Consider the following 72,089-nt stretch of genomic DNA (forward strand, 5'->3'; position numbering starts at 1 on the left):
AAATCTAGTACTGGTTGGATTTCCAAAAGTAGGTAAATAGTTGTGGGTGGTGGGTTTTGCTTGTTGCTTTTAATATTGGGGAACATTATATTTTTTAAAAATGTCCCGCAGCAGTGGACATTCGGGAGTGGACGATACAGTCTCCCCACCCAATGTGAATTGGCAGTGAACATCACTGCAGGACACTGTGAATTGGCAGTGAACATCACTGTCTACAAAGTGCCTGGGGATCACCTGTCTGCTCCCGGTATTGATCAAAGATCCGGTATCAACCGACCCACTCTAATTCATCAGAGGTCAGCATCCATACTTTAGTTAGAACTGCCGGGAGCCTTGGCCCTTAGATCGCTCAGTCGGTAGAGCAAGAGCCTCTTAATCATGGGGCCGTGGGCCTCACGTTGGGCAAAAGATTCCTGCATTGCATGGTATTGAACTATAGAACCCTCAGGGTCCCCTGCAGCTCTATGAAATCGCGCCCTCTGGCTTAGAAGCCTGATCTTAGTGACCAGGTCTGTGGGAGGCGACTACGGTGACTCCACTTTGCAGGCGCTCAAAAGAACCGTTATCAGAACGTCCCTTCCTCTGGGGACGAGCCTTGGAGAGCAAACGGGAGCTGTATCTGAGCAAAGAGGAGTTGCTGCAGGGGCACCTGCCCATGGCTTAAAAGGAAAAGGGAAAGAGGTCGCGAATCTGACGTGGGGCAGAGTGCGTGACAATGGGTGGGCAGGGCTTTCCTTTCTCCCCGGCCTGGCGGTGCTGAAGGGGGAGAGCGGTTTGTTCTCGACGGCCCTCCTCCTCCTCCTGTCCCCATAAAGGAGCTTGACTGGAGACAGCCTTCACGTCTCATGCCCCTTCGGCTCCGCCTGTGCCAACCTGACCAGCACCTGCTCCGTTCCAGATCGCGCACCTGTCCTTCCCCACCTCCCCGCCTTTGGGCCGCAGTGGGGTTGGGTGGCCGCCTCCCCGAGTGCTCTCCAGCTCCTCTGCGCCCCCGACCTCTTATGGACGGGGCGGGCGCCGCGCCCTGAGGATGGAGAAACTGGCGAAGTTTCTGTCCCGGGGCGCTTTTGCGCCGGGCCAGCCGCAGCCTCCGCAGCAGGCGGACGACGAGGAGGAGGAAGAGGACGAAGAGGAGGACGAGGACTGCTACGCCGAGCTGCTGGCCCAAGGCTTGCTGGACGAGGCGCCCCAGGCCGGCTCGCTGCCCGGAGGACGGCGCCGCGGGGCCCCCGAGCCGGGGCTCCGCGCGGGGATCAAGGCAGGTGAGGGGGCAGCTGCACGCCGGCCAGCGGGAAGGGGCAGCCCAGAGAGAGGGGGTCACAATCCCTCAGGGCCGGTGGGGGCAGCCTCGGATCCGGGAGCCTTTCCTCGTGTGTTCCTGCTGGGTTGGGATCCATGCCGTTGCGCACTCTGCACCAGCCCCGGGGATTTGTCACCACCCCCTGATCCCATTTGTACTGCCTTTGGCACTGGGAGCAGAAACCAGGATGGAGGATGCTCGGGTTTAAACTCCTTGTCTTCCCCTCCCGCCCACGGATGCGAAGGGAACGTCTTTCCAAATAATTGCAGTGGAAAGAGATGCCACGGAGCCAATGCCGAGTTTATCTCGTTTCCATTGCATTCCAAGTACGCAGTGAAAAGGACGCACAGGTCACGTCACCTCCTCAGTTTGGTGAGAAAAATACAAAGGCTTTCATTCCCACCGAATTCCCTCCCTTTCGCTGCCGTTCTCTCTCTGAAAGCCAGATCCTAAACATATTTACAGAAAGCGAAAGGCTGCAAGAGGTCCCCTTGAACTCAGCGGGACTCCCTTCTAAATAAATACATAGGCTTGGAATGCGAATCTCTCCCTGATTTTAGCTGGGCTTCTTAGAATTACAGTCACAGAGCTTGGCTTCAGTTTACTATACAGATGTGCAAGATGGTGTCTTTTAGTGGTGTAGTGTTTGCTGGTGCTAAAGTCTGCAAGTCTGAGGTGGACATTCCCTCAGCTGGGTATCTACAGATTCCAAATTGGCAAAGGAACATTTACTGGAGTAATGTCTATTGGTGCATGGGGTTTTGTTACCGAGGTACCCAAAATTCAGCAGTCTGCATGTGAGATATGAATAGAATAGCCAAAACAGCAGCATTGATTGGACCAAATATTCACCTCTTCCCATATGCCTACCAAACATTCTTCTTTTCACACCTTTTAAAACTCTGTATAGCTCTATGATAAGAAGACAAAACTAGAAGTCATCCGCTGCAGCCATGGGGATGTTGCTCTTGTTGCATTGGGACTATGGGGTGTGTTTGTGTGTATACGCGATGTGGCTCTTTGCCTTTGCAACACACTTGATTTGGATTATGCTACTCCCCATGTGGCTCTGATTTGCATCAAGAGGGGAAAGCTCCCATCCAAGAAATCCAAGTTCAAAATTGTGTGGAGTTCCCAGGTACAGGCATAGCAAAATAAAATGAACCAACAGCCCACAGTTCATTTTGATTCATTGTGTTTTCTTCTTAAACTCCCATGTGCTCAGAAATTCATTTTAACCGTGAACCCCTTTCCTTGGAAGAGGAAGATGGAAAGAGCCACAAAAGTAAGATAAAATCTCTGAACAAACACTCGCCTCCAAAGAAAACGATCACTCAGATGATGAAGGATAAGAAGAAGCAGACGCAGCTCACCTTGCAATGGTAAGACCACTAGCCACTCCAGAGTGCTGGTTAACTCACACTGAGGAGTGAGTCCCATTCAACTCAATGGCACTTGCTTTGGAGTAGACACGCAATGCCCCTTTCCTGCTACTCCAGGGGTATACAACATGGTGCCCTCCAGATATTATGGACTATAATTCGAAGAATATTTGCCCATCAGCCATGCTGGACGGGGGTTATGGGAGCTGCAGTCCAAGCACCTAGAGTGCTCCATGCTGTGTACAGTGTTACTTTTCCCCATTTAATGTGTCCATTTTTAATTGTTTTAGGCTAGCGTGATTTCCATGTCATTGTAAGCCTAAATATGGATTACCAGGTCTGCAATAATAATAATAATAATAATAATAATAATAATAATAATAATAATTGCACCCTCCCCATCTGGCTGGGTTGCCCCAGTCATTCTGGGTGGCTCTTTGGGTGGCTTTTAGCTCATTGTGACAGCTGATCCAAGCTTTGGCTTCACATGTTGTTCACATGCAGGATTGTGGTTAAACAAACCTTGGTTACAAATCAGGGTTGAGGAAGAGTGATCTTAACCACGATCCCGCATGCAGGTGGCACACACTAAACCAAAGCTTGGGCAAACTGCTGTGCCCTGCTGAGCTAAAAGGACAGCCAGGCAGTTGTTATATGCTCCCTGGAAGCCAATACACCTCTGTGTTCATGCTAGGCTATGGTTTGGCTTAGGGTTAGGTCAGAGACAGGACTATTAACATTTAGGAAAAATGATTGGAAGAAAGTGGTGGAGGTATTCACACAGTACAAAAGGCCCAGGACTCCCCCCCCCCCCAATTTCTGGGCTGGTCAGTAATAATAATAATAAGAAAGGTAGATAAACTAGGATTAAGGATAGGACAGAGTATTTCATGTTATTGGCTTGTTTTCCACCTTTAGGTTGGAAGAGAATTATATTGTATGTGAAGGGGTTTGTTTGCCGAGGTGCATCCTCTATGCACATTACCTGGACTTCTGCAGGAAGGAGAAACTTGAACCAGCCTGTGCTGCCACATTTGGGAAGGTAAATAAGGCATTTGATTCACCTGTTTTCATTTCATTGCTTTTTTGAAATAAACAAAACCAGTTCCCTCATTTTCTTCAAGAGGCGTTTAATTTGAGCCTCTGATTCCTCCCATGATAACAGGACTGAGCAAAGCCCTCTGTGCTTTCAGTGAAATGTTATTTTAAATCTTACTCCTGGTAGGATACGCTCAATGTCCTTCTTTGTTTTGCAACACGGGACTGAGAAGGGGCAGTAGTAGAAGCCGGGGATTTGCAGGAGGATAGAATCAGTCCTTCACCTGAAGAGGTGCAGGGGAGAGGAGAAGGATTGCTGGAGTCGGCAAAGTTGAAAGGCATGTAACTTTTGTAATAATTACTGTGAGAACAGGGCACAGTTAATGAAAGAGATCGAAAAGGATAGGGTTGCAGGTGGCAGATCTTTCCTCTTCCCTCCTACCCCCAATTGACAAAAATCCACCCATGCTTTAATGTTGAACTTATTTAATCAAAGTGAGAGGTGGGCTTTCCAAATTAAATCCAAACTACTAGGAACTAGTGAAACTAAATACCAAGAAAGCTCCAGAGTTCAAAAAACACCCATGATATCTCCCAATTGCTTTGTGGAGCTGAAACACATTAGTTTAATGAAATGGGGGAGGGGGTCCATGTCTCCCAATGATATTAAATGACTTCAGTACCAACAAGTGTGAATTAACCTTAATTCCTACCCCCAACTGCATTACTTCCTTTTCCGAATTTTGGCAACAGTAGGATTATCTCTTTCTATTAGATGCGGGGCTTTCCGGCTCCAGGGTATTTGCTCTGTTGTTGGCTGCTGAGCTGTGGTGTCTGTGACTTTTGGCAGCTTGGCTCACCCTCAGTTGTGCCGTTGCAGAAGTCACTTCCAAGGAGGGCCTTTTCAAAACAAGATTAGCTATGCTGCTGAACTGAAAAACAACAACCCAGTATCGGCACATCTCAAGTTCAGAGTTCCTTATCTCAAACCACATTGAATAAATTGGTTCTCCAAGCTAAAACAACCCTTGTTTTAAAACCCACCTGGCTTTTTGGTAACTGTCCAGCTACTCATATTGCCCAGTTGTCTTGTTGATGCCTCCAGGGCAATTCATGTGAGATGGTAAAAGTGACACTGGGCTTTTCTTGTGCCACTTGTCCAAAATTGTTTGATTCTTGTTCTTGTGGCACAGAATGTGGAAGAACATCTGCCTTGTGTGCAGAGTGTCCCAGGTTCAATCCTCAGAAACTTCAGGTAGGGATGGGAGATTCATCTGCCTGGAACCCTGGAAATCTGTTACCTGCTGTTGTAGATGCATCTGAGCAAAATGGACCATTGGCTTGACTTGGCTTAAGGCAGCTTCCTGTGTTCCTAGATGTAAATCTTAAGCTATGGAGGTTTTACATTCAGGTTTCATAATGTGGGAAATGAGAGCGGCAGGGGAGATGAGCACAATGCCACAGCCTTTGCCCTCCCGTTATAGATATTTAATTTCTGATCTTTCACTCTAGACTATTCGTCAGAAATTTCCTCTTCTCACCACAAGGCGGCTGGGCACCAGAGGCCACTCAAAGTAAGAGATATTCCTCCTCTAGCGCTTCAGAGCTGTGATTTCTCAAAATCTTTCATCAGACAATGGGAATTCTCATATGAGATGAATTAATAAATAGTCTCTAAAACAGGGTGCAGAATCTATTTCAGACATGGAGCCATATATTCTTGTGGCTGATCTTCCAGGGGCTGCATGGAGAGGGCCAAATAAAAAGCAGGCAGGGCCAAAGGTCCTAGCCACACTTGCCAAAATAATCACACACACACACACACACACACACACACGCAGTCACACACAGCAGTTAGGTTTGAAAAGAGCCTCCTATTGGAGCTGAAAGGAGGCTTTTCTCCAAACCTAATTGTGGAAGCGGCCATTATTGATGGGGAAGATTAATGATAGAATGATAGCTCTGGGTCCAACCCCCAAGAAGAAAGCTATTAATTAAAAGGCCCCTCAAAGCCTCAGTAGCACTTGGCCTGTCCACACTTACAGCAATTATGTTTTACAATTCTTAAAATATGCACAGATGAGGTCTGAAGAAAACAAAAAAACCAACCAGGACATCAACATGGAAAATGCTGGGGTGCAACAGATTAGCAAATCAAAATGTCTTTAGGATGATTCACAAGCATATAATTGGCAGACCCTGTCCCACTAAAAAAGGCCACAAATACTTAAAAACCTTCAGATTAAATGACAAAAGTCTGGGTAAAAAGGAAAGTTTTTGCTTAGTGCCTAAAACTGGACAAAAATGGTGTCAGATGATCTTCCCTAGGGAGAGCATTCCACAAATGGGGAGCCGCCACAGAAAAGACCCGTTCTCATATTGCCACTCTGTGGACCTCTCATGGAGGGGGCACCAGAATAAGGGCCTCCAATGATAATCGCAAGGTCTGGGTTGGTTAAAATAGGGAGAATCAGTCCTTGAGGTATTGCGGTCCTGAGCCCACAGGTGGAGGAAGAGGGGGGCGGGGAGAGCGCACCGCCCCCAGCACCACCATCCTGAGGTGGGCGCCATGCCCACAGGATACATGCCATGCCCCTGTGGGCAGCGCACCAGGCCTCCGGGACATGCTGCACACCCCCGGGACGCACGCCAGCCACGTCCCCGCCTGCTCTCTGCCACTGCCTGAGTCATTTAAGGCTTTATAGCTCAAAACCAGCAGTTTGAATTAGGCCCAGAAACTCAGATCCATGTACTCTAGGTCTGATCTTTTATAAATACCCTTGTGTGAGCCAGGTGAGATTCATTTCCTACTGATTTCCTATAACCAAGCCTTATTTACTTTGATGTTTGATGAAAAGGCTGAAAATTTTATTTATTTATCTCCCAACATTTATATGCCTCTTGACTGTGATAAAACCACAAAGTGGTTTACAAAAGGCAGAATGAATGGGCTGGGTGAACAAGAGGGGGAGGGAGTGAAGGATGGAAGAGGTTAGAGTAAGCGTAGCGAAATGGCAAAAGTGATGGAAAGCCCGGGAGGAAGAGGCCCTTCCACACAACTGTTGTCCATGAAATCCCGCAGGCAGTTAACTTAGTCGGAACCATTAAACAAATGGCCCAGCGCGGAGAAAGCCGGTTGGACATAAGCCCTATTGAAATCAACGTGACAGTCGTGCTTAAATTAAGCCATAGGGCTTTAGCAAGTAACTTCCTCTGGACCAAGGCCAAGGTCTGCTGTGCAGCTGCGGTTCCTGTTGAGGGATGACCTGTGTAGGTGTCATGGAGGGCAGATGCTGTGGGCTGTTTGAGCTCGAGTTACAGTTTAATTTCTTTGTAGACTTTGATCAACGCTAAATCTTAGCTTCCCTGGGCCATTTCTGAAAGGCATTATCTTATTTATTAAAAGTGATTTAGTGGGTTAATAAAACTGATATGGCAGCTGGCCTTGCGATAATGAGTTATTGCAAGTGCCTGAGCAGCTTAATCCTATCATTGCCCTTATCAGCCATCATTTGTGTCAGCATATGCTCAGGCCAGGGCTACTTGCCACACAGGAACATATGTCCATGCACATGAAAATGGGAGAGTGAAGAAATAGAGGGAGAGAGATTGTTCTGCTTCTTACAGTAAATTTTGACGAAAAATACATATATGAAGATTGTCATCACAGCTTTTATTTATTTTCAGTACAATAAAAACAATTAGACACTAAATAAACCTATCCCATCTCTCTTATCCATCCTATAAATCAGTTTCCCTCTTCTTGATCCTCCCTCTTCTATCACACTATATTTTATATAACAAATTACTTTTTATGTTACAGATAGTAAACTATTCAATAGCTAAAGTTCACTATGGCGAGTGAGCTTGCTTCTGCATACCTCAGACTGCTGGAAATAAGCAGTTTCTAAAAATCCAAATAAGTTGGGTTCCTGGCTTAAATGTCAATACCTAATGACAAAATGGTTGCCATCATATAAACTACTGTCTTGTTTTTCTCTTATTTGCTTATGAGTCTTAAGGAAAGGCATGCACCTTTTCAGGGACACTGGTGAAACTTCTTATTGTGATAACACTTTGGGGTCTTTCATCACCTTGACTAGTCATGGTCCTAAGTTCAAATCTTAGCTTTTAATAATGTCCTGTCTTGGGGGACAGGATTACTGAATGAAGGTTACCTAATGAACATAAAAAAATAAAACTTGAAAGTCTGAGTTCTGCTTTGTCCTCAACTTTTTGTGCCCCTTTTAACAGCATGTCTCTCTATCATTTATCTATCTATCTCTATCTTTCTATCATCTATCTATCTATCTATCTATCTATCTATCTATCTATCTCTATCTTTCTATCATCTATCTATCTATCTATCTATCTATCTATTTATCTATCTATCTATCATCTATCTATCTATCTATCTATCTATCATCTATCATCTATCATCTATTTATTTATCTCTATATCTGTTTGTTGGCTTCTTCCCTGCTACAGATATCACTATTATGGAATTGGCATTAAAGAAAGCAGTGCATACTATCACTCAGTGTATTCTGGAAAAGGTTTGACAAGGTATGGTAAAATAACATTTGAAGTATAACTGATATAGTGTTGAATGATGTTCAAAAATCACCTTGGACTAGTTCACACATGTACACTTGATTTTTCACCACTTGATTATTATATTACATGATCAGGCATTTGCTTGAACATGCAAATGCTCAAAGTGTGGACAGGGGAGGGGGGTGCATTCAGGCCCTATTTGTGTTATATGATAGAAGTAACATATAACTAATGGCTACCCTCTCCTGCCACACCCGTGTGCCGTGTCACACCCTTTGAGAACAACTGGTTTATGGTCCCATTGCCTTGTGGGCAGTCTGTGTGTGGGAGGAACATCCTGATAGTGGGTGGGGTTGAAGCCAACAGGGACAATTGCATAACTCTACAACACACCCCTTATTGGGGACACTTTGGGGAACATGCTCTTAAATGCCCGGGAAAGCAGAATTGTGTTGTCTAGCACCTAAATGAGAGAAATGAGGTCTCTAGTAGGTGCCCTTGGGGAGGGCATTCCAAAGGCAAGGAGCCACCACAGAAAAGGCACAGTCATCAAAAAAGTGGCAAACTTTTAGCTATTCTGGGACTGAGTTAGGCTGCTTGCAGACAGGAATTTATTGTGGAACCATTGCTACTCATACACGGAAGCTTTTTGCAACATCCACATCAAAATGCCAGGCCATAATTTTTGTTGCATTTAATCCAAATTTCCTCTGACTGCAGAAAATCTCTTAAGGAAAAACAGACCTCTATATGTCTGCAGTCACTGGTGGTATCTAGTGCATTGGTTTGAGCGGGCAAGTTGTCAAATAATGTTTCAGTCTCCATCACCACCAGAATTTCAGTATAGCTGAATATATATCTGCATTATTATTATTATTATTATTATTATTATTATTAACCAAGTGAAAATAGATGTTGCTTCACTCTCCTCAAAAAAGCACCACCCTCCCTTTTGTGAAACATGATAACTAGTGGGTGGTAGTACTTTTCTCAACATTTCCTAAATTTTACATCCTAATGCAAATGTGAAATATCTTGGTTTTCAAAGGTTTTCTGGAAGCAAGTTGAAGAATGAGGTGAGTAATATTTCATATGCTTTTGTAATGTGGTGGGAACATCAGATACACAGAGCCCTGCTGATCCCATAGTAGAAGTTCCACAGTCTTTTGATGTCTGCTTCAAAACCTCATGTAGTTGTGGCCTGTTGTTTATACTTGGTAAGAAGACTAGAAAATGCAGACTCTTGATCCAGAGGGGGAAGTGAACTCAAATTAGAGATTTAAGAACAGAACAGCTACAGGAAACTTTTGACTCCACACAGATACAACCAAGTTCAAGACGACCTAACAACTAAACTGTACAATAGCACAATCCATATATGTGGGGCATCAACGAAGCTCTTCTCAATGTTAGCTTCCCCCTGTTTGGGGAGGACCAAAATTTTAGATTGTTTAGCAACATGTCCCCCAGGTAACATAAGGTATGAATATTTTACAGAACTACAGTCAATAATGTTCATTAGATTATGTTAATTGATTATAGCCAGAACTTTCCCAAGCCTCCCACGTCTACAACCTTTTTTGCTTCACTGCGGCACACAGATTTGCAAATGGTTGGCTCCCCTCACCCACCACAAAGGCAGCAGTATCAGCAAACTCCTTTATCTAAAGCATTTATTGTGCCATTCAAGACTCTGTGATTAATTGAGCCACAAATAATTGCTGTCATGGACTCTCACGTTAAGTAGGCTTACAACGAGTTCCTTCGAAGTGAAAGACACCCATGGCAAATGTGCGGCTGAGACCCAAGTCTTCAGATTCATTATTGAATTCATCATGCCAATATTTTCTCTGCATTCGACACAACCCAGACACCACACCTCCTTCCTCAGCTCCCCTTGCCCCTCATTTTTGTATGTTTGATGGGTACAGTCTTCAAATGTTGATAGGTAATTGTTCAACTGCAGCCATGTTGACTCATGACAGTCTTTTAAACCACCTAATGTTTGTGTCAATACAGAATGTGAACACACATCACTTCTTTCATTTAGCTCTTTATCTGTGTTTGTGTAGCCTGATTCTTAGGTGAGGTGCAGCCTGACTATCTATATTTCTATGCTTGCTCACTTTATTTTACTTTAAATTGTTGAAAATCTAAAACAATGGTTCCCCAATCTTTACCTCTATGGACCACTTGAAAATTGCTGAGGGTCTTGGTAGACCACTTCCTGATTTTTCCACCTCTCATAGAAATCATAATGTGCCAGATGCTTTAATGGTATTTTTAGAGCTTTGTTTATTTCTTTTATATTGCATTTTATGCCATTACAATTTGAATTCCATGCAACACAATAAAACATAATATAAGAAGTAAATGAAGCAATAATAAACCATTAAAAATAAAATAAAAATATTTAATGTGATGGATGTGCCATCTCCTGTCTTAAACCACAAATCCACAGACATGCTATGGACCACCTGAATGAAACTTGTGGACCACTGATGGTTCTCAGACTACAGTTTGGGAATTTCTGATTTAAAATATCCATTGACTATTATCCTTGAATCATGAGATTGGCCATGGATAGACTGCTTAGTTAGATGGCCTGATTTGTGTCACCCAGCATGCTAATTCTGAGAGTGCTGATATATAACAAAGTCAAAAGCTGGGGTCACTGTAATAAATATAAAGGGATGCAATGTTCAAGCCAGACTAATGTTGCACTTCTTCGATGTTTTGCCGTTATTCACATTCTGTGCTCCTGGTTCCATGTTGTAAACTGTAGGATCGAAGATATGGGATCCAAATAAATTTAGCTTTCAGTAGTTACCAACACATAGTTACCCACACTCCATACAAATGTTGTATCCCAGCATCTGCTAAGGGCCCAGAAATCAAAGGGAGCCTTCCTCTATGGCTCTCAATCCTTCCACCTCTGATCCCACCCAAATCCCTCTTACAAATTAAAAAGTCTGCAAAAGCTACAAAATGAATAATTTACACATAATATACAGATTATGATCATTTATCCCGAGAATATTAATTTCCTTGCTGTGGAAAGTACTTTTTTCAGTTTCAAAATCTTTTATTTTTTAAACAAAACCACAGAAAGAAAGAAAAACAAATTAAAATATAATGGAAACATTTTAAAGGGCAGGTATGAAAAAGAAGGCAACAAGGAGAAAACACAGTTTTTGGAATCATTTCAGGAAGAAGCATCCAGGTTTTTTTTTAGAAAATCTGTTCCCCTTTTCCCTCTCCTTCTGTCCTTTTAATGCTTAGGGTTAGTGTAGAAATATAGGCAGGTGGGGAACTTGGAGCTATCTGGTTGATCCAGAAAATGCCTGGGCAGATTTATTATTGTAATTCAATCTCTCTCTCTCTCTCTCTCTCTCTCTCTCTCTCTCTCTCTCTCCCTTTCTCTGTGTGTGTGTGTGTGTTTTCCTGTGTGCTAAAGCACCACCATATATATATTTCTGATTTAGTCTACATATGCATAGATTTATTATTAATTTAATTGATTTATTCACAACTTAATATAAGCAATCTTGAAGTGGTTTGCAAAGTAGAAACTTGAGGGGAAACCCAAATCTGAAGTACAAATAAATAAAAGAGAGAGAGACATACTTTAAATAAAAATAATGGAATCTAAATATAAAAACAAAATACTGATCAAAACAAAAGCAAAAAGTTTCATAATGCCAGCTTCCTAATTCTGATCAGTAAATTTATGCCAATTAGAATGGCCAACTTTTATCCTGCTAAAATTGCGGCTGGTTATTGGCGTGAAGATGTAATATTGTTTTCCATCTTATAGGGTGGATTCACTCGGAAATACTCACTGAGCTCCAAAACTGGGACTCTTCTTCCAGAATTCCCCAGCGCCCAACATCTTGTATTGGATGGGTGCATCTCCAAAGACAAGGTAAAAATGTAAAGTGATAATATATTGAACTAAATCAGCTCCTTTTAATCTGCCTCTTCCCTTGAAGGCTTCACAGTAGTAGTGACATGAAACAAGTAGAAATATCTATAATCAAACAAACTTGACTGATTTATAGTGGGAGCAAACCTCTATTATCTCCTTTTAACTGGCTCTCCGGTGGAAAGTGGTTAAATTATTTACATATTAACTTGCCTAATATTTTACAAACAGGTGGTATTTGCCTTAAGAAGGGCAAAACAAAGAAATAGTTAGGAGTACTATCCATTCCAAATACCAATGGATTAATTTAGCACTGATAAGATAGGAGCAAAGGATTGGGGCAAATTATTAAGTGGATTTTTCCTCCTGCCTAGTTTTGTCAATGAACAGAAGATAGCACACTTGTACTTACTGATTATTTTTAAATTATGTACATGTGGAGTTTACATGACAGAAAAGAGCACTGGGCATTTCAGCTACCAGATTGGGTTCATTTCTTTGTAGACCTTTGTGAACAATCACATAAAATGTAGACCTTTATGAACAATCTCACTGAAAATGTTTCACAATTTTGGCTTATTGTCCATTTGATCATTGGGATCTCCCAGACTTTCCCAATCTCCATTAAAAGCCTCAGATATGCTTTGGATCCCACAGGAGTCCATGAAAATGTAGACACTGGTTTCTATTGAGACAGTTTAGCTTGGAAAGGTGCTCTACCTAAAGCATACAACATGTCCTTGTTGTAGAAGATACAGTCTGCAAATGCCAGGCAAATTAGTGTTTAAAATAATTTTATAGCTTTGACAAAATCTTTATGATTCTATTTGATTGGGTGGTCCAGATCAACCTTTACAGCAAGATGAGGTATAACATTCAATTACCAAAATGCCCACTTTGGAGATCAAAGTCAGAAATCAGCATTTTAACAGAAGAACCCAACTTGGAATGTTTAGTTTCAAATGCTAGTCACTTTGATTGGACAGTTTATCTTGGCATGTTAAACACTATTGCTCTATACTTTTAACTCTATTCTGTATTACATCAAGAAGCAGAATGACAGAGCATGGCAAAGCTTTAGCTCCAGCCTGAGTGTTGCAGTAGAGAGTGCTGGATTGAAATCATGGCTTAGCCATGACAAATCACTCTTTAGCCTTCTTAAGTCATTTATCTCCATGCAAAAGATTTGTGTTTTAAGCCCATGAGAGATGCTGCCACTCAATGCTAGCAATAGATGGACCAATGGTCTGATAAAGTAGAAGGCAATGTCCTATGTGCTTATGATAGTTGGATAGGTTTGCTGTGAGGGCAACTGAGGCTTCCAAGGCACTTTGAAAATCTTTCATAAATGGTAAATCAAATAAATTAACAACTCAGTGATTGCCTCACCCCATATATATATGTTAAATGCAATGCTGAATTCCATACATTATTATTTTGTATTAGATCAGCTTTCACAGTTAGTGCAAAAATGGACTGTGATACTTACTAAATTCCCATAGAAGAGGTGAAAGTTTGTGTGAAGCTCGGTGGTAGAAAACATGCTCTACATGCAGAAGGTTCCAGGTTCAGTCCCGGCATCTCCAGGGAAGAATGGGAAGCATTCCTACCTGAAACCCAGGAGAATTTCTGGCACTCGGTGTCAACAATACTGAGATTGAAGGACCAATGGCCTGATAGTATAAAGTGGCTTCTTATGTCTCTGAATTTCATTTGATTCTAATTTTTATTTTTTTTTTAATTCCTGAAATAGGTAGATACCCTTATCATGATGTACAAAACCCACTGTCAGTGTGTCCTGGACAATGCCATTAATGGAAACTTTGAAGAGGTAAGGCTCACTTGAGTACGCACCTAGCACTTACCTGTACAAGGTCATGGCCATCATGTCAGTCATATCTGTGCTCTGCTTGCTCTTCCATAGATCCAACATTTCCTATTACATTTTTGGCAAGGAATGCCCGACCACCTCCTCCCCCTGCTTGAAAACCCTGTGATCATTGACATCTTCTGTGTTTGCGACTCAATACTATACAAGGTGTGTTCCATGTTAACTAAAGTGGAGAATGGAAATCTTGTCCCAAGCTAAGTCCTCACTGAAGTGAGAAGCTTCAGTCTCCATACAGGGTTCATGTGACTGAATACTCCTCCATACAAAAATCATTAAAATCTAGTTTTTTATCAGGAGTACCACCTATAGTTGATGGGGAGGGAAGTGAAGTGTTAAAGTTTCTACAAACTTTTTAGTGAAGTGTTAAAGTTTCTACAAATTATTCAGTCTGTTAACTTTTAATGATTGTGAATGGTTGTTGAAATAATCTCTTATGTGTAGAGAAAGCAATTTTAAGGAAGCTTTAGTAAGCACCAGTTTATTGGAATGTGTTGGTGTTTGAGAACTTTTCATTTTCCTGCCATTTTATTCAAGGTCCTTACAGATGTACTCATCCCTGCAACTATGCAAGAAATGCCAGAAAGGTGAGCAATTACTTGCATAAGATGATGTTGATTGAATAATAAAGGTGGACATTTTGATAACTGATATGGAAGAGGGGGAGGAATTACCATTTTTAAAAAACGACACCTAATGACGTGAATTATTGTAGTTGAACAGGGAACAGCTTGATGGACAGCAATGTTTCACTTGCTAATTTCAGTTGCATTTCTTTCTTCTCATCCAGCAAGGGCAACCAAATTCTCTATGTACAAAAGGGCAGTATGTGAGTGGTTCCTTATGCTGAATCTCCTCCATCAGCAGACAGGGCTGTACACAAGTTCCCCCTTGCTAGTTTTGGACTGTACACATACCACAAAACAAAGAGTTAGTTAGCACTTTCAGCTTTGCCAATGCTGATTGTGAGCTAAGGAAAAATTGCATTCAGCCTTCCCTTCCTAAACAGCTGTCTCAGTGTTCATTATCTATACCCTGATATTAATATAGTTTTTATATAGTATTAATATAGTTTTTTTAATGGTGTCTGTTGGATATATTTATTTAGGCTGAATTGTTTTGTATTGTTTCATTCCCTGTTGTTTAATGCAGTATCAAGTAAGGTTGAAGGCTTAATATATTTTGATTGGATAGGATTGCAGTGGCAAATGTTGATTTAGCTACAGCCAGAACCCATTGCACATTTCTACTTTGCCATGTCAGGCAATAGCCGTTGGGCTGCTGGGACAGTAGATTTGTCCCATCTTGTTATGCTGGTGCAGAATAACACCATGTGACACTTGCCGTTGCTTCCCACGGTGCTGCTAGTCTTGTGCATTTATTTGCAAATGCAATGGGTCTTGAGTTTTGGCCACGTGGCTTTTGAGACCTCAAGCAACCAGTCTGGCTTGTGTTGGTTTATCAAGTATGCCGCATAGATTGTCCAACATTTTTGTTCAGCCGTTCCTGATTATGACAAAAATCAATACAGAAGTTGATTCCAATCTACTATTTTCCTTTTCATTAGTTTGCTGGCTGATATAAGAAATTTTGCTAAAAACTGGGAACACTGGATTGTTTCATCACTAGAAAATCTACCAGAAGACCTTGCAACAAAGAAATTACCCATAGCACGAAGATTTGTATCTTCGCTGAAGCGTCAAACCTCCTTTCTGCACTTAGCTCAGGTAAATCTAGAATAAAGGTCATAGCATTGCACGCATGATGAAGAGAGTGACCTGAAAGTTTTGACAAGAGACATTGGTTTTTGCCACTGGTGCTCTAGTTGTCTCAGCAATTGCTTCATTGCCCTCAGCCCTGGGGAAAACCATGAGGCCACCTGGGCTCCATCTAGGCTCCATCTGAGAGGGCCCTTTGGAGCCAGACAGTCAATGCCCCTGGTTAACTCCACATTCCAGTGGGCTACCAGGGAATCAGCAAAGGCCATCCATATGGGATAATATATCCCCTACCACTCTTCAAACCCTTTAGATCCATTGAGTAGTGGTGATAGACCATTCCGAGAAGTGAAGTTACAGGGAAACAGGCAGAGAACCTTCTCAGTAATGGTGCCCACCCTGTGAAACACCATCCCATCAGATATCAAAAAGATAAATAATTATACAACCTTCCATAGAAATCTGAAAGCATCCCTGTATTCGGACGTTTTTAATGTGTAGTGTTCTGTTTAATGTGTTATGAAGCATGCAGACATCAGAGGTTGGCGACCCTGCAACCCATTATATATTTGTGCTTGGATTCTATACAAAGCTTGAGGTGGCTATCTGTAGGTTAAGAGAGAACTGCTCCTCTCCATGCATTTGGTGAATGTGCAATAATGGCAAAGAGAGGAAGGAACACTTCTAGGCAGAAAGGGTAACAAACCATTGTTGCGAAGGTGCTCTTCACTCAGGGGAGCCCTCTTTGCTCATTCCCCTCTGAATTGGTCCTGGCCAACTGACCATGTTCACTAACACATTGCTATTTACCAACCCACCTACCTCTCTCAGGGCTGTAGATTCACAAGCAAGAGCTGGTAAGAACAGTTGCTGCCACTGATTGAGTGCTTTCAGGCAGCCCAGACCTGCTCTGTGCTTTCTGATGGTGCAGCTTAACCCCCAGCTAATTTCATTGCACCTGAAACTAAGCAGACACCAGTTATAAGAACTGTGCTTGCTATTTCAATGTTCATTCCATTTTTTTTCTATGTCAGAAAACATTAAGGGGGCCAAAAATAATAATACTGATTCTGAATAGTCTTCTGAACATAAACATAAAGAGAAACAGTAGTGCGATCTCCCCACCCATCTCCATTAGTATTTTCACCATAGTTTTTTCCCTGTTGCCTATTCACAGATTGCTCGACCAGCTCTTTTTGATCAACATATAGTGAACGCCATGGTTGCTGATATTGAGAAAGTAGATCTGCACAGCATTGGATCTCAGGCATTGCTCACAGTCTCAGGAAGCATGGTTTCTGAGGGAGAGGGCTACGTTGAATGTAAGTTGCTGGTCAAGGGAGGAATCATTGCTGTTCCCCACACCCAGGGAATTTCTTTTAAAATATGTTACATTAAAAATAACATTTAAACCTTTTCTGTCCTGTAACAACCGTTTCACCACTTAAGAGATTTTTGAAATCTTAAGTGGTATAGAAATGTTTTAAAGAAAGAAAGAAATACTAATAATGATGTTAATAATGTCCGAGAGAAGTCAGAAGAAAAATCAAATGATTCCCAGGCAATATAGTTTTAATTTTGCTTTATCCAACAACTTAAGTCTAAGGTGATTTGTGTCTCATGTGTGAAAATAGGCCTTAACCTGTAGATGTTTACTACAGATGCCTGAAGCTGCATGGAAGCAAGAGCTTCTCAGTTCACTTAAATGTTGGGAGAAGCTCCTTCTCATTCCATTCAGTGGCCACTGATATTGAAGAACCTGGTTTGGGAAAGTGATAGAGGCAGCTGACAGTATACAACTGAAAATATTATTTGGAAAAAATCAGCTTCATTCTATTCCTGAACCACCACTTTTGATATTTCAGACTTTTGCTGAAATCGTTACAGGATCATTGGCATCCTGATTTTATCACTGGCGATTGCTTGTTATGATGACCTGGCTAATTTTTCCTTTTGTCTGGCTACACTCTGTGATCTTTGTGTGGTTGTTAAAAGTATTTCACTAAGGAATAATAAGTTTCAGAGTTAATGAACTGGTTTTTGTTTCCTTTTTTAAAGTATTTTTTTTTCTTTTTAAGACACGTTTACATTTTCAGTGCCATTTCTTTTCCTCTTCTTTTTTTACTCCATTCTTCTGTTCTGCTTGCATAGCTTTATCATTGCTGTGAGACAGGAAAAGACTGGTTAATCCACAGGAGAAAAATTCCACAGGGTGCATGTAACCCCACCATTGACTGCTGAGGTAGCTTGCTCTAAATCAAGAGGAGTGGCCTAGCCATTTTTGGCCTGAAGGCCACATTGACTTGTTACAAACCCTCTGGAGACCACAAACCAAAGTGGGTGAGGCATTAAAGTCTACTTAGTCAGGGTAGCTGGTATAAGACTGGGTACAACTAAACCATCAAGAGTTTATGGTATTTTATTCCTGTGTTTCTCAAAATTGCTATAAGGGTGTATTCCAAGCAACAGCTAAAACTACTGGGTTGTATCCAGCTAAGACATACTCAAAATAGGCCCATTGAATTCAATGGACTTTATTTTGATGAACTCAAGATGCTGTCTTCTCATTTCACCTCTGCTGCTCTAATTCTTCCTTTTCCTTTCCTTTACATGCTCCAAAACTATCAATGACTGGTGAGTGGCTTTCTCTCCTGTTCAGAGTAGAATGCAACTACATGTTTTCCTTTTTACATGGTAGATGACTCTATTACAGTGTTCCAAGAACTGAAGGACCTTTTAAAGAAGAATGCCACTGTGGAGTCCTTTATTGAATGGCTGGATACTGTGGTTGAGCAAAGGGTTATCAAGGTAAGCCCCAACTGAAATCAAATTGTTCCTGATAAAGTCTATTCCTCTTGTGATCAGCAGTCTTCTCTCTCATGGTGCCCAACTGGCACCTTCCCTTCCTGGGGAGGGGATACAATGGGAAACTGCAGTTTAACCAGTGTTTCTTTCTGGGGGGATGCAGGGGTACATACCCCTAAACATTTTGTGTTGCCCCGACCAACTGACGGACCAACATGCCAGCTGTCTCCTCAGTAGCAGTGCAGACTGGAGCTCCGTCATTCTCCCCACCAGTGCCCGGGGAGGGGAGTCTGGGGCAGCTGCAATGGAGGCAATGGCGCTCCTCCTCCTCTTGCCGGGCTAGAGCCAGCCAGCGAGCACTTGCCCCTCTTCACTCAAGCTGACCCCGCCGTTGCCGGGGGCCTTCCTGTCCTCTCAGCACTGCTGCTGCCACCTTGAGTCCCTCATCCAGGAGTTGGGGGGAAGAAGGGGGGAGGGGATGGGGAGCAGCCAAAATGAGAGTACCCCATTTGGGGGGGGGAAGCACTGGGTTTAACAAACCAGAAAGCAATGCATTAAGACACACTGGATGAGGGCGCACAAGGTAACAGTTTGTTGGACTGGGACTATTACATCTGAACTGAATCCAATGTATTGTTAGGCTTCACCTTGATAGAAATAAGTAAGGCATACGTTAGAGATATTGCAGGTTTGGTTCCAGACCAAATATTTCAATAAAGCAAGTCACCCAATTCTTTGTGTGTATCCCAGTACATATAAATTTTATTTACAGATAGGTAGCCATGTTGGTCTGCCATAGTCAAAAAAAATTTTTTTTTCCTTTTTTTCTTTCCAGTAGCACCTTAAAGACCAACTAAGTTAGTTCTTGGTATGAGCTTTCGTGTGCATGCACACTTCTTCAGATGTGTGCATCTGAAGAAGTGTATCTGAAGAAGTGTGCATGCACACGAAAGCTCATACCAAGAACTTAGTTGGTCTTTAAGGTGCTACTGGAAAGAAAAAAAGGGGGGGGGAATTTTGTTTTGAATATAAATTTTATGTTTGCACTATACTGTAGTCTATTAAGCCAGGCCTCCCTGGCTGCAGGGGCAGGAGGGGGAAAACCCAGCTTCAGCCCTGGCCACCTCCAGCCCTATGGCCAGAGGAGGGCAACAGCAGCAGGGGGGTGGGCTGACTGCAGTTGCACCAGCATCCTCATAAGGGTCAATGAGGTACGCCTGTACTTTGTGAGAAGACCTTAAGGCCTGGAAATCCATATACTATCACTATACAATTCAAATGATCATTAAGCCCTCTGATTCAAGAACGAATTGAAATATTGCAGAGTAGAATGGCATTCTCAGCTCTGTTTAGCTAATCTTTAGATAATCACTGTTAAACAGAGGAAGCAAGGGAGGGGTGGAATTGTCCACCATTCAGCATCTGTTGCAGAACATTGTTCTAGGGCAAACAGGTATAGTTTCCAGTGTTTTCCTCCCACGTCTGGAAAAAAATGCTGAACAATTTACTGTATGAATCAAGATTAGCTGAGTAAGAGGTAATGATTTACAGAACACGTAATCCTTCCATTGCCCTCTACCTTCTGTTCAGTTAAAAGTGCAGGGCCTCTCTCCGTCACACCAAATGGCTTCCTTTTGTTTGCTGATTGAAAAAGGGGCAGCTCTTCATGTTACCACAAGCTGCTGCTGGGTCCTGGCAAGGGAGGCAGTGTCAGAGCATCTTTCAACGCCTGGACACAGAAAGGACTGACAGATTGATAGCACAATTTCTTGTGGGGGTATTGTGGGGTTTTGCTGGCAGGGGTTGTTGCTGTGGGTTTTTTGTATCTTTATTTTAGATTTTGTTGTGATTTATTTGGGTTGTTTTTGTATTTTAAAATGTTTTGTTTATTGTTTATGGCTGCTTTTGCTATGTTGTAGTTGCATATTTTTTCATGTTGTAAGCCTCCTTGAGCTTGGTTTGAACTGTGGAAAGGTAGCATACAAATAAAAGTATGTATGTATATATGTATGCATGCATGCATGCATGCATGACAAGAGACAGATGCAGGCCCTGATAGCCATTAAGTGTCTCTGCAGGCACATCGGTGATGCTGCAACCATTATTTCGAATGGAGTGTAAAACTGCTTAGGCTGTTGCAGCCTTAATGATGCAGTGGGGTTTACGCAGAAGCAAATCCCTCTGTGCTCAGGGGTGTAAGATCACAGCCTTGAAGGTCCTTAGTTTGGGGCCTGGATTGTGCTCTCCACTTCTTAGAAAACATTGTTTTCTCCCAACATCAAGTGAATACACTCTTGACTGATGTTCACCTTGCAGCAGTAGGTTACAAAATTATGGCCTGTATGAGGCACAGCCATCATGGTACCCTCCAGATGTTTTGAATGACATCTCCCATAATCCTTGACCATAGGCTCCTTAATGGTTGGGACTGATGGGAGTTGGAGTCCAACAACATCCAGAGGGCAACCATGTTGTCACCCCCTGGTCTATACTAACGATAACTGGTTTTTGATAAAGCCAGTTGTCAACACACAGTCTTTAAGCATGTTCACTACAAGCAAGATGCATGGGCATTGGTCTCCAGAAATACTGTACTGCACAGCAGGATGGGTATGTTATAGTTTCCACTATATGTGGATTTGGTTTTCATTTCTTTTCTCTTCCCCCCACCCACCTCCCTGCCATTTTGTTTAGGCAAGTAAGCAGAATGGCCGATCCCTAAAGAAGAGGGCACAAGACTTTCTTCTCAAATGGAGCTTTTTTGGAGCTCGAGTAATGCACACTCTCACTTTGAACAACGCATCAAGTTTTGGTATTTGATTTTATTCAAATTCTTTGTTTTACTATTTAAGTTATGGCAAGGTGTAACCAGGGGCCCCACCAAATTAAATGCGGTGGGACGTCCATTTAGGTGGTGTCAAAGTCACACAGATGAGCCTATTTTCCCAGAAGCTAAACAGAAGTCCTCTCGAATCCAGACATATAGAGACTAGTTGTGATTACTCAGTGGTGAGAAGTATTTTCTACATATGGTCAGTGGTTCTTACATTACTTTTCTAGGACTGAGCCATGGCATTAAAAATAAATTTTAATGTTAGGCTCTGGTAGGCCCTGGCTCCAACCAAACTTTTGTCTTTATCTGTGTGGTTTATATAACTGGTTCTTTTAATTTTAGAGAAAAAAGTGATTGTGTTGTTGAGATGCTGAGTGATTTTCTTTTACCTCCATGTAACTAGAAGCAAGTTTTTCTTGATATTTTTGTTGGTGTACTTATGTTATTGCTTTTTGGCAATGGGTTTGTATTTATACCATTAAAAGGCATAGATGCCACGATTCATGCCATGTTTAATTTCTACATGAAAGGTGATGGGACTAAGCTTTGTCTGGAACTTGTGCTCACAACCTCTCATATGGAAGTCCCTCCCTATCTACATATGTGTACATAGGATTTGTCTTAGACCGAGTCAGACTATTGGTTCATATAGCTGAGTATTGTCTACAATGACAGCCAGTGGCTTTCCAGGGGTTTAGGAAAGAGGATTTTCCAACCCTGCCTGGAGAAACCTGTCACCTTTTGTATGCAAACCATATACTGTGTTTTTAATCTGTCCAGTCAATCAATCAATCATTTTATTTGTATGCCACCTTTCCAAAGTTAAAACCATGCTCAAGGTGGCTTACAACATATCCAAAAAATAACTACAAACATAGCAAAAGTAGTCATAAATAATAAACAAAACATCAAATGTTACACAACCCAATTGAATAATTTCCACATAAATAATAAGATGCAAAATAAAGATATAAAGAATTATCAACAGCAACAAGCCCCTGTGAACAGCCATAAGAAACACCCTGCAGCCTCAGCTTTTGTAGCTGGAGTCAGTCAGAGCCCCACCCTCCCAGTCCAGGTGGGAAAAGGCCTGCAAGGCAGGGAGCAGGTCTGCCAGGACTCCCAGCCGAGATGGGCCTCAGTCATTCCCTATATACCTAAGTGTATAGAGAAGAGGTGATTTCACCTCAGAGAGCATTTTATTCTCTACATGTTCACAGGCACTTTTTCCTTTATAATTCTTAGACAAACCCTGGAGTTAGGGATGGAGAAACTCAATTCATTTACCCTTCAAAATTCAAACTTACCTGAATGTTGTGATGCAGTTCTGCAACAAACCAGCGTTTAAAAAAAAATGCATATATTTGGGTGTATAAATGCATGTAATGTATGCACAAAAAGGAATATATTAGTGAAAAGAATACAAATAATACACAAAATACAAAAATAAATCATGTTAGGGAAAATTGCTTGTATGTTAGTAAAAACTATGAATAAACGTGTTTATAAGAAGAAATTGCTGATGAATTTTTCATACTTTTAAACTGAAAATTGCTCCAAAATTGGAGAACTGAATTTAAGATTGGAGAAATGAGAAACTGAGAGAACCAATCTTGATAGATCCTTCAATCCCTACCAGGAATAAATGGTTGTTTTTGTTTTTTTAATGACAGCTCTATCATCTCAAAGAGCCCCTAGCCACTGCTGGGAATTATCTTTAAAGTGTTGTTAAGTCTAGATTTCATGACAATGGGCTCATTTTCGTACTCTTATTCTACAGAAGTCTGCTAGCAAGACTCTGCCAACTGCTTTCTTGTTGTTTAGTATAAGGGAAACTGAAATATAGCAAACCCGGACTCTTGTCTACAGAGTTCAGCTTTATCTTACTCTAATGTATGCCCTCTTCAAATATAAAGCATATCTCACTTTCATCAGTGTTGTACTTTGATGTCATTAGTGGCCAAATAACCTACAGGACAGTCAACATATTGAGCTTGGGGGGCCAGTGCAGAGCAAGATTAGAGTGAGAAGTTAAGCACTGCTTCTTGTTGGTCTTAGCAGGTCATTGAAAGTCCAACAATTATTTGTTTGTTTCATTTGCTTCTTGTAGAGTGTTGAGAGATGGTCACCAAGATAACTTTATGACATACACTCTCTCTCTCCTCTTTTCTCCCGCTGCAAAGGTTCATTTCATTTGGTCCGCATGCTTTTAGACGAATACATCTTGCTTGCCATGGAGACCCAGTTTAACAATGACAAAGAACAAGAACTCCAGAATCTGTTGGACAAGTATATGAAGAATCTGGGTAACTAGGATTGGTTGTTTATGACCCTGAGAGTTCTGAAGCTTTGATGATGTTCACACTTGTTTGTGGTTAGGCAATGGTAGCCAAACTTATTGGTTGTTTTGACATATTTAAACAATTATTCTTCCATACCTAATATTGGCAGGGTGATTTGTTTATTTAAATTTCTCTTGGGATGTATGATAGATTAAGGCTGCAGTCTTAAACACACTTATTAGGGCATTAGTCTCACTGAACTCAGTGTCCACACACGTTTCTGAGCAGGCATGCATAGGACTGTGCTGTTATAAAGCTAAACTAAAATTAAAACAGATTGCTCCCCGCTTGTTCTTATTAATTCACTTTCAGTCACAAAATGCCAGCCCTAAAAAGGTCTTACAAAATTTCATGTTGGTGCATGAGCTAAGGCTTTGGTGAGCCCCTGGGGGTGGGAGGAGTTCCAAGTTGCAGAGGCTGATTCCGAAAACAACTTTTGGAAATGGCAGAGGGATGATGAATCAAGAAAGGTCACCTTGAAAATCCTAGCTGGTCATAGAGAAGAAGGCTGTCTCTTGGATATACTGAGCCTTTAAATAATACCCTGAGGAGAATAGGTACCCATTGTAAACCCTGAAAAAGTACTATATGATATGTAAAAGAGTACTTTAAAAAATATTCAGGTACCAAGTGATATGGTTCTTTTTAAACATACCTAACCAGTCTGACCAAACTGCGGGAGGCAGTGGAAGACAGAAGTGCCTGGCGTGCTCTGGTCCATGGGGTCACGAAGAGTCGTACACAACTAAACGACTAAACAACAACAATAACAACCAGTTTATATTGTCCAACAACTCTGTTCCTGTTACGTTTGATTACTGTGCACAATCCGCTCTGGTTCACCACCAGCTGTATAGTGCAGTCGGTAGAGCATGTGACTCATAATCTCAGGGTTGTGGGTTCAAGTCCCACATTGGGCAAAAGATTCCTGCATTGCAGGGGATTGGACTAGATGATCTTAGTGGTCCCTTCCAGCTTTACAATTCTATGATTCTCTGGTGATACACCTGAGTCCCAAAGACACAGGGTTGCTCATGCGTCTCCCCTCAAGGGAAAACCTCACTTAACACTGCCCATCATACACTTCAAGTGTGTGCTCTTTCACAGCAGATATTTAAGAAGCGTCCCTGAATGATCGACCCATTTTTACAGTTTCATAATTCATATAAATATATAGCAGTATACACACACAGCAGTGCATGCTCTTATTTCACACGTTGTGAATCCCGTCTTATTTTTCCAGATGCCAGTAAAGCTGCTTTTACTGCATCCCCCAGCTCTTGCTTCCTAGCAAACCGCAGCAAGGCTGGTACGCTTTCCAGTGATGCTTCAGTGAAAAATGAATGCCTAGTGGAGCAAGCCTATTTCCCTCTGCCAAGCAATCAGCACAGCAGCATGTCCTCTGGTCTGAATCCTTTCTCCATGGGCAACCCTGAAAATATGCAGCTAACAGGTAGGAAACAAATCCCCACCACCCACCCTTTATCCTTTCTTCATATTTTCCCTGTGTAGTAGTGGGCAGTGCTATGGAAAGGAGCTGTATACCATGCAAACCATTCCTCTACTCTACTGTTTGTTTTCCCAGGTCAAACGGAGCTCTCTCAAAGCACGGGTCATCTCATGACTCCGCCCATATCTCCAGCCATGGTTGGCCGAGGAAGCGTCATCAACCAGGGTCCGATGGCAGGCAGGCCTCCTAGTGTAGGTCCACCGCTGTCATCTCATTCCCACTGTGCATCTTATCCGGAGCCCCTGTACCAGACTGTGCCACAAACCAACCAAAACTTTTATGGAGTCAGTGCTGGTTACCCAGTCATGTTCAGGACCCAGACTCACCCATCTTCTGCACCCTATCAGCACAGGGCAGAGGCCAGCCATTTTGCAGCCAGCAATGAGCAGCAGCGCTTCTCCAGAGACTACTTCAGCAGCAGCTGCGCTGTATCTCCATACAGCACGAGGTCACCCCCTAACTATGGGTCCTCTTCGACAGTACAGGAGGCACACGGCATGCAATTTCTGAACAGTGGGAGCTACAACTTCATGAACAGTCCAGCAGCTAGCTCTGGTCAAGGATCATCATATTCCTCAAATGCTTCCAATGGTACTAAAATGTTCAGATTTTTAAAATTATTGATTTCCATTGATCTGCACTTCTTCCCTAGTGCTCCACAATTTATGTATATTCTCTCTAATACAACTTCGGGAAGTGATAGGAGTGTTAGGACACATTCTTAACCTGACCTCCCTGCTGATGGGATTTTGTGGAGTGGTGGGGCCACCATGGCATCTGCAACCCTGCTGCTCATGGAGACAAGACGATTGGACCTAACACAGTTGTGCATCAGCAGTGAGCTCAGGGTCCAGTGGATCCTGGGCCAGCTGAACCCCATCTTCTCCCTGCCCCTCCCTGCATTTTTGGGTTGTCCTCTGGGTCCTGGTGGCAATGAGTCTTCCAGTAGACCTTCCACTTGCCCATTTGCTGGGTGGAAAAGGGAGAGCAGTGCTGACAAGAGGCCATCTTAGCCCACAGAGCTCAGTGGAGGGACACTTCTGCTCACCTGGCATTAAGGGTGGTTTGGATTGCTTTGTTAGTCCCTGGCAGCATAAACAGCAGTGAGTCTTGTGGCATCTTCCAGGCTTGTATTGTAAAGTAAGTTTTTGAGGACGAGAATTCTCTTTCATGGTTCTCTGCTCAAAACAAAACAGAAATGAATAAAAGGTCCCTGATTTCTATGCAGCAGGAGCTCATAGGATAGATTTCTAGATAATACAACTGTCTGCTGCTGAGTAAGAATTTAAGAAGAGCCCAACTGGATCAGGGCAAAAGTCCATATATAGTCGAACATCCTGTTTCTCAAAGCAGCCAACCAAAAGCCTCCTCCAGGAAGCCAACATGCAGGACATAAAATCAATCACCTTCTTCCATTGTTGTTCCCAAGCAATTGGGACCGTGAGGCATGCTGCCTCTGCCTTTGAGTCCCCAGCATGGTGCAGGGGGACCAGGTGGTAATACTGGACAGCATCATGAGATGATGGAGAAAGCAAACATTCAGCTGCTTGGAGGCTAGCATAATTGAGTACAGCTCTCTGATCTTATGCCCAACTGTGATCTTATGGTAGCTTCTCAACAGCCACACACCTTCACGATATTAATTTAGCCTCCTATGCCCAATTTCTTCTCTGCCACCATTGCTCACTCTCTGGTAAGGGTAACAGGTCTCCCACCAACCCCCCCACCCCCCATTCAGATGCTGGTATCCTCCAGCAAATCATCTCACTAGCCATTGCTGCTCCAGTATTTAGAAGTTACTAGTACACAAGTTTCCCTAGTTAAAACTGCCTCAAATCACAGGGATGCTACTTCACATAAGCAGCTACCAGATGGAGGGGTGATGCTGTTTGGCTTCTGCAGCTTGTCCATCTTTTTGTCTTTCTTGTATCCATAACTATATCTCCATATTCATATCTGTGCACATTCACTGTAGACATAGAACTTTAATTTTATTTGGGTGTTGTAAGTCAGAATTCTAGATGATCTAATGCTCATATAACAGTTGTCTATTATACCTAATGTACACTTATTGTCTGTCAACAGGGTTCTATGGGAATAATATAAATTACCCGGAATCCCATCGACTCGGGTCAATGGTGGATCAGCATGTTTCGGTCATCAGCAGCATCAGCAGCATTCGACCATTGCCTCCATACAGTGACATTCACGATCCACTTAGCATCTTAGAGGATGCTGGAAGGAAACAGGGAGCATCATATTATGCAGATGCCTCGATAGCCTGTCAGAACCCGCTAAGTAAGTAGGTCTGATGGCAGAACAAGAGCTCTAAATCTTCACACGTTTTGGACTGGGCCAACACCTGGATGGGAAGAAGAATAGTGCTGACTGGCCATGCACATTAACCAAAAGTGAGAACAGGTTCTGCGCATGCACAGCTGTATGCACATAGGACTTGTAGTACTTGGAATGGTGGAGCCCACTTGCACTGGCAAAGCCTGCGCACATACAACAGTATATGAGTTGGGTCTGTTCTCACTTTTGGCCAAATGCCAAAGTTGAGGTGTAATGCCAGCAGACATGTAGAGGTCAAGAATGGAGTCAGTCAGCGCAAACTTACTTTGTCTCCATGCATTTGCTCCATGCATGGGCTTGTATCCAGTGCAACTCTAAGTAAGCATATCATCAGTGCAAGAGTTCTCACTTGGGCAATGGGACTTCCCATCTCCTCCACATACACTTCCTACTCCCTCCCCAAATCTGCACCGAAATGTCTGGGGGAAACTCCAAAACTCCAGAAGCGATTGGGGAGAGTCCCATTGTAGAAGAACCTTTGCACTGACTGGATGCTTTCTTAGTGCTGCATTGGATACAAGCATGAAAAATGGGTTTACATTTTAACTTACATGGGAATCTCAGCTGCAAAACCTGCAGCCAGTGCCAGACCCCAGCTTTAGAATGGAGGCATTGTACATTTCCTCCTCCACCTCCATGTATCTCAGACATAAGACTTTCAGCTCAGAGGGCGTAATGTCTAGGGAGGCTGAAATGCTGTCATTTGTTTCTTTAGAAATTAATCACAACTAATGAATGGTTGATTTCCCCTTCCCCCAAGCTCTAAGTAGGGCCCATTGATTATGTGATTTGGAAAGCTATGGTGGGAGGGTGGTTCCTCTGCATCACACCCACTCCCACTTTTCTGTTCAAAGACGTCCTCTGGGGCTCCCCTTTGGAAATGCTGGACGTTTTCTCACGAACATTCTTCAGAAATGTTGTTATGGTTGGAAATGTCTTTTTAATAAAAGCTGGGGTTCAGAGGAACCCAACAGGGCCTCATGACCATCACACACACCCAAGAGTGTTAACTCCCTGTTCCTTACTTAATCTTAAGGCAGGAAGAATGTAGAAGGCTTAATTTATGCCAGAATTGTTCATAGGGCCAGGACTGCACCTTGAAAGTAATAGATGAAAGTGCTCCCGAACTTACGCACATTGTACTTCTTGCTCTACTAAGTAGAACAAGTCCTCCCATAGCAGGGTGGAACTTGCAGATCAGAGGGTGCTATTTACAAGCAAACTAAAGCCAAAGCCTATGTCTCCTTTTCCCCCTAGAAATTAAGCACTGGAAGTAGTAACTGTTGCCATTTTCTTTGTAGCTTCAGATCTGCAGCCTGCTATATCTGCATCCTCCTCCCAATGTATGTATGGGCATTCTAGACAATGCCCTTCTCAGGAAGCAATGGACTCTTCTGGGCAAGGTAACAGTGAGATGGTCTCCACCTTGCCACCAATCAATACTGTTTTCATGGGAACTGCTGCTGGAGGCACCTGACTTCCAGAAGTGGCCACACCCAATCTTCAGTCCCAGGACTTGATGGCAAATAGGAATGAAAAAGTATTACACATAATTTTTAAGACTACCAAGAAGATTTTATGATGCACTGAAAAAGCAACTACAGCTGGTTGCAGAGCCCATCCTGTCTCAAGTGTCTCTGGTCTTAAACACAGGAAAAGAGATTGTCCATTGCATTTTCTCTCCTTGTCACAATTATAACCAATATTCTTGCTTTTTTCCATGTAATCAGGATGCTGTTCTTTCTTGGTGATCACTTTGCTGCCCCTTGATGCACGGTGTACCATATGCACCACCTCGTGGTTACAACAGTGTGCAGGTTCACACCTGACAATGGGTTGGCTAGTCTGGATTTAACAGCTTTGCTGCACCATTATGATGTTCTAGATCATCTAACAACAACACCCCTAAATCACAGAGTTCTGGTGTTGCTCTGAGGCAGCAGTTGCTGCTCTCCAACCTATAAAGAAGGCATAATCAGAGTGAACTCTCTTGTTCGACTTCAATGTCCGAGTTACCATCCTTTTTCTAATTAATTTTGTACAGGCACTGGATATGTGCCAATATGCACTTTATTCACTACTGTATTACACCAAGTGCTTTGTAATCTATATTTGCTGCATGCATAGTGAAGTGTAGCTTTATTTTACACCTGGAGGTCTGCTAGCTTTTGTGCACCGGCCCTCGTTATCTTTAGCATGTACATACTGCTCACAGTTGGCATCCAGCAACTGAACTGGAAGGAGGTCAGGTGAGCAGCACAACCCCACCACTCTGCCCGCTACTGGCTCCAGGTAGGCCTGGATAGGACCCCTGCCTTGAAGAACAATTGCCAGTCAGCACAGAGTAGAAGATTCTGAGCTAGATGGATCAATGGTCTGATGCAGCAGAAGGCAGCTTCCTATGTTCCCACACCACAAAGTCCATGAAGCAGTGTGACTGTGACAGTGGTGCACTTACGTGAAACATCTGGTGCCTGAGTAATGTGACAGCAGCCATGAACTGTAGTGCTTGCCTATGTAACATCCCATGTGTACATGAACACACCTACCATATGAGTCAGCCTTTCAATATATAAAATCAGAATGCCAGTCCATGATCCATGTGAGCTGATGAAATTTTCACAGTATTTCTCCATAAAGCACTGAAATATTTGCTTGTTTTTTTGTCTTTCTGCTCTGCTTTGTTGTGCCATGTCTTTGAAGCAAGAAAAACCAGCGATAAGTTCCAATGAATTGTGGGGGGAAACAATCCACTGCCTCATTATTCCTCTAATTTATATTTAAAAAGCAGTTGTCCAGTATCTTCATACATACATTTTGTTTATTTTGTAAAAGCAAAGAAACATTATTTAACGCATGTTATTTACCTTTATTTATTGGAGTTGCAGAGTTCTTTGCAAGTTGCAATTCTGTTTGGCAGATTGTCAAATGTATGTCTTCTACCTCCTATGGAAATGTTTACAGGGTCATTTTTTATGATGGGGTGGAGAACCTGTAGTCATCCAGATGTTGTGGGACTCCACTTCCCATCACCCACAGACAACACAGAGCAGTGGCTGGGGATTATGGGAGTTGTAGTCCAATAACATCTGCAGAGCCACAAGTTCATCGTTTCATTTTATTCCTTCAAACCTATCTGGACCAAACTTGCATTTTCTAATCTTGTGGATTAAAGGGTTTATTTCAAATGCTATCAAGTGGCAGCCTCATTTGTTATTTTGTTGTTCTCTGATTGGTTCAGACCTAACTCTTTTCCAACCTGATGCCCACTAGGTGTTTTGGATCATAAGTTGTACTTCAGAACTTGTGGAGGGCACCAGAAGAGGGCAGGCTGTTTGAGCATATATTTCACATGGAAAAATTATCTTTAGCCATCATTTCTCATGCTCAGCATTTCTTCTGAATCCCTCATGGTACAATTGGATCCACCATGTGTTAAATTGTCTCTCAGTTCCAGTGACTGATAAATCTCAGAGCTCCTTCATAACTGAAAACATTCCTCACTTCTGAATCTTTCAACTGCACTACCTCATGCTGCATGAAAGGAAGGGTATCTAGGCTTTGTCCAAACCAGGCATTCTACATGTCTTCCTTTGGGCCCCTTTGACCTTAGTCACCTTAGACACCCTATCACCCTTAGCTAGTGGGAATTGTGGGGGTCCAGCAACAGCTGGGGACCCAAGTTTGAGAAACACTGTTAGAGTCTAAAATCTTGACTGCATTTTTTGGAACACATTGAACCATGCCTAAGTCACCTTGCCAATATTTCCGTAGCCTTACATGGTATCACCATAGTTTATGGTTGTGATGTGTATATACCTCTCTACTGAGTACATTTCTGAGCACAATTCAAAGTGTTGGTGCTGACCTTTAAAGCCCTAAATGGCCTCGGCCCTGTATACCTGAAGAAGTGTCTCTGCCCACATCATTCAGCCTGGACACTGATGTCCAGCTCCGAGGGCCTTCTGGCGGTTCCCTCACTGCAAGAAGTGAGGTTACAGGGAACCAGGAAGAGGGCGTTCTCAGTGGTGGCATTCACCCTGTGAAACGCCCTCCCATCAGATGTCAAGGAAATAAACAACTATCTGACTTTTAGAAGATATCTGAAGGCAGCCCTGTTTAGGGAAGTTTTGAATGTGTGATGTTTTAATGTATTTTTAATCTTTTGTTGGAAGCCACCCAGAGTGGCTGGGGAAACCCAGCCAGATGGGCAGGGTACAGATTATTATTATTATTATTATTATTATTATTATTATTACCCTGAAAAGAAACAGCAGCATCCTGCTGGAACATGCATCGGCCTATCTCTGGCATTAGAATAGAAAGGCAAGCTCCTTACCTGCTTGATGACCTGCAGTGCATGTGATCAGAGGATGAATTGTTGACTGCCACATCCTCAGATGTTCTGACACACAGCACCACATCTGTTTTATCCATAGTGTAAGGCTGCAAAGATAGATCACCCTAGCTCTGCAAACATTAAATTTAGAATCCCCTTTAAAAGGCTTTAAATTAAGTCCTGCATCTAGTACATATTGAACACCATGCTCTGTTCTGTGCTTAGCCCATCAGTGTCAACCAAATCTTTTGAGGTTTTATGTACAAGCTAATGGAGTGTCATCATCATGATAAGGGTGTGTGTGTGTGTGTGTGTGTGTGTGTGTGTGTGTGTTTATGTAAGGAATGACTGTGTTGTTCAGATTAATGGGAGGTGAACCATGAGATGGATCTCTGCAGATAGAGACTGAGTTTGCCAGTATCACACAAGTCCTATGATGGCCACAAGCTGCCCCAGCCATCATCTCACCATGCCCCTCCAACTTCCAGTCTGAGGCAGATGGCTTATTCTTCCTTTTCTGGCCTCTATAATCCTACCCCATCCCAGTAGGCTTGTTCCAACAACAACAATCTTCCAACAGTATTAAATATTTCTCACACCAGTGGAATAAGTTTGCTAGGATGTGAGGAAGTATTGCAGAGGCCAGGAGATTAAAGTGTTAGCACCTCCATTCATTAGATGCTGGGGGAGAATGGTGAGATCAGGGCAGGTCACACTTTCCCAATACAAAACAAGGAAGCTAGGGAACTGCTTAGGAGAACATGAGATTTTTACAAGCTGCTGGGTACCTTCCTTCTAGAATTCAAGTTATTTAGCATCCAAATGCTTTTTAGAATGGTCTTGAGATAGGCACCTGGAAATAGCAGAAAGATTCTAGTAAGCAGTTGAAATAGGAAAATCTACTTCCCTTCCTCTTGGCTTAGTTGATTATTATCCCTGATCAAATAAAAGGCCACATGTTCGGGTTGCCCCATGCCCTGGTTGCTATAGTAAAGGTAGATACACAGTTAAATTCTGCATTTAAAAAGAGATTGATATTGAGAGTCTTTTTGTCTCCTTCATGCGCTGTATACCCCCACAGTGGTGGCAAGTTAATAGGAGTATTTCTCCCATTGTATGAGAAGCTTTACTCAGGAGATTTGCTCTACAAAAGGCTCGCATCTTTGTCAGCTCATAAGGCAAAGGAGAAAAAAACCCTGTCAAATACACATACAAATATACTTACATGTCGAGCGTCAAACAAACATCAGGCTCTGACAGGAAACTAATATGGAGTCAATTTTCACGCTTGAAACTAAAATGAATAATGTACATTTGCCATTGTACTCCGTGTAATTTTATTGAATTTTTATTATTGCAAGCCATCTTTGGGAATGATGATGGTGTTTATAATAAAATGCCATAGAATCATTCCTACCTGATGCTAATAGGCTTCTGTGTATCTTTCATCGTAAGAAAATCTCAGTGATGTAGCAGTGACCGGAATGGTGCAGTGCAAAGAGTGTTGAGTCCAGGATTCACATCTCCACTCAGCCCTGAAGCTCACAAGGTGACCTTGGGCCAGTCACTGTCTGTTAGCCTAACCTACCTCACATGGTTATTATGAGGATAAATTGAGGAGGGGGAGAATTGCGGACTCCTTCTTGATCTCCATGAAAGAAAGAGAGAATATAAATGTAACAATAAATTAATTCATTAAATAAATTATAGCTACCCCACCACCACCATTTAATGGATTACTAGTCTGCCTTTTAGAGTGTGTGCCCTCCCAATGTGGGTTACAACAAATTCAGATAAAATCCCAAGAGTCAAATCTTGCAATATGCAATAAAATCAATTAAAAAAATAAAATCCTTAATTCTTAAATATAATAGCTACAGATTTACCTAAATGCAGACTGGAATTTTAGGGTTTTCCAAAGGACAACAGGGGCAGGGAGTTTACAAATTCCCCTGGGGAGGACAGGCCAGATAGATGGGGCCACCACAAACAAGGCGCTGTCCCTGGTACTTAGCAAGCCTGGCCCAGGAGATTGATGGCATTCTTAAAGCCAAGGAAGGTACATATGAGTGTAGGTGAACATTCAGATAGCCTCATCTCAAACTGCTTAGGGCTTTAAAGGCCAAAACTAGCACCTTGAATTGGGCTCAGTGGCCAAGAGTCGGCCAGAGTGACTGGCGGAGAATAGGTGTGCTAATAAGTCCTACAAATGTTCTTGATGCCGCACTCTGCTCCTGTTGAAGCTTCTGGGCCATTTTTAAGGACAGTCACATGTAGAGAACATTGCAGTGATCCAGGCTGGATATCTCCAAGGCATGTGTCTCTGACACAATGGTCATTTTGTTGAAGTAACTAAATGATGGACATTGATATGGCACATTTCGAGTGTTCAAAGCAATTCTTGTATACAAACTTAGCCACTCTTACAATAGTCCTGTAAAGCCGGCAAGTGTTATTAACTGGCATTACATCTGCAATGGCAGGGAGGGGAACACCACTTGCATTCATCTCTGGTAAGAATCAGTACAAAAATGTAGGCACAAAAATCTCCACACATGCTGCTTTTTGCTTCTGTTTTTGGAAGTTTAACTCAGAACAGCTATTTGAATCTTGCTGTTAATCTTCCTTGGCCCGCCAAGGAACCCAGAGTGACACCTCTGTGGTTTATGAGGGATTGAACTTTGCCATTCATCTGGGCGGGATTTTAAAGACTGCGTTCTTGGGTTACACTGCTCACCTTTTCCTCGGGTCCCAAAAAACTTTGTTTTCATCTTTGTCGGCATTCTGCAAAGTGGATCTGAACATGGAGCAGTCTGGGTAAGATTTAACAGTGATGTGTGTGTGTGTCCCTCTGTGGGCAATCATGAATGTCTAGGATTTCTACTTTAACACCTGCATTGTCTGCCCACAAAAAGCCTGTCTCCCTTAAGCACCACTTTATCTGCTCTTCTCAAGAAGAGCTCCTGAGACTCAAAAGCCAAACAAGCAGTGGAGGGAAAGATCAAAGCAGAGTTCTCTCTGTGTTACATGTGGCTATGACATCTGTGGGGAGAACAATTGGATACCTGATACCCATGGGCACGCACCACTGGCCAAATCTGATTTCCCCCAATTTTATCTGCCCTGATAGGAACGGCTTCAGTACCAGACAATGCAAAATGATAAAACACAGGAGAGGCAATTTGTTAAAGTGCAACCACAAAGAACGCTTGACTTATCCACCCCTCAGCATATTTCAGAACCTTTTTCAAAATGCACATCTTTTCTTAGGGCCAAATGTTGCAGCTCCTTGCAGCCTTTCTCTGCCCTTGCCTGTTCTAAAACAGGGAGCAGCCTCTGAAGCTGCCAGCTACAGCCTAGGAATCGTAGGTGTCTGGCTGGCTGGCTGCTGTGTGCCCTTATTTTTCCTCCCTGCAAAAACAAAACAAAAAAGCAGTCATGGGAAAGGAAAACTTTGAGCAAAAAAAAAAAAGAAGAAGACAGAAAGGAAAGGTTTACGGTAAACCAGGGTTGAGGAACTGGATCCAGCCAGGGGGTCATTCTGACAATTGGCTGGGGCCATTAATAGTCCTCTCTTCCCATCCATATCCCTCACCACCAATTCCTTCATGGAACTGTTGGCCAGCAGAGGTGCTCACAGTGAGCAAATGACTAGGAGAGCAGTAGGAGAGAATCTTTTATACCAGTGCAAAGGTGGCTGTGCTTTTTCAACTAATAAGAAAATCATAGGTCCAACTAAGTTCTACTCAAAGCAAATTCATTGAAATTAATGGATCTATCTTAGCCCCATCCATTAATTTCAGTGGGTCTATTCTGGGCAGAACATAGCTGGCTTTAACCTGTAATTTCCCTATTGGCAGATGCAGCACAGCCACCTTTCCACTGCTAGAGAAGATAGAACACAAATTGTACTTGCAGGAGACTGTTCTCATGAGATGCACTTCATTCATGCTGTCCATGACGACTTGGGACCACAACAGGGATGATTAACAAACATAAACTGGGAAATGAGTTGATCTTCAGGAAAAGGCAACTGCAGTAGCTAATGCAAAGTTCTGGTTAAACATTGCCTTACCGTTTGCTCTAGGCCGTCTGTTGTTTTTATGTTAAAGGCTTAGTTGAGGTTGGCCGCAGTATTGACTTTGTAATTAAACTATTTTAACTTCAGGATTTGGTAATCACCATATTTAAACCATCTGGTCCATAGCTGGGGGTTGACTTTCTCCTTTCAAAGCCGAAAGAAACCCCCTGCGTTATGTTTTTTAACCCGCAGCTCTGGGGACTTCACAATCCCTGTTCTTCGGCACGTAATCCTCGGCCAGTTGCGGGGAGATGAGAATGACTTCCTGTTTCTGTGACAAGGAAGGGTTTCTTCCATCCAAAAACACTGTGCACGGGGGCAGCATTTAACACCATTGCACAATTGTACGAAGGTATCTGGGAAGTGGCCTCACCCAAAACACTGTCTCGGTTCAGAGGAGGTGCTGTAACTGGAGCAGGGGAGCAAGTGGTTTCTATACAGATGTCTCTGGCCTCTTCAGTTAAATTTTAGAGCTGGGTGACACCTTTTCCTGAGACACTGGAGTACTACTGCCAGACAACAGTGACAGGTTGGTAGTGGAGTCAAGTCATGTAGCTGCCCACTCAGTGCTGCCAGAACTGCTGCTTTCTTGGACAGGACTGGGGTGGGAGCAAGGTTAGGGCTGTCTAGGTGTGTCAAGGAGTTCCACTGCCAATCCAACACTCCTGCTTGTATACGCACATGGTAAGCAGCAGCAATGCTGGTCCCTCCATCTCACCACTGCGCCACTGCTGCTTCCAGATACCCAAAGAGGATAGGACAATTACATTTTGCAGCAGAAGCAGGAAACTGCTTTGGGGTGATTTTCCGAGGGCTGCCTGGCAGTGGGTGGGGCTAGCAGTAGAAGCAGGCAAGGGCAAGAAACAAAAAAGTGGCTTGAGTATAAATGGGGCTCTTACATTTGTGCAGTAGTCTACATGTCTTTGAAGTAATGTCAGAGATTTCTACACACACACACAAATAAATAAATACACAACTCTACCTCTAGGCAGGGAGGAAAGAGGGCTTGCCGCTGTTCAAGGACACTTTGCAGCTGGGAAAAAGCACTCAAGGAAGGTGAAGATCAAGCTTAAATAGTTTCCTATTTAATTAATACAGCTGAGGGTTTTTTAAAAAGTATTTTTTCCAGATAAAAAAACACATAATAACAAATAAGTTACATATAATAAAACTTAACTATAAACTTAGTCTCACTGCTACTTGCAAGTGCAGTGAAAGAAGGAAAAACCAAATCATTTTTAAGGAGAATACTGGTTGACCATTTTTGGGTGTTACCGTATGTACTCAATTCTGAAACGCTCTCTGAAAATTCCAGCTACTGTTAATCACTTAGTATTCTTGTTGGACTTTATTATTTTTGCTCTTTATGAGGGGAAATAATCACATCATTCAACCACTTCATGCGGTCCTTTGTGATTGCCAGGCCAGTGTGGTGCCTGACCACAGTGCAATGGCAACATGAATTAGCTTTCATACACCTTGAGTAAAAGAAGAGGACTGGGTTTTGTGGAGAACTGCTCTTAGTGGATCATTGCTACTTTTCCGTTTATCCAACAAGCACTTACTCTAAAACGTGTCATGACCCGCCGACTTGTTTAAACCATTAAAAAGTGCTTAATGTGGTGAGATATGGCTGTAGAGGGTCCATAATTCTGTTTTAAAAGCCTTTGGTTTGCAAAGCTTTCTGCTAATGTTGGCAACAAAACTATTGAAGCCTGCAATAAAGCATTCTCTGAACAAATGCATCTTCTCATGGCCAATATTAAAATTTATATCTGTTTTTAAATTAAACATGTTGGGTTCTTTCGTGTTTCCTTTCCTCTCCAAATGTCTTGGTCGGGAAGAGGTGCTGGAGGAAATGGACTAGCAACAGGAGGATGCGAAGAAGACATTAAACAGATGTCAATGGGGCTGTTATCGCAGGTTTTTTAGATATTGCCACCTGTCCTATGTCCCACCAACTATTACTTTAGCACTTCAAATCATCGTGTAGCAGAGGTATTAACATTTCTATTAAATCTTTACTACCACATTAGAGAGAAGCCAAAGTGCATGCCTTCGTATTGCGTCTGTCACTGTGAAAATACAGATCAGAACATGGAAGTGGCTGATACTGCAGCTACTAACTAGCTCCCCACACAGATTCACTTGCACTCAGTGCTGTTTTTCTAGAAAGAGAGGTGTCAGAACTCACCATGAACACCTCCCTTGTTCTCTTCGATTGGAAATGGTCCCACCGGAGAGGTGCTGGAACTCAGTTCTGGCGAGTTCTGGCTGGGCGGGGGAGCCCTGATTATTGGCTGCTCAGTCCATATACCCAAGAGAAAAAGCACTTGGTGGTCCCTTGTGCATCTTGATAACCATGCATTTTCCTAACTGGAAGCCTATGATGCTGACAACCGTCTGTGTATATCTGTGAAAATATAAGCATTCATTAAGAGAAATCCCTCTAATTTTGTCCTAACACCTTATCATTTTCTATTCAATGCCTTAGAACACATACCAATGGATTTTGGTCAATGGTCTGATATCAAGGGGGGTCTTTAAATATGAAATTTGCTTTTATTAATAGTTGAGGAGATTTCAGACCGTTTTAGCAATTTTACAGATTGCTTCAAATATTATTTCCTTCAATGGAAGTAAGCAAATGACAAACTGACAAAATATGGCAGAGTATTCAGTGGTGTGTGCCTACATACATGCAAGTGGGGGGGTATATTTGCTCCATTGTCCTAGGAAGAGGACAAAGCAATACTTGGGCTCCCTCTATTGGTTTGGAGCCCAACCCACAATCTAGTTGTCATGAATTATCACTAGCAATGGAAATGGTCACCCCAGTGAATTAATATACAGCAGTATTTATTTATACATTTCCAGCATTTATAAATTTAGAAATACATCTCATGACGATTTTATGTTTTCAGCCTATGCAAAAAATGTTTTTGTTCACCCAAGCATTGTCAAGAGTAGCAATGTTGGTCACATATATTACTGGTCACTGTGTGACTGTGAGATAGTATTTCATCCTGTTTTTATATCGTGGTATCATGTATTGCATGCTTTTTCTCTTGTATATCACATGGGTGTTTCTTTTTTTTAAAAAAAGCAACTATTAAAACAGTTTACAAATATTTAACATAAATAAGTAAATTATGCCAGCTGCGTTGGAGAACATCTGCTGGGAAGGTGGTGTGGTGGGCACATATGTAAAATAAAACAAATAAATAATAAGCACAAGGCAATTGCCAGTTCTGATCTGAGGAAAGATCCTTTCTGCATCATCATCATTGTGGTGACTGGTGCAGAAATGTCTTCCTCAGCTCCTCATTCAGAAGTGTGTAATAATCAAATCTGTTTCCAAGAGTGACATGAAATTACTTCCATGTAAACGGCTCCAGACTCTCATGCAGGCCAGACAGGAAAGGAAGTTCAAACTATTTGGAGTGTGTCTAGCCGCCCGTTATTCTATCGCAGATGCTGCTGCTGTCAGCAACATATTCAATACCATCCATACTTGCAATGCGAGTTATGTCCTATTGCCTGTCACACTAGCCATATCATGTGGTGTCTCTGATTTCTTTTACTAGGTTACAGCAGGATTGGACAATAATGTGTTCGTGCAGGCCTTGCCACAGATCATTAATGATAGGGTGTTTTTATTTAAAAAAAAATATGGAGGAAAGCTTTTAGAAGGCAGCCACCATACCGCTAGATGGCAGTACTGCCTTGGCTGTATGGAAGCCACTGCAGCAGAAGTCGCCATCAATCACTTGTAGCCACAGAGACATATTTCTGCTTAATACAATGAAATAAGGTCTTGCAATTTGACAAGGACGGTGTGTGAAACATCTGCATTGTATTTTACTATATGCATCCTTACTTTAGGGACAATGGCTACATGTGTCTTCGGCACATCTGAATGTGTTTTCCATAATGCGTGCAGCTGCCCTTGGAAATGTTCAGAACTTTGAAAAATGTTCAAAGCTGGTACAAAATGCTGCTCGCTTTTTCTGACCATAGAGTCCTAGCCCAGAAAACCTAGAGGGACATTGGCGATAGGATGCTATGTGATTCGTGCAGATAGAAACTCTTCGTGAGGCAAAGGACCCTCTGAAGTTTCCACAGCAGGAACTCCAATAGAATCTGGCTGCTTTTGAATCTAGGGTCTCATACACTTTCTGCTGCTTTCTTTAAAATCGTTTTTGTCCTAGCCATTGCTAAGGGGAAATAACAAGCCTACACAGCAGTCTCCTGAACTCCTGCGTCACAGCCCAAAACTAAACAGGTGACAGATTCCATCATCACATCTTATCTCTATACCAGGAAAGGCATCTACGGCTGAATTTCTGCCTTGTAGCTGATAGTCAACCATTTCTATCTCAATGAAGCCTACTTACACAACACAGATAAGGAAGGCTTCCAATTAATTTTTATAGTGGTACCTCAGGTTACATACGCTTCAGGTTACATATGCTTCAGGTTACAGACTCTGCTAACCCAGAAATAGTGCTTCAGGTTAAGAAGTTTGCTTCAGGATGAGAACAGAAATCATGCTCTGGCAGCGCAGCAGCTGGAGGCCCCATTAGCTAAAGTGGTGCTTCAGGTTAAGAACAGTTTCAGGTTAAGTACAGAGCTCCGGAACGAATTAAGTACTTAACCCAAGGTACCACTGTACTGCTCACGGGTGGGGAAACCTTTCACTTCTCCTAACACCTACACACAGCCTGTGTTAGGTTAATCTGTGACTTATTTCTTATTTTTCCAGTCTTAAACCAATTTGAGTATGAATTTCTTCTAATGCACACATTTTTATATGTAATTTTGCCTAATATACACATTTTACACCTTTTCTCTTGATATTTACACACTTTACTCCAGTACATGCATTATTGCATACTTTACTTGGCTGAAGAATGACACTGCAAAACTACTGTGTACATGTATTGTTTTGGAAAGTCTTGATTTGGTAGGCTTACCTTTGCACTGAATTGCATTTACAACATAATAATAATAATAATAATAATAATAATAATAATAATAATACAACCTTAAATTAGAATTTTAAATTAAGGAAGACTGCACAATGAATATAATTAGCTGGATCTAAATCTTATTTCAGCATAATTTGCTTTGGAGAAGATAATAACTTAGGACCAACTTGATAGTGGGAGATAAAAGGGTCATTCTTTTGGGGAATAGACAGTTTAATATGTGAAATGGGAATTTGACCATCAGGATCTACTTCACCCTTATTTTGCCCTCTCCCAAGATTTCTCCCCAATACTGTCAGTGCTTGCTTGGCCAAGTTTAGCACCCCCTCCAGGGGGTTTCATTCAATGTGGCATTCCTTACTTCCTGGCCTAAATTGTTGTGCTATTCTGCTGCACATTGTTGAAGAGGTGCCACAACTCATGGTGAGGTGATTACACATTTCAGTGATGAGTTAAGCAATTCTTAGCATAGATGTACATTCCCCCCACTCCAGCACACATGATTTGCTAAACACTTGGTCGGAGAATGATCTGCAGGCATGCCTAAACAAATGGATGTGTGTGTTTTTTCCCATGTGCATAAATATGCAATCGATTCTCCAAGCAGGAAATGGATCTTAAATTCTATCTTCCCTTTCTGAAGTTTTCCTCAATCTCTACTGTGCCAGTTTTATTTTTTAATCAAAGTAAATCAATCAAAACAATCTAAGAATCAGCTGGAAAGATGAAGACAAAAACAGATTAAGAATAGCCAAAGACAAACCTTATGAGTGATAGAATAAGATCTAGAGCACATCCGGGCAGGATTTATTTTGAAAAGCAGTTGCAATACTGTACTTTGTATAATCAACTTTCTAGAGTTTACAGCAGGGGTGGCTAACCTGTTGGTTTCCAGAAACTGCTGGACAAGCATTATTGACATTCCTGACCACTGGCCATGCTAGCTGGAAATGATGGGAGTTGGAGTCCAAAAAGATTTGGAGAGTCGTAGGTTTATAGGTGTCATGAATGAGCTAGCTCCCAGGGAAGGTTTACAGCCAGCTCCCAGGGAAGGGTCATCTTGATTGATGATGGTGGAGGCTGTGTTAAAGCTGTCCAGAGCTATCTATTTGTTTGACAATAAAGCATCATTTGTAATTCACTGCGCTCACTGTGTTATCAAGCTGGGGACTGGACTCCTCACAATAGGGCAGGTTTATCTGGCTGTGTGTTGACACCCCAAATTGCTAGCATACAGGCTGCACTATGGACTTGTCCCTATATTCCAGAACACCTAATGGTCATTACTGGCTCCCCCCCCCCCAATCCTTTATCTGGCCCTGGTAGTTAAAGCTGTGTAACAAGTTTAGACCATCCGGTTTGGCTGCTTTAGAAGCCAATGCCATGAAGTCTTTCGAAGATCCCAAAAGGGAGTGGAACACTTGAAGCTGTTAATAGCTTTTATCTTCATCCTTTCCCAGGATGCTAATAATCACCTGCCACATCCTCTGATCATGGAACCAATTTTATCATTTCGACTGGTTGCCCATCAGAGAGAGAGAGAGAGAGAGAGAGACAGACAGAGAGAGAGAGAGAGAGAGAGAGAGAGAGAGAGAGAGAGAGAGAGATGGCAGTGAATGTATGGCTCTTTTAGCCATAGGCATGTAAGCTTGGGATAGAAAACAATTTCAACATTCCCAGCCTGGAATCCTGCCCTTAGCAAACACGTCTGATGATCATACATGGTCTTTTGGCAGGCTCAGCTCATGGCCATCTGTTAAGGATGGCCTTGTGCCTGCTTAGATGAGGGCTTGCCAGATTCAATAGGACACAACAGCAGATGCCAAGCAAAACTTGCCTGCTTGTCCTCCTATTATTTTAATTTCAAATTACGCAGTAATGTTGATCTGTATTGTAACATAGTTACATTTTAAAGGAATTAACACTTGGTTTCAGCTAGATTATAACAGAAGCATTAGAAGAGGGCATCAGATGAGAGAACAACCCCCCCCTCCCCATTTCTAAAATGGCTGGCAAGAGTTGCTGTAGTAGTCCTGCTTCAAAAGAACTTTATGCTATGGACAGCAGCCTAGTCCTATAAATTAGCTTCTGCTGCCATGGTGCAAACATCTTTCTCAAGAGGGGCAGTAAGGATGTACAGTAAGCCTGCATCTTATGCTTATTTAATTTACACAATTGCAGCTTTGCATGGGTGGATGGGGGGAATAAATCCACTCTCTGTTTATTTACTTCCCACTACCCCCACCAATACATAACTGTGATCCAGGCTTACCTGGCTTTAAGAATCCTAGAGCCTTTGCACCACCTTCCCAAAGGTAGGTAAGCAGCCCTCCACCTTGCAGGGATCCCAGTTCTGGGGGTTCCTGGTTTTATGCAGTTTTGCATTTACACATGAACCCCTGGAACCAAACCCTTGCATAAGATGTGAGCTTACTGTGCTGCTTTTTTCTATCTGTCTTTAAACTCTGCTATTGCTAGGGAACAGCTAAGGATGGGAGGGGGAATTCAATTCAGTTCGCATTAAAAGGTGAACCTACCTATTTCACACACTCCAGAATAACACACAAACCAAACACATCTTCTGAAAATCACACTTCTCTGAATTTTTCAGTGCAGTTCTCCAGTCAAGTAATGTGTACAAAGATGCATCTATTAAAGTGTGTTTACAAATGCAAATATTAGTGAATATAACATACAAACATGCTTTATATTATGGGAAATTGCTTCACACAATTATGTGAACCTTTGCTGCCGGTCAGTTCTGAGCCATTGGTCTGACTCTGGACCATTGGTCTGACTCTGTAACATACCTGCCTATGCTCATAGGTTCTTAGGTCTGTAAAGGGTTGAAAGCCTTCATGTTTTCAATTCTATGTGTGGGGTCCATGTTGCAAGATGTCAACCTTATACTCAGCCTGATTTCAAGGCAGAACAATCACACAATAGTTTCATATGGCCACAAGCTTGCTTATTTTTCAGAATGGTTAAAACTGTTACCAAACCCTGTGATATTTCTCTGCTGCCCCTCGAGACCAATTGTGCATACATAAGGAGAAGAAATGTTGGTATGTTTGTTTTTTCTAAAATAATCAATCGTCAACAATATAGCTTAGTATTTCAAGCAATAAACCTACTTTAATCACTGATAACAATCCTAAATCCCCATGAATGAGAAAGCCGGATCTTTTCTGGATTAGTAAACACAGTTAATATATGGCCTATCCTTTGGCATTAATGCTCTTTGCAAAGTTTGCTTTAAAAATATACAATGCAGATGCATTGGACTGAATAGCAGTTGAATGTGCTGTAATTTATCTCTAAAACATAGCTGGCTGCAAGATTTACTGTGCCAAAAAATGTGGAGAGTGATTTCCCAGATATTTACCACTGATGAGAGAAATGCCGGCAATGTCTGCTGGGGAACTCTCCACACAGAATGAGTGACCTGCCGCACATTTCAGGTTAAGAAGCACACACTTGTGGAATTCTAGGCCTCTGCAATAGACGGGACCCATAAATTGATGGGCACAGCCCTCTTCCTACATTTGATAGGGAAGCTTATCTTGTGCATTTCCAAAATGGGCAAGATTTAGAGAGCGTGAATAATATAAGAGCCGGCAACATGGCGAACAGGGCAGAAAGCTGTATAAGCTCACTCAACATCTGGCAAATTGTTATTCCGGAGGAATGCCAAGCTCCTCCAAGCTAATGGATTATTTCTAATCATTGGTGTAAGTCAGGGGTGAGGAACTTCCTTTTTGGCGAAGGGCTGCCTTCCCTTGTAGACAAGCTTCCGAGGATCTCATACCGGGGTGGGCAGGATCAGAAGCCAAAGGGGGAGAAGCAAAAGACAGGATTTTTACATTGTCTAGTCAAGTCGGCACTGCTCTCCAACCATGCAAAAGACCCAAACGAGAGAAAAATATCATTGTGGTGTTGCTACAGGTTGCAATCTTTGCACTATATTCAGAATGTGCATTGCCCAATAAGTAAGAGAAGGCTTGGCAGAGCGAAATAAGATGATAAAAAGGGTCTAAAAACCAAGTTGTATGAGGAACAGTTGAGGGAATTGGCTAAAGCCTGGATAAGAGAAGACTGAGAGGAGATATGATAGCCATCTTCAAATATCTCAAGGGTTGTCAGATGGAGGGTGAATCAAGCTTGCTTTCTCCTGCTCCAGAGGCTAGGACCCAAACCAATGGATTCAGGTTACAAGAAAGGAGATTCCAACTAAACACCAAGAAGAACTTTCTGGCAGTAAGAGCTGTTCGACAGTGGAGCTGTCTCCCTCAGGAGGTTGTGGATTCTCCTTCCCTGGAGGTTTTCAAGCAGAGGTTGGATGGCCATCTGTCATGGATGAACTAGTTGAGATTTCTGTGTTGCAGGGGGTTGGACTCGATGATCCTCATGGTATCTTCCATCTCTACAATTATATGATTCCCTTGGTGGGGACCAACCTGGTTAACCCCTAGATACTCCTCTGGCTATATGTCATGTTTGATTTTCATGGTGTTAGTAACCATCCATGATAGACTTTCATCCTGCTGAGATTGACGTGAAGGGCTTGCTTTGCCACATCCATATCCCAGTCTTTCTCTCCAAATTTGCAATTCAGATCATTCTCCCATGTCCCCCTCCAGTTGTTATTGGACTGCACCTCCCATCATCTCCAGCCAGCAGGGCCAATGATAAGGGATGATGGGATCTGGAGTCCAGCATCATCTGGAGGGCCACAGGTTGTCTACCCCTACTCTACAGTTTAAACCATGGCAAGGGAAATATGCCAGTCGTGTCTGCTACCCTCCCTGCCATATTGTGACATGGCAACACTAAGGGGATGGCAAGGACCAAAAGATGGTGTGGGAGCAGCATGGGTTGAATCAGTTTGAACTAACCAGTCAATTATTTGGCTGCAGGCTTCCAGCAATGTTTCTCTTTTTATCTGACTTTGTGTGTGTGCACCTATGAGAGTGCATATTGGCAATTTCTCCCTCTCTGTGTTTTCATGTAACAAAGGCTGAACTGTAGCCTTCAACTAAGAGTTTCTTTCAATAGGGATCTGAAAACATAAACACATTCAGCCTGCTCTCCTTTGAAAATGTTGCATTGTTGTGAAAATTCTCCCTTCCCTTTGACAGTCATAAAAGAAAATTCATGTACTTACATGGAAATGCAGAGAGATTCCCCCCACCCACCCACCCACCTTGGGCACCATACCCTGCCATCTTTGTTTTGATAGTGATAGTCAGGCATAACACAAATGCCTTTGTACAAATTCTCCCTCCTGCCACAATAACCCCAGTAATAAATTAACTGAAGAGGCTGTCAATTAAACACTGATACTAATCTAGGCATAAAAGCTCCCTTTGAAAAGGACTATTTTATAGCATATTTTATAGCATTATCAGTGTTGGCTTCATCCCATCCAATCCCCAAACAATTGAGTGCTCCACATAGTAGAAGCCATCTAGGCAACACTTGTAAATGTGAATTACTCCTGCTATAGATACAGCCCTTTCAAAGAATGCTTGGAGATTAAAATGCCTATTGTGTGAGGAAGGCATAATGGATTTTAAAAAACTGGTAGTACATCAATAATTAATGTTGGTACCTATAATGAAAAGATTGCCAAGGACAATTAGGAAAATGATTTTAAGTGTCCTTGGAAACTAGAATGCTGTTCCAATTTTAGTCTTACCCTTATTAAGTGTGGCTTAAAGTTTGTTTTCTTTGAAGTGTGGAGATTTGAACATTATTGAAATAGATGTCTTTATATGCTGATCTTTAGGGAAGGAAGTGATATATCCATCTATTATCTATGCCTGAAGATGAAAATGCAACGATTTTATTCAAGAATTAAGGCAAAATATGTTGAATGACAGGGAGTTTTAACTGATGTATTTTTGTATGATTTCCTTAGGGAGAGGTACTTCAGTGGTACAGCGCATACTTTGATGCCCTGGGCAGTAGCAGATGGTGTGTTGTGCTGGTGGGGCTTACTTGACCACCAGTCAATTGTATTACTGCTGCTTACCAGGGGGTAGAATGGGAGAGGTAAGGAGCACCAGTTTGGCTCAGCTGGTGTGTTTACACCATGCCAACCTTGCTACTGTTTGGCTTTGCCCTCATCTCCTGATGAGCACCAGCAACATTCCTGAGCAAAGATCAAGTGAGCACTGCTGCCTCACCGCATCTCCTGGTCTCAGGTTCCATTCCTGACATCTCCAGGTAGGGGTGGGGAAAACCACTCTCTGAACACCAGTAGATCAGCGGAAGCTAAGTGTGTTGCTTTGGAGATGTTGCTGGGCTACAACTCCTATCATCCATGGCTATTGGCTACACTGGCTGAGCTGATGGGAGTCCAAGAACACCAGGAGAGATAGTTAACTCTTTCTTGTCAAAGATGACACAGTTGCTTCAACAGCTCTGGATACCTACGCCCACCAGTCTAGGTTCTAGGCAGCCATTCCCAAGTCCACGCTCTATGGAGCAGTTGCAGAAACAGGGAACCCCTCCACCAGTTTGTGTACCTTCCCCCGACGAGTGCAGCTGGAGTCTACACCTGCATGGAAACTTCCTCTGCTCATCCCCTTTCAAACGCCTCCTGGTTCTGGAAGACAGTGGTGCAAGAGAGGGTGGAGAAGCACATGGCCCTTCTCGTGTCTGACCTGCTCCTTCCTCCTCTTCCTTCCCTCCCCCCCATCCTGCACTCCACCCTCCAGCTCTGAAGCTTTCTCTGCCTCCGACTCTTGCCTTCTGGCCAGTACAGTTCCCCAGAAACCACTAACCCCCTCTCCTCAGCCAAACTCAAGCCACCCTTCCCCCAACACACACTCATCAGCAGCCTGCCAGTCCCTGACATCGTGATTCCTGTAAAGATCTAAATCAGCATCAAATTAGTAAGAAACCATCCAAATTGCAGGGATTTGTCAAGAAAGAACTATGTTGAGACCTATTTTTTCTACTTCAGTATTTCCACTTAGAACAAGACTTGCATAGGAGGAGCACATTGTCAGAGCATAAATTGTTTCTGAGACCCATGAGGCTCTTGTTTTGGCTTTGGACTAGCGAAATCCAGTCATGCATTCAAAAAGGCCCAGGAAGTGAGAGCTTATTCCCATTCTTTCCTTCTGTTTACCAAACATGCTGTTTTGTGTGATGCCACAGAGTAATGGCTCCGCTGTTCAGAAAACTGTCTACTTTACAAGAATTCAAAGAGCTATAAAAAGCTCTGGGAGCCTCTCCGTTTAAATAAACAATCCTACCGCACCTAATCTTTGAGATAATAGATTGTAATTTGGTGTGAAAACAGTCGTCTCTAAGGCCGTGCTATTCAGAAAGGAGGTAGAGCAATATTATTCAGGGCAAAATAGTTAAACTGAGCATTCATATCTATCATTTTTCCTTACAAACTGTCCCTGCATACAGCAACAGCCTTAAATATTGCATCTGCTGTTGGATTGTCTTTTGGGTGGTCATGTGTTCAGAAAGGCCATCCTCTGTTTGAAGGGCTGCCAGAGGACATTATTTATTTGAAGGAGTCTTCTCTCTGAAGAGCTATCAAGTCCAAGTCCAGATTGAAGATAAAGAACCATAAGGAAGGAGAATGGAGCCTTGAAGTTGTCCATTGCCTGGGCAGCAGCCTCAGGAGAAACAGTCTTCCCCAATAGGATAAAATGCATTGCATTTATATTGTAAATTATTACGGTAATTATTACTAAATCTGCAACTGTAAATATAGATCATAATATGCAAATTTTATGCAAATTGTTGTTCCTTTCAGTCCTCTTTTTAACGGTGCATTTTTCATTTTTTAGTAATGCATAGCCCTTATTTCTTAATGCACACCTTAATACATAAACCTTTCTTAATACATTAGCAAATGCCCATTTTATGAAAATATGTTTCCATTCCCTTGTGGGGGTAATGCATACCCTCTAACATTTCTCAGCTGAAAATAGGGATGTCCCATTCCATAATGATAATTTTACTATTTATAGCCCACACATCTTACTGGGTTGCCCCAGCCACTCATTTATTTATTTATTTATTTATTTATTTATTTATTTGCTTGCTTGCTTGCTTGCTTGCTTGCTTACTTAAATTTTAGTTTTGCATTTTCTATTTTACATATGCAAACAAAATAAAATATAAACAGAAAATCCCCTTTGACTTCCCTCCCCCCATTGTGGATCTTAATATAACGATTTCCCCCTCTGCATCTCTATTCTTATAATTCCTTTATCATTCCATAGTTCAATTTTTTACTACAAGTTTTCTGTCAATTCTACCAATATGTGTAATTGTTTACAATAGTTTTTCAAATAGATTATAAACTTTCCCAATTCTTTATTAAAGTCCGCCTCTTCCTGGTTTCTAATTGTTCCTGCAAGTTTTGCCATCTCGGCATAGTTCATCTGGCAGGGGAAAAAACCAAGAATAAAGTATACATGACTGACAGATGCCAAAGAAAGATGTGGATTCTCCTTACCAGGTCTGAGATTATATTTTGAGGCGTCTTGTCTTTGCTGATTAACGGAATGGATATCGTTGGGAAACCGTTCCATTTTAGATCTTGAAGGACACAATAACAGATTTAGTTGGCACACCTATTTGTAGTATAACAAGGTTAAAGTTCATAAAGCTTTTTTGAATCATGTTATGAGCAAACCAATGTATGATGTATGGGACAAATATAAAAATTTATTGGAACTCAAAACACCATAGTGGCTCTCTCCACTTGAAAAAATGGAAAAAATGGAAAAGTGGAAAAAGTGGAAAAAAATAATATGAGAAATGATTGGGCAACATATAAAAACTATTAATAAAAGTAGATAAAGATTTAAAATTAAGGAGGTTTGAAGATATAAAAGAATTAGTAACTGATTGGTTGCAATATCACAAACTTAATGAAGTGTTTAAGTTGGACAAAAAGAAGGGTTTGAAAAAAAATTAAACCTCTCAGTTTGAAAGGGAACTGTTAGAAAATAAAACTAGGCTAATTTCTAAAATGTACAAACTTTTATTAAATTGGCAAACGAAAGATGAACAGGTCAAATCGGTTATGATTCACTGGGCTTAAAATTTACAGCTTGCTACACTTTGAAGGAAGTGTATGGAAGTGAGAGCTGGACCATAAAGAAGGCTGATCGCCGAAGAATTGATGCTTTTGAATTATGGTGCTGGAGAAGACTCTTGAGAGTCCCATGGACTGCAAGAAGATCAAACGCATCCATTCTTAATGAAATCAGCCCTGAGTGCTCACTGGAAGGACAGATCGTGAAGCTGAGGCTCCAGTACTTTGGCCACCTCATGAGAAGAGAAGACTCCCTGGAGAAGACACTGATGCTGGGAAAGATGGAGGGCACAAGGAGAAGGGGGCGACAGAGGATGAGATGGTTGGATAGTGTTCTCGAAGCCACAAACATGAGTCTGACCAAACTGCGGGAGGTAGTGGAGGACAGAGGTGCCTGGCGTGCTCTGGTCCATGGGGTCACGAAGAGTCGGACACGACTAAACGACTAAACAACAACAACACTTTGAAGGAGAACTATATGAAAATGATGTATCATTGGTACCTAACTCCTAGTAAATATACAGCTTCTATCAATGTTTCATTTTTAAAAATTATTTTTTCTATGTTTTTAGTGGTTCTTTTTATCTGTAAGCTTCCTTGAGTCCCATCAGACTAAAAGGCAAGGTGCAATACATAAACGTATAATTTTCAGAGTGGTTTAACAACCAATTCACAGCAAACTCTGGGAATTGTAGCTCTGGGAGGGAAATGTGTGTCTCCTAAGAACTCTCAGCACCCTTAACAAAACTGCAGCATTCACATACCAATAATTGCATAAAACAACATGACACCACCCCTGTCATGAAAAACAGTCAGTTCCCAAACGCCTGCTGGCAGAAGGACAACAAGGAGGGAGCCAGTCACGCTTCTCAAGGGAGGGAGTTACAGGGTCTGGGAGCTCGGGGAGGGGAAGAGGGGTCTTCTAACAACTCCCAGAAATCTTAACAAACTACAGCTTCCAAAATTCTTTGGAAGAAGCCATGGCTGTTAAAATGGTATCATAGTGCATTGAATGTATGGCTTTGGCCTCAGCCTTAGGGAGAGGTATAAGGGCTTCCGATTGAATGCTGGGAAGTGTGAGTCCTGTGTGTTAGTCACCATAGCACCATGACTTCAAGGGGAACTGTTTTTATGGGGTGTGTACAGAGAAAGTCCACAGCCTGTTCTGCAGTTATAGGCGTACTCTTTCCACCCATGGAAATCACAGGAATAGGTTCAATGATGTATCAATGTTAAGCCCAGTCCTCAGCCCCTTTATGCCCTGTGATCATTGGTACCACCATGATCCAAGAAAAGCCACAAAACCAGTTTGGGCATAGCCATACTACAGATTTGAACTGGTTACTCCCACTTCTCAGGGAACCGTGGCTTAGAGACAATTCACAGCCTTCCACATAACTAAAATTCGCATGATTCTTTGTCACCACAACAGCCAATCAAAAGACTGTAATGTAGATATGACTTGCACATGGACAGGACCATAATGTTGGAATGACCAGGTGGTCTTCTGGCAAGGGCCATTTTGACAATGTTTTACTGATGACTGGCAGCTTAGCAAGAGAGTTATAATGCATTTAAACATGCTGCTATTAATGACATAGTTGATTAAGGCTGTGTTATGTCAAATTGCAAGAGAAAGGCAGTCCTGATATAATAGTTTACATGCAGTGTTTTTATACAGGCTAAGAATCTCTTTACTGGCTCAGAGGCTTTAGCGCAGTGCTTTTCTGATGTTGACAGATTCCATCTGCTTCCCCTCAATTAACATCAAACATGTAAACCATCTAACACATACAGTACTACATTTCAAGGGATTAAGAAATCAAAAGTAACTCTTCGTCATAAAATTGCATCACACTGCATCTCCCTATAGGGATTGAGAGAAAATCTAAATATACCACAGATTAAAAATATGTGTGATCATACTTTAAAAATTATATATGTGTGGCTTAACTTATGTGGCATCAGTTGTCATGCCCATTGAAGAAGAACAGGCTAGTGTGAGAATTCAGCCTTAGCTGTGTCAATAAATTTCTGATAGAGAGACCTCCTCTTTGCTACCTCCCACAATGCTCCTGGAACTTTGCAGAGATAGAAAATACCCAAATGAGTTTTCCTAATGTAATTTGTATATCATACCCCCAAGTTGCTGGGGCTAAAATATAAGACAGAATTGCATGCTGAACTACATAATTGACTATCATGGAGCCTCCACAGGGTTCAATCCGGCACTGCACTTGGCTTCTGACCACTTCTCAAGCCCAACGCGCTTCAGTCAAAGTGATGTGGCTCACACTGGCTCGGAAGCAGGCACACCCCCTAGGACTCCTGGAGCCCACGTTGTGGTGGTGAATCTAACTTTGCATAGCAGCAACCTTTGCAAGAAGGTTTCAGATAAATAATGGAGTTGGTGATGGATGTAGTGACACTACTAGGAAATAGGCAAGCATATGGATGCTTAGACTTTTCTGGTTCTAGAACAGATTTCGTAAGCTACCTCTGCATACTTGCATACTTGCCTTGTGGCAGTAGAAGACACAGCACTGAATAACAGATCACCACTCTAAAGAGAAATATCACTACAACAAGCATTGCCTTACATGTTCATCATCTAAATCCACCTTCTGTGCCTGGGTCTTCCCGGGAAAGTTCATAAAGTGGGAGTTTCCAGATAAGCACAGCCCAGAAGGCAAAGGCTGAGATAGAGACTCCTCCCCATTCCACATATAGAAGCCAGCCGGACTGATACTGAAACTTAACTTCAGCACTAGGGACAGCACAGCATCCACTACCAAAGCGAAGGGCAATAGGATGGTTTAGGGGCCAGGTGGCAAACCCAGCTCTGTCTGCCAACAACTTACTACTGGTCCCCTGTCCCTTAGCACCTGACACCTAAGGCAACCACCTCTGCCTTTTTTGCTGGCTTCCCCCCCCAAAAAAAAAGGATTAAAGGGAGGAGGACAAAAGTGTAGATGTGGTAAAGAGAGAGGGGCCTCTCATCCCATACAGGACCGATTACTACTTTACCCAGTACCAGTTTTTGCAGGATCACATCCACATGGCGTCTTGTACTGGGTAGATACAGACTGTATGTAGTAGCTTTTGTAACCTACAAATGGGATGAATGCAGTGGAACAAGGTTCTCTGAAGACATTCCATGTGGAAAAGCTTTTCTTGGGAAAAGCCTGGTTGCCTGAAGCCAGGCTAGGATAGCTCTGTAGGCAAATGAAGATGTCAGAAGGAGGGGATAATGTACTCTTCTACACTAGAGCAGCTGATGTAACAGGCATGAAATTTATGTGGCTGAGGATCTGGGATTGCCACCTTTCATGTCCAACAAAGTTACGTGAAAGGTCAAGGCCACTATGTCTTTCTGCTAACATCTGAGCAGAAACTGGCATTTGGAGTTTCTCATCCGTACGTATATATAGTAAGGTAGATTAAACTTATATGGAACAGCTGTGGTGGGACTTACTTACAATGCTTAGTGAAAGGGCAGAAAGATTAGCGGCCATGTTAATAGGACATGAAACCTATTGACAGGGAGGGAAACAAGAGAAAGAGCCCCATCAAAACTGCAGTATTATTATTATTTTAAAAACCATTACGTAAGGTTTATAGAACATGGAAAGGAGAAAAAAATAAATAGCGACAGAACTTGGATTTCAGAACGCAAAGTTAAGTTTGCTGAGCCAGTAATGCATCTGCCTATCTTATTGTTTAAATTGTATCAGTTGTTGCACCCTTGTTCACTTTGATCCATTTGGAATTCCAGAGCTGTAAATGACATTCCATTGGAATTTATGGGCCATACATATCAAGTTGGTCTCCACAACAGAAGGATAAAAATAGCTTCTGTCCACTATATAATCCAGCATCTCCTCCACTCCAGCCTAATTTAAATACATGCTTAAATCCAGCTATTCTCAGGACTGTCCTTAAGCATGTACTTAAAGCTTGTTGGTATTTCTGAACATACTATTAAACTGCTACCTTATTATCCCTTTGTTAAGAGGAAGGCTTCCCCCTGCAATCCTAATGCAATTTATGGAACTGTCACCAGTCTCCATTGTTATATCAGCCCAAGCTTTGCAGAGAGAAAGAGAAACCATGCGCACACAAATACCCAATAAAATACATTTTACTGGACAATCATATCTTATGTGAGGGTTCAGTTATAAGTGTTCTGTGTTTACACAAAAACACTCAAACTCTTGGAACTGCCCCTGAACGAATATCCCAAGACTTCAATTTAAGACTGAAAAAAATGAGAAACTTGGAGAACCAAACTTAACAGATTTGTCTATCCCTACAAGTCACCATTACTTATTTTAGAAAGAGTCAGGAGAGAGCTATTTCTCCTATAAGTCTAATGAACAAGGCATGACTTCTGATATTGGCATATTGGCTTTATTCACAGTGATGACACTTTAAAACCTTTCACTTTTTGAGAAAAGGCGAAGATTCATTAACTAGATGTGTTTGTATTCAGGATCCTTCTACTGGGATAAAGACCCTTCCTGACAGGTAGAGTTTCAAGCTTATCTCACCTTCTGATCAGAGGAGGAAATCTTCCTAGACTTCCTCTGGCTTAATGTCTGCTGCCTGCTATTGCCACTTACAAAAATAGTGTGTTCTCCTCTCAACACCTTGAGGCACCTGAACTGCAATTGGCGTGGTGTGTATGGGGAGATCTAAACACTAACTGTCTTGCTGTTTTATCTATTTGTTTTCTTAGGGGGTAATAATACTATCACAAGCAAACTAAAATGAAGATTTCTTTGGCAAAGTCTTGTGTTAAAACAACCCAACAATAACAAGTGTTGATTGTTGGACCTGAAGGAAAAGATGTTTATGGTGGAAGCTTAGAATTACTGAAAGCGACTGCACTGTAAGAAATCAGGGAGGGTTATTTGCATAAACTGCAGCATTTTTTTTATTATTAAGCAATCCATTGCCCTCATCTGCTTAATTAAAAACTAGAGTTGAGCCAATTTTTAGTAGTAATAAAAAAATAGGGGTGGTTTTGTGGGTCAGTTTCCCATCAGCCTGCATATCCTGGAAGCAGGCTCCTCTTTCAGGGAGGCAGCCCAGGAAGTGCAGTTGGCTCTCTCTCCACAGTTTACCAACACACATATTTCCTGCAAGATCCAGGAAAATAAGCAGCAACCCCCACCCCCCGAAAAGATCAGATGGGTTCCTTCCCCTTGCTAGAAACCAGGAGAAAATCACCCTCTCAATGGGTGAGAGGATAATGTTTTCAGGAAAGTGGACGGGGGAGAAGTTCTAAAACTAGGTGAGCCCTTCTGAGATGCGCTGACACAGTACAGTACTCATCCAGAAGGAGACATTTCATCCAGGGCTGGCCTTGGACTGTTTACCACCACCACCACCCCCGCACCTCCTCCTCTGCTGTGCACACCCACTGCATCCCACCCACACACCCATTGTCTCATGCCCCGTCTGCTCCCAGCCGGCAGCAGCAGTCAACACAGGGCAGTGGACACACAGTGGGCATGCAGGGTGAGGAGGCCAACAAGCACAGAAAGGTGGCCGGCGGTGCTGGATCTGCTGCCCCTCCCAGCTATCTGAAGCCTGTCACCCTGAGGCAACTGAAGCAGAAGCAGAAGAAACTAACTGAGTGGTAGGAGGTGCCTAGAGCAGTTGCTAACTGGTACTTCACAAACGAGCCATTTTGTTCCAACTGGTATGCCCCCTAGGAGTCAATGCAGCTATTCTGAACATAGCTGCATTGGTTCCTGTAGAATACCACCATTTTGAACAAGGCACATACTGCCATCTTGAAACCTCTTCAATGCCACGGGTGCAGTGAGAACTTTCATGGTATGCCAGTGGGACTGTGGAGTGCGACAGGCCTCCCCGGTGATTCTTTCCTCTCAAATGAGCTGGATTTGGAGTGCTGCAAATCCGCTGCGACAGAAAAAAGGAAGCCACCAGGTCCATCTGCTACATCAGAGCCCAAGAGCCACCTTCATTTCAATGAAACCAAACCCAAGGCATGTGTTGGGACCCCCGGAATCTCTCACTTAGATATTTGGGGTGGGGTAACAAAATATGCATGGAGTCATGGAAGGCTTAGGAAGCACACTAGTCAGGAAACTAACTGCACAATAACTTTCCTAAACAAGTGTAGAACAAGAAACTCCTGACTCAACCTAGGTACAACTAAGTCCAGTGCCACCTAGTGTCTGAGTTATAAAAGGATACCATCTATGCACATAAATATACTGAATGTGTAAACAAGCTTGATTTGATAACAACATCCACAAGGACAGATCAGGTTCATAGCTCTTTTATCCTCATGGTATTGTGCTGCTTTTCATAAAAAGTGGAGCAGATCTCATTCTGTGGTCTCCCACACAATGTGTTGAATACTTCCACTTGGAGCTGTCACTCTCAATACGCTAAAACATGAATAGCATCCTTTTCTCAATGGAAAGAATTAATTAAACTGTGACTGCAGAGATCTAGCAACTAAGAAAGCTCCCTCTGACATAAGACCCCTTTACCTTGGCTTTGAATCACTCCACATTTTGTTGGGAAAGCTTTTGTCAGAAACAAAAGGAGAAAAGATTCCCAACAACACCATAACAACCCAAGCCCTCCAGTGCAGCAAAGGAAGTTTAAATTCTACTTGCCTTTTGTCTATTTAGTAATTTTTTAAAATTGATTTTACTTTCATGTATGAAATGAATTTGATTATTTTAAAAAATAGTTACACTAGTGACAATTCCCACTGGTGCTTCCATTGCTTTAAAAGTGTCATTCAGGGAACACTGAGTGGAGAAAACACAAGGCTTACAATCTAGAGGTGCTCTTGTGCACACCTGCTTCCCTTCTCTTCACTTTTTGGGAAGGAACAAAGAAGCCACATGCCCTGAATTCAGTCAGTCAGTCTGCTGAACAGCGCTATCAGAGCCAGCAACATTTGACCACCTGGTGAGCAGTGTACTCAGCTATTATGAGCACAGCACCCCTATTCAGGTAGAGTTCCCCATCAAACATCTGCACATGTGGGTACAGCTGTCAGTTCAGTGTAAGTTCCACCAAAAACATATCTGCATTTAAATTTTGGCTGTATATCACCTTCTGGGAAAGTATCAATTAAACACAGGAAGAAAGTTCCAGTTATCAGTCAGAAGGCATTTCCAGATGACCTGTTTACTGAGCCTCCATCCAGGTTTTCTTGTAGGGAGATTAGATGATATTGGCCACTTAACAAACATTCATTCTGACTTGTTTGCAGGAATGAGGTTTCTCCCCAATGCCCATCTCACAGAGCTGGTTCTAGAGGATGCCATGGTCAATGGTGTCAAAGGCCATGGAGAGATCAGGAAAGAATAACAGCGTCACACTTTTCACACACAAACACACACCGCCTTCCTCCTGATAAAGGTCATCCATCAGGGCAACCAAGTTTAGATGATCTTGCATCAAAGCAAATGTTATCCTACATGTTATCCAGTGCATTTCCCCATTACCTTCCTAATGGCAGAAAGATCACTCTTCGGGGGAAGTGGATTTGATGCACAAGATCTCCCAATCAACTGTAATTCTGCAACTTAAATTTGCTGGCATGTGATTGCATCCCACCCAAAAATACTAACAGTCTAGAAGCATCCTAGGTCTGCACAGTTGCTTATCCACAACAGCATGATACAGGAGGCTGATACACACTTTGTAAGTATCTGCATACCCCTACAGCTAGACTGGTGACTGGGAGCAGCCACCAAGACCATATAACACCGGTCCTGAAAGACCTACATTGGCTTCCAATATGTTTCTGAGCACAATTCAAATTGTTGGCCTTTAAAGCCCTAAATGGCTTCATCCCTGTATACCTGAAGGAGCATCTCCACCCCCATTGTTCAGCCCAGAGACTAAGGTCCAGCACCGAGGACTTTCTGGAATTTCCCTTGCTGCAAGAAGTGAAGCTACAGGGAAGTAGGCAGAGTGCCTTCTTGATAGTGCCAGCCACTCTGTGGAATGTCCTCCCTTCAGATGTCAAGGAAATGAGTGATTATATAACCTTTAGGAGACATCTGAAGGCAGCCCGGTATAGGGAAGCTTTTTAAGGCTTAATGTTTTACTATGTTTTTATATATGCTGGAAGCCATCCAGAGTGGCTAGGGAAATCCAGTACAGATAATAATCTATTATTATTATTATTATTATTATTATTATTATTATTATTATTCAACATGTGATAGTAAAGATCGTTACAGACATTATGAAGAACAGGAATCTGTAAATGGGGGAAGTAATAAAAATCCACAAGTTAAAAAGGAAGAGTTTCTATTTATGTACAGTGACATTTTAAGTTCAAGGCAACTTTAGCTTGAAAGGGGAGTTACACACTTTGAAAGATCTAAGGCTAGTAAGCATAGCTGCCATATACTACTGCAAAAGAATCTTGTAGAAACAATGACATTTCTGCTAATGGAAACCTTGTTCTGAGTAAATTCAGTATACATAGTCTTTCACCTAAGCCAGCGTTTAGCAAAAGGGAAAAGACATTGACCTCTGACTTGAAGCAAGCAACTGTTATATTGTAATTTAGCAAGCCAATATTTAAGCAATTTCATTCCTTTCTTTATTTTCTTTACTGTTTTGATGAAGGCAGGTGAATATTGTTTACAGTACCTTCTATTCGTAAAATGCCATAACTTTAGAAAATGCTTGCAGGGTTCTAGGCATTATCTATACAGTGGTACCTCGGGTTAAGAACTTAATTCATTCTGGAGGTCCATTCTTAACCTGAAACTGTTCTTAACCTGAGACACCACTTTAGCTAGTGGGTCCTCCCGCTGCCGCTGCGCCGCCACCGCACAATTTCTGTTCTCATCCTGAAGCAAAGTTCTTAACCCGAGGTACTATTTCTGGGTTAGCGGAGTCTGTAACGTGAAGCATCTGTAACCTGAAGCGTCTGTAACCTGAAGTACCACTGTATTGTGTTGTTGTTTAGTCATTTAGTCATGTACGACTCTTCATGACCCCATGGACCAGAGCACGCCAGGCACTCCTGTCTTCCACTGCCTCCTGCAGTTTGGTCAAACTCATGTTGGTAGCTTCAAGAACACTGTCCAACCATCTTGCCCTCTGTCGTCCCCTTCTCCTTGTGCCCTCAATCTTTCCCAGTATCAGGGTCTTTTCCAGGGAGTCTTCTCTTCTCATGAGGTGGCCAAAGTATTGGAGCATCAGCTTCAGGATCTGTCCTTCCAGTAAGCACTCAGGGCTGGTTTCCTTCAGAATGGATAGGTTTGATCTTCTTGCAGTCCATGGGTCTCTCAAGAGTCTCCTCCAGCACCATAATTCAAAAGCATCAATTCTTCAGTGATCAGCCTTTTTTATGGTCCATAACTAGAGAATTGGGAGTAAGTTAAAATATCTATATTGTGTAGTAGTGTATATTTTAACTTACTCCTAATTCTCTAGTTATGGTGCTGGGTTAATATGGCTTGTAGAACTTACCCATAGAAATTGACTTCTAGGAAACAGGAATGGGTTGTCAGTTTCTTTCAATAGATATATTCCTCACGTTTCTATCTGAAAGTATTAAAAGCAGTTGTGACTATCTGCTGCGCTCATTTTGCAATACAATCAAGAGGTAGGTCTTCAAATAAAGTCATAATTTAAGAAGTAATACAGAAAAATAATAATCTCCAGTTCACCAAAAGAATGTCAGACTCGTTGAATTCTAAATCATAACCCCAAACACAAAATAACATAACTCTCCTTCCCCACAAGAAACCCTTTTATCATGGGAAGTGGTCAATCTGAAACTCATCTATTGCTCTGATACGAATCAGTGTGCAACAACTGTGGTAAGACTAGCATGTTACATACTGTAGAGGCATTTTGTTAGAATCTACCATGAATTCCATTACTTTGCTGTGAAATTCCTTTCTATTAGTTGGTGTGTGTTTAACACATTTCCCTAGCTCAAAATGCAGATAGTAAGGAAGAATAATGCAATGATATTGCCACAAGAAGGGAAAAACCCTTAAGCTAATGTAGCACAATCCTATACATGCTAACTCAGAAATTAGACCCAGTGAGTCCAATGGGACTTGTTTTGTTGTTTAGTCGTTTAGTCGTGCCCGACTCTTCGTGACCCCATGGACCAGAGCACGCCAGGCACTCCTGTCTTCCACTGCCTCCCACAGTTTGGTCAAACTCATGCTGGTATTTTTGAGAACACTATCCAACCATCTCGTCCTCTGTCGTCCCCTTCTCCTTGGGCCCTCAATCTTTCCCAACATCAGGGTCTTTTTCAGGGAGTCTTCTCTTCTCATGAGGTGGCCAAAGTATTGGAGCCTCAGCTTCACGATCTGTCCTTCCAGTGAGCACTCAGGGCTGATTTCCTTAAGAGTGGATAGGTTTGATCTTCTTGCAGTCCATGGGACTCTCAAGAGTCTCCTCCAGCACCATAATTCAAAAGCATCAATTCTTCGGCAATCAGCCTTCTTTATGGTCCAGCTCTCACTTCCATACATCACTACTGGGAAAACCATAGCTTTAACCCAATGGGACTTACTTCCAGGTTAAAGAGCAATCCTAACTATGGGAAGCTAGCATCCCATAATTTCATCAGTATAAGTTACCCCAATTCCAAACTCCATTCAGGAACCTTTGGGAGGGGCTGATGATGACTGAACCAGCAGGTGAGTGTGGGCCAGAGCTTACAGGATTGGGCCCTAGGTCACATGATTGAACTGAACAAGTTTTGGAGTAGGTGTAAGCCCCTCCTTGCCCCATTCCACCACACCCCTTTTGTGGGGATTTGCACTGGCAGGAGGTCCACTGGCTTAAGTTCCACTTTCTAAGCCCTGGCTGAGCCAGAGTGAGGGACTTAACACTGAGCCCAGCTGAGCCAGAAAAGCCCAAAATCTTCCCAGTCTAAATTCTCTCATACTGGCGTACTTTGGGTTTAGATTGTGCTCTTAGTGTGTATAGGACTGCAGCAGGTAAACTCTGGACCAGGTCGTCTCTGGCTGAAATCTTGCCTCTGATGTGGACTCATTTGGCAAGATGGCAACACCCCTCTCTCAGCCTGAGCCTGCCATCTCCCAGATGCAATGTAGCAGTCACAGCAGACACGAATGGGAGGTATCTCTCTCTACACAGAGAGAGAGAGCACTGTATAAAATCCACCCTCTGAAGACATTGAGAAGAAATGCCGTGTTTAGAGCCAATGGGCCCTCAGTGAAAAACACATATTCTCCAGTGTTTCATGAAGACTCCAGGGGTGATGGGGGAGAGTTTTTATGATGGCAAATTTCTCTCATGCAAACAAGATTATGTGGCTGTCAGCACTGCATACCTTTGCCTTTTCTCCGTCCCTCTGAGGGTCAACTCCCATTTGACAGAAGCCCAGCTGCTATTCAAGTGGTGAAAGATTGAGAGGCCTAAAGAAGCATGAGTAGGCAGGCTATACAGGAAGAAGAACAATGGTAAAAATGAAACCATGTCCCTCAAAATAAGGACAAATGGAGGTTTACTTGTTTGACACGTGGCTAATTCATCTTCAGTGGAAGCATTTGCACAGATGCCTTAGGGTCAGTAAATAAATACCTCATTTATATTAATTTCAGGTCAGATAACACTCTCCCATGATCACATTTTAAATGCATTCATTTCCTTTCCCTGACAAATGAGGGATTAATTTCTATGAAGAAGTGTTAATGCTTGTGGATATGTTTTACTGAGCACTTCAGCAAAGTGTCTCTGGTCCCTATCCTACATTAGTGAGCCTCTTATGTTGCTGGGCCACTGGGCTATCAGTGGCACCACCAGCCAGCCAACTTCCCATGGTGCCCACAATGGTGGCCTTCCAAGGCACCACAGGAAATTAAAACCACCAATTGTCAGGAGCAGAAGCAGGGGTAAGTGCAACCTGTGGGTTATTTAATAGTTTAATAAAGAATAAAAGGAACAATTCCCTCGATGCCTAGATCCAGGTTTGGGGCAAATATTGTCTTGAGGGGAGAGCCTCAGCAGAGAGGTTCTGTTATATACCTTCTGGGATTAACAAGACCCTCACCTGAATCTCATAGCTCTCCTGACGAGTGCTTTGGTCTGCCCACCAGATACTAGGCACTCTACTATTCAAATTAGGCCCCAGTGTTTTTGTTACAATCCTCTTCTCAATTAAGTAATCAATTTTAATCTAGAATTTAAATTGTCAAAACTTTCTTATTTGTTAATTCAACCAAGTGAACTACTGCTCTCACTTCATTACAAACAGTATTTTTACCTGCAACACACTTGAGCAAACCTGCTCCTCTTCCTTTCACAGATATTTTGTTACCATTTGCAACTGAAGCTGCCTCTGATTAGTTATCATTTAATTCTTGGGGAAAATAATTAGCATCACACATCATGTGCATGGAAGTTGCCGAACCGATTTACCAACTAGATTACTGTTAATAGCACCAGTTTTCCTATAACTTGATATTGCTGGATAGTTTTGATGAACTGCAAAAGCATTTTTAATTTGCTTTCTGTTGCCACCCTGGAACTTTTCTTTATTAGTGCCACTTTGTTTTGTACGATTTCTTGCAAATGAAGGAAAACAACTTTTCTGCTTGTATATCTTAATAATATAATTTTGGTTACTGAGGACAAATAAGAGTGTACAGAAACAAGATTGGGTGAAGGCCTGGCCAGGACATAGGCGCCCTGACTGTGACAAAGGTGACCTGTGTGCTTGCTTGCTTGCTTGCTTGCTTAAGAGCTGTTGGGAACTTCAAGGTCCCTGCTCTCCCTTCTTATGGTCTTTGTACTGGACCTGGAGACTCCAATAGATAGCATTCCATGTCAAGAAGGAGGGCAAGTGGGCACCCTATCAAATGACAGGGCAGGAGCTACACGGAGCAGGGCCTTTTCACTGGTGGTGCCCATTGTATGGCTCGCTCTTCCAAGTCCTGCTCTCTTTTGGCCTGCATTTTGGAGCTTTATAATTTAGGAAGACTTTAGAAGAACTGGTTGACAAGTCTTATCAGTTGCTGACATATGAGTGGATTTTATTTGCTGCTATTCTGGGCTTCTGGTGCACCAGGGTTTACACCAGCGTAATAGAGTTGGCCAGGATGCCAGAAGGGATACAATTTATGAGCTTTCACAGCAGAGGGTGTTCAGCCAACAGTGCAAAGGCTGAGCTGAAGCATTTCCTGCCGGTTACCTGCTTTCAGCAACAGGGGTCGCTGTTGGTAGTACCCAATTGGTTAGTTGTCAGATTCTAGAGCTCCCTATTGGTGGCTCTTAGGTAATTCACAAAATACAGAGTCCATTTATAAAGCACAGTGTTCATTCATGAAGCAGTAACATTGCTTCATTGCTACATATTGGTGTATATTTCAGCGGTTGAACGTACAGCTTTATAGCCATGCTGAAGTGTAGTGCTTATGCGACTGTAAATAAAAGGTGGCTGGGCTCATTGTCTCGAGGTTTGGGAGGGAAGAGGTGACAAAACTGATTTCCAGTAAGTGCCCCCCTTTATTTCCATAACAAGTCCTTGAGTCTGTACTCAGAATGGTGACACCAGGGACCTAGAAGGTGCAGGGCTTGTCAGTCCAACCCCTGCACAGACTCATCAGGGCTGACCTTAAGGCAACTAGAGCAATTGGGCCAAATTGGGCCCCACGTGCCGCTTCTAAGGGGGCCCCCTCACCAGGGCAATCTAGATGGATTTTATTTATATCTATAAGATTTTGCAGACTTTGGCTGTGAACTGGGGCCCTACCAAAAAAAAAAAATCCAAGTTGCGCCCCACTGCCTCAAATTGGGCCCCACTGGCCAGCTGAGTCTAATAGTTGCTGGGCCTGAGTTGCCCTGCCCTTGCATGAAGTCTTGGGTTTGCAATTTTGGGAGAGGGGAGACAGCAGCACTGGGGAGTGGGCAGGCTGGCGAGGCCCCCTAGATTTAGAGGCCCAAGTTGTCCTGCCCTCACATGAAGTCTTGGGTTTGCAGTTTTGGGAGAGGGGAGACTGCCCGCTGGGGAGCGGGAGGGCTGGCGAGGCCCCCTAGATTTAGAGGCCCTAGGCTTTAGCCTACTTAGTCTATACATAAATCCAGCACTGGGTAAAGGCGGCAGCTGCCCCTCTGCCACCGCCATCGCTGCAGCATCAGTGTCCTGAACGTGTACCGTATTATTTTATTATTATTATTTAGCCACACACACACCCCCGGCCAACCAGATTGGTCGACCCAAGGAGTGACGCAGCCGGGGACTCCCTAATGGCGTGGGAGCTAGCCATGCCCCCCGCATAGAGGGGAGAGCTTGTGAGGAGCCCACAAAAAGGGAATGGCTTTGGTGGGCAGGCACTCAGGGGCCACAAGAGATTGCTTGTTCAAGTGGCCCCAGGGCCAGACTTTGGACATGCCCGATATAAGATGATAATGGGCTGTTCTTAACAAAAAGCTATTGCTTCCCTTTAAGATTTGTGATGAAATTCTCTGTAGGGGCAGGGAGCCAGTTCTTCCTTTTCTAATCATCATAATCCACCATAAACAATGCATAATTCTGAGTAAATGCACGGCTGTCTCACAGATGGATGTGGGTAATACATCTCCTCCCCCCGCCCAACCATCATTTATTCTTCTTCCATTCTTTGACAGTTCCTGTAATTGTCACTTTGTAATGTATATTCCAGCACATGAGCCTACGGGGCTAATGTTGCATGCCTGTTTTGCACCATAAATGATATGTACTGCCTTGTGGCACAAACAGGCAAGCCTTTATACCAAAAGTCTGCTCATTTTCACACTGCTCACTTGTTCAGAAACAGTTGTCCATTAAAAAAAAAATCAGTCCCTTATGCTAATCCAGCAACTGCTGGCCTTAGACAGGTGCAGGGATCAAACAGGCTCAGTAAACTAAAACATCTGGCTTGGAACTGATAATAGACCCATTTACTCTCCAACTCAGAAAAGGAATGTCAAATTTACAAATATTAAAATCATGGAGTTAGGACTTGTCATAGTCCCACTCTTTGAAAAGTTGCCTTAGGGTTGTGGAATTTTATCATTTGTATGTGTTTTCCAGCAAAATAACATTTCTGGGATTTTTGTTGCAGAATTCTAAAAAGGAGCTAGTTTGCGGGGAGGGAAAAGAAGAGAGGCAGAATATGAGGATGATGTATATGAAGGAGCCTGGAGCCTACAAACATGGCTGCTCTTCATGCTGGGTCTTCTCTCTCTACCTTTTCTGTGCAGGTGTCTCTCTGGTTGCCCTTAGAGAGATGAGAGGAAGAATGCTTGCTGGCCTCCCCATGCTGACTGGTAACAATAATGTGTGGGAGCACAAGAATAGTATGGCAATCTTAGGGAGCACAGATGCTTGCATTCATGTGCTTCCTATTCAGAACCTTCTTCCACTTCTTAAAGCTCTCCCAAATTCACAATGGTTTCAGCATTTAGCCCAAGGGGAGTTTAACAACAAAACTGGAGCAAAGCACTGTACTATGTGTATATAACAAATGGCTTCCCTTAAAGCAGTGCTTGAACCAAAAAAGAAATGCAAGAAAATAATTGGTCCAAAGTACATGTATGCATTGCGGATGGAAAATCATCTCAACAGAAGTAGACGGCATCATTCTCTATGATTGCCTAACAGCTGGCCGAGACTGTACAGTCGTAAATTCTGCCATTAACATGCAATGCAATCTAATGCCAGGGTTACCAACACCTGGCTGTATGTTTTCACTGTTAATTGTTGCCTTTACAGTTTCATGGCAGGGGACGTTTAACAGGCGTGGCTTCTTCTCTCACTGCAATACTGTGGCCACATCTAGAGGTGGACTTAAGGGAGTGCAACTGGTTCAGTCACACTGGGTGCAGAGCCTTGGGGGCACTGCAACTATTATTTAGAATGCAGCCTGAGAGGTAGGGGCGCCAAATTATGGCGTCACACAGGGCACTGATGTTGAGACCCCAAGATCCGCCACTGGCCATATCCACCAATCATAATATTGTTTTTTAATATTGATATTTTATTTAAAATTTTTCAATTATAAAGCAATGAAGTGATGCAAAATGAAAAAGAAAAAAAGACACAAAACTGTGTAAAGGGGAAAATATATAAATGAATATATACCAAAATACCTTAACTCATACATTATTTTATAAATTTGATATTATTATCCTAACACTAATATTAAATATTAATATCCTACCACATTTTGTATACAATCGTTCCAAATATTGTCCTATTTATTCCCATCATGATATTGTTAAGGAGGTAGGAGCCATTTCTGGACCACAATCAGTTGCCAATAGGTGGTGAAATTGGGTCTTTTCACATTCATCCAACTTTCAAAATAGAGAATGTGGGAAATGATTGAAATTCCCCATTCCCACAGCTCTATTCCTCAGGTACCCTTTTCTTGTGTTCACAGTTAATCTCCTCCATGTCATGAGCTCTTTGAAAACATCTTGGAGAGGATGCATGGATTCCAAAGAGGTGAAGCAAGAGATCTGAGGATTGGAGCTGGCCAACCTGGGAGACACCCCAAGTGGGATGAGGGAGGCTGGTGGAGAGGGCCACCAGTGATCAAGAGAGTCAAGGTTCAAGTAGATTGTCAGAGAAGTGCCCCCCCCCCGTAATAAAAACTTCTAGTCAGGCACCTTCTAAACGGCCTTCACTGCAAGTGCCTCCTGTCACTCCTGTCAGGAAGATTCTTCTGGGGGAGGTGCCTTAGAGGAAGTCAGATGCTCCTGCCCCAAGAACCTGCAGAAGTCAGCAGTGACAGGGACAAATCTCACAGGCTCAGCCTGTTTGTAGAAGCGCCCATTGGCTTGACTGGAGCAGAAATGCCTGTTGTTTGCCACACGAAGGCTTGTGGCTGCCCCAGTTTTCAAAAGGAAGAGGTGGGGAACATAGTACCTGTTCGATTGATGTCTCAGCTCATGCTTAGCCATGCAGTTCCCCTGCATTGCCTTTAACCCTTGCCTTAAGAATGTAAGAAGAGCCTGCTGGATCAGACCAATAGCATCCTGTTTTCATAGGGGCCAGCCAGGTGCAAGCAGCAGGCAGGATTTGAGCACAAGAGCTCTCTCCTGTGGTTACCAGAAACTGGAATTCGGACGCATTGCTGCCTTGCCTATGTACCACTCAGATTTGTGCGTCAAGGAGTTCGGCAAAAACAGAAACCCAGTTTTTCGTCTGGCAGCGATGTTCTGATCCCCTAGGTTACAGATTTGCCAGATTACCTATGGACCTGAGCTCCTTCTTTCTCTGGAAAAGCATACAGTTCTATATGAAGTCCTTGAGCACAGTGTCGTCTGGTTAAAACTTTATTTCTCAGCCCAGCCCAGTAGATCGTTAAACTCATTGCTGTTACATACAGATATTTCCCAAGGGAGTTGAAAGCAAATCTAAAACAGATGATGAGCTTAGACGGTCCGCTTTGCCAAGGTCAGTGCATGGCTACAGGTTTAGTTTTCATTCTACAGCATGCCCAGCTGTGGCTTGACTAAACACTCTGTTGCTGTTAGGAGCCTGAAATCGCTCTCTTGGCTGGGCTGGAGCTCTTGTGCTCACAATATGATCCCATTTACAAGACTTCCTCAGAATGCAGAAGGTGATTAGTGCAGCAAAACCCTAGCCAGCTTCTGGAGCTCTTTTAATCCTTGACTGAATCAAACATTTAAATAGAGGAAATACACCATAGTCGATATTTCCTGACTGGTCAGAGCCAGATATTTTATCTGCAGCTACAAAAGACTAACTTAGAAGTATCTCTTCTTATCAGCAGAAGAGAAAATGAGGTCCATGAATGTGAGAAGAGAAGCATGCCTTCCCAGTTTTTAAAATATCACCCAATTGCTTTGTTACTCATACACACACTTCGATAGTAGATGCTGTACTGATTAAACAAAATCAATAGAACTGAAAAGATGACTGACAAAGTTGCTTCTTATGATATGATATTTCCTGTGCAGCTCCAACTGCCAAGCTGAAACTTGGAGAGGTCTTACAATGGTATAAAACCAGTGTCCATAGTGTGGGTTGGTCTTGAGAGCTACGAAATATACAATTATGTCAACTAATGCCTTTACCACTAGCGAAGCTTCCATTAGGTCATGATGTGGGAAACCCTTCTGGGGGGCATATCCCAATGGTGAGAGGGGCCAAGGCAAAAAGTGGGCAGAGCAATTGGTTGTGTTGCTTTGTGTAGCAAGTTACGTCTCAACCACACAGCTCCATCCAGGGAAGACAAGAGGCATTTTCAAAGTCCAAGGACACAGACATATTAAGCCAAAGCAGTCGAGAAGTATGGTTAGTGAGGGTTTGGTTTACAGAGAGACTCAAGGATGGGATAGATAATTCTGAAGTGCTGAGGTTCTCTACCCTTGTGCTAAGGAACAGTAATTCTACTCTTGCAAGTTGGGACAGTTTATTTTCATTAATTCCTTCCAGCCCCAGGCCCTGTGTTCCTTAATAAGCTGCTCCTGGAGGCTGGGGAACCCTCTGGAACAGTATGAGTTCTGGTGCAGAGAAGTGCAGTAGATAGAAGGGGGTCAGCAAGAATTGAGTGTCCCAACTTATGCGACTGAAGTGCCCTCCACCAGCATGAAACCATTTATTGGATACAACCCATAAATCCAGCATTGGATACAATATTTCTGCTTTTATATAATCTGTTCTTTGCTTGTCACCAGCCAACAAGTAACACTCTGTCGATGCCACCGCTGAAATACTTCTGCTTGTGTCGCCAATTTGCAGAAATGGCTTTGGTATGGAAGAACTACATCCATCTGTTCTTCTTTATGGCCGGAGATAATTATATAACCCCAAGGCATTGTTTGACGGCACATGATGCAGCTATTTTGCAGAAGCTAAGCAAATCTTAGTGAGAGCTGGACCATAAAGAAGGCTGATCGCCACAGAATTGATGCTTTTGAATTATGGTGCTGGGGGAGACTCTTGAGAGTCCCATGGACTGCAAGAAGATCAAACCTCTCCATTCTTAAGGAAATCAGCCCTGAGTACTCACTGGAAGGACAGATCCTGAAGCTGAGGCTCCAATACTTTGGCCACCTCATGAGAAGAGAAGACTCCCTGGAAAAGACCCTGATGTTGGGAAAGATTGAGGGCACAAGGAGAAGGGGACGACAGAGGATGAGATGGTTGGACAGTGCTCTCGAAGCTACCAGCATGAGTTTGACCAAACTGTGGGAGGCAGTGGAAGACAGAAGTGCCTGGCGTGCTCTGGTCCATGGGGTCACGAAGAATCGGACACGACTAAACGACTAAATAACAACAACAAGCAAGTCTAAATTTGATCAGTTTCTGGGTGGAAGACTGCCTTGAACTCCATGGAAGAAGGGAGGAGTATGAATTAAACAAATAAGTAGAATAAATTACACCTGAAAGAAGATAAATATGAACCAGGTCCTTCAGGATCTAGGGATAGTTATCACCTTTATGACCTAATAGGAACAATCAACCAGTTGCTCTATGTGTTTTGTTTGACATATATAAATTATTGTGGGTGGGAAATTTAAAGAATAAAGAGAAAACCTAAAATGGGTAAATGGGTGGAATTCCTTTCTCCACATGTATGGCTGAAAAATTCACTTTGCCTGTGTGCAGCTTCCTTACAAACATCTGATTCAATTCAGTGGAAACCATAGCAATGGGTACCTGCACCTCATTCATTAATTTGATATTTTGAGATCATCTGAGGGCAATTCTTGAAAATATGGGAACGGTTATTATGATATTTCTAAGTCATTGACTTATATTTGTTTAAAAATCTCTCTCACTGAGTGGTTATGCACATATATCACTGGAATTAACATTCTCACTCAAATTTGATAGTCCCCCTTTATATGGAATTATCATTTGTATTCACAGAAATGCTTAAATAAGTGCTCATGATGGCCACTCTATATCCTGGTAACTGGCAGCATTCATGGTCACTTGATTGTAGAAAATAATGTCTTGCTTCCACTGTCTTTTATCTTGCTTTTGCCTGGCCTTCCATTGAAATTGCTTGGAAACTGCCTAGAGCGCAGTCGGCTGGTTGTCCTGATTGATATCTTGCCTTTGTGTCTTCTGCCATGCTTGCTTTCATTTTACTCCTTTGCAGAAGCTTTGTAAGTGGAAAGAAGATAAAAAGCATTAAAAAGAATGGGGGGGGGAGCGTGAACCAGCCTTTGACCATCACCATGTTTGACAAAAGTATAAAAGAGATTCTTCTAATAAAGGACTGAGTAGATATTTGGCACATACGTTTTTATTTACTGGACCATGGGCTCCCCCTCCTCTTCAGGTAGCTTAATGCAAGTGCTGTAAACACTATTTTTTCATTCTAATCCACTGACACTACTGTATAAGCAGCAGGCAGCTGCATTTGGTTTGTGGGTCACCAAGGCAGTAGGGCAACCAGGGCTTAGCCCTACCAAGTATAACAGCCAGCAATTATTTTCAAATTCTCTCCAAAATCTCAAAGCCATACTCTTTTCTGTTCCATACATCCTTCCACAATCAGTTTCCATGTAGAGAGCATCCTGGATGCTCTCTGTCAGTCTTCCATTTTCTGCCCAATCAGTTCTCTGTACCACTCAGCTGAACTCAATCCAAAATTATTGCTCTGAACAGGATGTCCCATCTGTATGTCTCCTGGCAGAAAACCCAATATTTATCATACTAAGGCAAGTGGCCATTTGCTCTGGCTGTGCAGTTTTCCCCTCCCTGTCATTATCACTATTTCAACCCAGACAAGATATCTGACGTTAAGTGGTCTATTTGTTTGCTAGACTCTGGAGCTCTTCTGATCATGCTCAGAGCAGTTTCCTTGGTCATATCCACACATCATTAACTAAGGCCCAGGAGCATCTTCCCTGATCAGCTTATTTTCATTTTCATATTTGCTGAATGTTTATTTAACTGAACTGCCTATTTGTGTGAATGAGCATGCCTGGACCCTGGTCTTTGTACAGTAAGTCCGCAATTTATGTGCATTTAACTTTACACACTTGGCAAAATAATTAAAAATATTAAAAAGAGGGCAGAAAAGGAGTGGGCATTCAGGAAAAAAAGACTATAGCAGTCCCACCCACCATTGCACCGATGTGTTTTGACATTATGTGGTTTTGGAATTATACACGATCCCCGGAACATAACCCGGGCATAAGTTGTGGGCTTGTTGTACAATATATTTTGTTACTTGTACCATTTTTGTTTATTGGATGTACCATTTTACTCAACAGGGTAGGGTCTTGTGTTGAGATGCTACTTAATTCATCAACCAAATCCCATGAAGGCTAAGCAAAGCACAGCCACCAGTGGCACTCATGGGCAAAGTTGCCTTTTAGAAGCTCCCATCCTTTGAAAAACAAAGCATGGAAGTCAACATTTAACGTCAGTCTGTGTATTCGTAGATAATTGCCGCTGACACCATCTCTGCACCTGTGAGTATTGTCAAGATCATTTCCAGGTCAGATGCTGCTTCATTGTTTCCTGAAGTAAATGGAAGCTTGAATGGCTGAACAATCTGTGCATCACCCATGCTCTTTTATTTGCCTTGCATGTTGTCCTTTGAATTTCAAATTTAGATATCCCTTCTAATGAATGGCTATTTCAAACTATTTTCAAAAGCCACTGGATTTTGATTAACTAGCAAATGAGGATGGGCTCGGTCTCCTGCTCTGGGCACATAGTTTTCAGTCTCCTTAGCAGTTAATTGAATGGGGAAATAATAGCATGCACACACTAACAGGCACCTCAGAAAGGAAGATGTCTGGCTGGCCACCGAGAGAATCTCACTGACATTAAATGTGCAAATGCAATCCAGAAAGGACTGAAATAGCATTGCCGTTCTCTGCCTCCTCCAGATCTGCCATTTCCTGTGCAGCTGCTGCTGCAAAAGCTACATACGCCTCTGCTTTCTTTGTGCTGCCTACTTCACCTTGCTCCTCC

At 42.5% G+C, this 72,089-nt stretch overlaps 1 protein-coding gene across 2 annotated transcripts; it reads left to right on the top strand.

The window, feature by feature from the left end:
• The first annotated feature begins 626 nt into the window (after positions 1–626).
• RFX6 (regulatory factor X6) lies at positions 627–29,379 on the top strand. Of its 2 annotated transcripts, none has more exons than XM_053381755.1 (19): positions 627–1,262; positions 2,526–2,682; positions 3,601–3,724; positions 5,233–5,294; positions 8,209–8,286; positions 9,326–9,353; positions 12,095–12,202; positions 13,956–14,033; positions 14,127–14,240; positions 14,628–14,677; positions 15,658–15,817; positions 16,986–17,130; positions 18,507–18,616; positions 21,308–21,425; positions 23,630–23,752; positions 25,032–25,241; positions 25,374–25,889; positions 27,384–27,596; positions 28,955–29,379. In XM_053381755.1, exons 1-19 carry the CDS (start codon positions 1,031–1,033, stop codon positions 29,128–29,130), a joined length of 2,802 nt encoding a protein of 933 aa, XP_053237730.1. In that variant the 5' UTR covers positions 627–1,030; the 3' UTR covers positions 29,131–29,379. The 2 variants fall into 2 exon arrangements, with proteins under 2 accessions (XP_053237730.1, XP_053237731.1); XM_053381756.1 differs by having other exon boundaries at positions 18,522–18,616.
• The last annotated feature ends 42,710 nt before the right edge of the window (positions 29,380–72,089 follow it).

Source organism: Podarcis raffonei, chromosome 3 (assembly GCF_027172205.1).
Source record: "Podarcis raffonei isolate rPodRaf1 chromosome 3, rPodRaf1.pri, whole genome shotgun sequence".
NCBI classification, from domain to species: domain Eukaryota; kingdom Metazoa; phylum Chordata; class Lepidosauria; order Squamata; family Lacertidae; genus Podarcis; species Podarcis raffonei.

Bases quoted from the DNA above. Each gene is read 5' to 3' on its own strand.
- RFX6 (XM_053381755.1), top strand. From the start codon at position 1,031: ATGGAGAAACTGGCGAAGTTTCTGTCCCGGGGCGCTTTTGCGCCGGGC. The intron at 2,683-3,600 runs GTAAGACCACTA...TTCCACCTTTAG, and splicing joins ACGCAGCTCACCTTGCAATG to GTTGGAAGAGAATTATATTG. The intron at 23,753-25,031 runs GTAACTAGGATT...TTATTTTTCCAG, and splicing joins CAAGTATATGAAGAATCTGG to ATGCCAGTAAAGCTGCTTTT.